At 40.5% G+C, this 62,336-nt stretch overlaps 2 protein-coding genes and 1 pseudogene across 2 annotated transcripts; 2 read left to right on the forward strand and 1 right to left on the reverse strand.

Moving 5' to 3' along the window:
• Positions 1 to 32,560: 32,560 nt before the first annotated feature.
• PPDPF (pancreatic progenitor cell differentiation and proliferation factor) lies at positions 32,561 to 39,339 on the forward strand. The gene is made up of 5 exons (XM_044663880.1): positions 32,561 to 32,731; positions 37,240 to 37,324; positions 38,067 to 38,144; positions 38,458 to 38,554; positions 38,888 to 39,339. The coding sequence occupies exons 2-5, from the start codon at positions 37,270 to 37,272 to the stop codon at positions 39,000 to 39,002; spliced, it is 345 nt and encodes a 114-aa protein (XP_044519815.1). The 5' UTR covers positions 32,561 to 32,731; positions 37,240 to 37,269; the 3' UTR covers positions 39,003 to 39,339.
• Positions 39,340 to 43,377: 4,038 nt separating this feature from the next.
• Positions 43,378 to 59,919, reverse strand: PTK6 (protein tyrosine kinase 6). Its single transcript, XM_044661170.1, has 8 exons — positions 59,684 to 59,919; positions 56,599 to 56,720; positions 53,213 to 53,376; positions 50,129 to 50,282; positions 49,325 to 49,486; positions 48,357 to 48,538; positions 44,796 to 44,949; positions 43,378 to 43,594 (listed from the first exon to the last, which is right to left on the reverse strand). Exons 1-8 carry the CDS (start codon positions 59,917 to 59,919, stop codon positions 43,407 to 43,409), a joined length of 1,362 nt encoding a protein of 453 aa, XP_044517105.1. The 3' UTR covers positions 43,378 to 43,406.
• Positions 45,537 to 45,637, forward strand: LOC123238340 (annotated as a pseudogene).
• Positions 59,920 to 62,336: the final 2,417 nt, after the last annotated feature.

The raw sequence follows: 62,336 nt of genomic DNA on the forward strand, positions 1-62,336 counted from the left end.
TTCCCCCAACTTCTGCCATTTGGTCAGTAAATAATCATTTATTAAGTGCCTACGATGTGCCAGGCATTGTAGTAAGTGCTGGGGCTACACAGAAAGCTACACAATATCTTTTGCAGAAACTCTTAGCCTTGGAAGCAATTTTTTCCTCATAATCTATTATACCTTAATCTCCATATCTGTGAAATGAATACATTCTAATAACCCCTGCATCACCAACTTCACTGGATTCTATTGAATAAATCTTTATTGAGAGTTTTTACAAGGACCAAATCAACAACTCTGAGCACTTATAGAAGTGCTGAGTGGTAGGCCTTTAGAGGGATGTTCAAGATGTCACAGACATGTCACAAGATAATACAAAATTAACTGCCAAATTAATAATAATAATGATTGTTATTATTAATTCCATTGTTCTATTTCAGGGTAACTAAAGGAAATAACAGAAAACTGGGAGAGATAGCTAACATGTCAGATGATAGGGTTAGAATCTAAAAGTTCTCGGTGGACAAAAGCTAGTAAAATGACATTACTGAAGTTAAATTCGACATAAATTTAATGAATAATTAACTAATTGGTTAAATTCAATATAAATAGATAGCATTTCTAAAGTATCTTCTGGTTTACAACGTGCTTTGAATTATCTTATGTGACTCTCAAAATAGGCTTGTGAGCTAGACACCACAAATACCATTCTCATTTCATGGATGGAGAAACTGAGGCTCTAGGAGGTCAAATACCTTGCCCAGATTCACAAACCTAATAAGCACCTGAAAGAGAATTTGAACCTGTTTTCCTAATTCTAAGTCTAGCACATTTCCACTCTTTTAGGCTTTCTATCTAGGGAGGATTCTATGGAGGAAATGGATACACCTAAATGTCATGGGACCATTGTGACAGCAACCCTAAATTCATTTTCTTTCCTGAATGGACTATAGGCTATCTGCCATTTATGTTTTGACAGTTCATGAGTTATTATGACTCCTTTGTGTCTTCTGCAACTTCTGTGAGATGAAATAAAGGTTAGACCATACCTAATATGGATGTGCTACCTTGAACACTTATATGGCAGTTGGAAATCCCTTTTATCCATATTTGAGGATATTTGGATATGTATATAAGGAGATATTCTTAGAGTGATTACAAATGAAGACAATGAGCCAAAGAATAATATCAAAGATAAGAACTCTTTTGTGATCAGTCTCTTAAATTGAACCCAGCAGATGTGAATCCATGATTTGGGAACATGGAGGATTGTCTCTGGGCTGTAGGTACAGTAGATGGAACACTAGATCTAGGATGACAGAGACCTGAGTTCAAATCTAGCTTCTGCCACTTACTAGCTATGTGATGCTGGGCAATTCATTTAGCATCTACCTGCCTCAGTTTCCTCAACTTTAAATTGGGGATAATAGTAGCACCTACATTACAGAGTTGTTGTGAGAATCAAATAAACTATTTTAAAGTACTTAACACAATGCCTCACAATTGTAGATGCTTAATAAATGATTATTCTCTTTCCCTTTCCTTATATATGTGATATTAGATACACAATTATCTGTGTCTTATCCACTTTGGGTTATAAGCTCCATGAGGGCAGGAAGCATGCCTTATCTAAACTTTTTGTTCTTCCCCTAGCACCTAAGAGTGCTCTGCATATTAGTTTGTCTATCCATTTGGATTCCTTTGAATCCGCCAATCCTCCTCCCACCTTGGCCATAAATCTGAATGGCAGAAATACATAAGAATACATATCACTCCTCATGCATTGTCACTCAGATTATCAAAATCATAAATACTATTTAGTAAACAGTTGTTGAATGAATTAATAAATTTCAAAATACCTTGTATGCCTTCCTCATGCTCCTTGTACTCACCAAGGTCATCTTTCTCTGAAAGGGACTAAAAGCATCAACCAAAGCATCCCAAAGCCTATTTTAACTAGGTCTAGTAGGCACATTGTATCTTCTTTACATATTTACTGTCAGCCCATCAACAAATGTAACCCTTACTTTGAATAACTATCTTTCCCACACTGTGGAGAATATTGTAGTCTTTTTAAGAACTAGCTAAGAGCTTAGACATAGTTATTATAGCTTGTAAGAGCAAAGATAAAATGTTGAGGAAAAAAAACTTTTGTGCTGGCAATTTTAAAAGTCAGTTATGAGGGGGCAGCTGGGTAGCTCAGTGGATTGAAAGTCAGGCCTAGAGACAGGAGGTCCTAGGTTCAAATTTGACCTCAGACACTTCCCAGCTGTGTGACCCTGGGCAAGTCACTTGACCCCCATTGCCTACCTTTACCACTCTTCTGCCTTGGAGCCAATACACAGTATTGACTTCAAGACGGAAGGTAAGGGTTTAAAAAAAAAAAGTCAGTTGTGAAATGGCTTACTAAAAGGTCAATTAAGAAAAGGCTTAAGGGGCAGTGACTCGCTCTATGGAGATGGGGGGAAAGATTGTGTTTTATTTTAAAAATATGAAAACTGGGTAGTGTCTAATGCATCAGAGAGAAAGCAGATGAGTATGAAATTCTAGTGAAAACCTGCCTTGAGTATTATTTTGTGAGTAAATCCTAGGAAAGAAGTTTACAAAGATAATTCTCTGAAGAGCTTAAGAGAAGCTATCAGACTGTTTCTCATAACTATCAAAGAAAAGACAAAGGGAAAAGGTTAAACCTTAATGAGAAATATTAACATATTTAAGAGAATTTAATCATTATCAGGAGTGAGTTGAGTGATTTGAAACTGAGTTCCCAGATAAGTAGAGTCAACTACAAATATATTGAGAGTTTGAGTTAACTTGGGCTAGAATATTGCTCATAGTCAATATATTATAAATAGTTTTAATATATAGCTATACAGACTTATTTTTTCCATGGACTATTGCTTCCATTCATCGCATTATATACTCAGTCATCTTAATATTTATTTAATTATCGAGGCAGTATGAGGTGGTGGACAGAGAGGTGGTCCTGGGTTTAAGTCTCACCTTTGACATATACTGACTGAATGACCCCAAGTAAGTCACTTGATATCTTAGTGCTCTAGAAAACTTTGTTCTTATAGTTGTGGAGAACGTGCCATCATTTATTAGTTAGTCAGTCAATAAACATTTATTAAGTACCTACCATGCCCCAGATATTATACTAAGTGCTGGAGGAAAAAGAAAAAAGCAGAAGATAGTCCCTGCTCTCAAGGAGTTCAGTCTACTAGGAGAGACAACATGCAACAACAGCAAACTATGTATCAACTATGTAAACAAAATCTATGTTTCCTATGTCAAAAGAAGCTACAGGATACATTGAAAATAATAGATATTTACAATCACTAGAATTAAGGGAGATCCAATTCAATTTCAATTAACAAACATTCATTAAATGCCTACTATATGCCAGGCATTCTGCTAAGTGCTGGTAATACAAGAGGAAAAGATTGTATACCTGCCCTCAAGGAGTTTATAGTCTAATTAGAGGCAACATAGAAACAAATATATACAAAGCAAGTTATATACATACATAGGATAAATAGGAAAAGGCAAGATTCTAACTTGAAGGAAAGCACAGGAAGTCAAGAGACTGAGAGAAAAAAGGAGAGAATTATACGTTTGGCGGGGGTGGGGGGGGTAGCAAAAAAGCCTTGTGTTGGGAGATGGTGGATCTTGTTTGAGGAAGAGAAAGAAGGCCACAGAATTGCAGAGTGCATGTTGAGAAGGGGTATTAAAAAGACTGGAAAGGTAGGTGGCAAGTTATAAAAGCTTCGAATACCAGATTTTATATTTAATCCTGGAGGTGACAGGGAGCACTGGTGTTGAATACATGGGTGACATGGTCACTTTTGCACTAAGATCATTTTGAGAGATAAGAAAATGGGCTGAAGATTTCATGGGCTAAGACTTGTGTTGAGCAGACCAATCCATTAACAATTATCCAAGCATGAAGTGAGGAGAACTTGCACCAGAGTAGTGGTGACAGTGTCAGAGTATAGAAAAGGGCTTATGCAATAAAAGTAAATATTGACAGAACTGAGCAACAGATTGTGAAGAGTAAAGAATACTTCTGGGTTGAGAACCAGAATGATAGGGAGGATAGTAGAACCCTCATAGTAACGGAAAATAGGTAATAGAAATAGGAAAATTAGGAAGAAGGGAGAGGATGGCGGGGGGATAATAAATTCAGTTTTGGACATAATGAGTTTAGGACATTCAGAACAAGATGTCCAATAGGAAATTGAAGTTGTGAGACTGGAACTCAACAGAGAGGTTAGGATTAGTAGATTTGAGAATAGAATAATCAACATATAGATGATAATTGAAGCCATAGAAGCTGACAGGATCACTAATGAAATTGCAGAGAAGAAGACAAGAGGACCAGAAAGGCTCTGTGGGACACCAATAGTTATCAGGTATAACTTGGATGAAGATCCACCAAAGCAAATTGAGAAGGAACAGCCAGATAGGTAGAAGGAGAAGCAAGGAGAGTGTGGTGTCAAGAAAACCCAGAGAGAAGAAAATATCAAAAAGAAGGTAATCCTAAGTGTCAAAGGCTGCAAAAAGATGAAGGATGAAAAATGAGAAGAGGCCTTTGGATTTAGCAATTAAGAGCTCATTCTCAACTTTAAAGAGAGCAGTTTCTATTGATGGAAGAGGTCAGAAGCCAGATTGTAGAAAGAAGAGAGTGAAAGGAAAGCCAGTGGAGGTACCAGTTGTAGAACCTTCTCAAGGAGTTTTTAGCCACAAAAGGAAAGAAAGATATTGGATAATAGCTAGCAAGGACAGACAGATCGAGGGAAGATTTTTTTGAGGATGGTGGGACATGGACATGTTTGTAGGCAGTAGAGAAGCAGCAAGCTAATTAATTAATGAGAAAGAGAGTGTAACTTCATTAATGAGAAATGAATTCTCCAAATATAGCCTTCAATTACTACAGTCTGAGAAGATAAATTTAGACATATAGTTACAAATGAAGTTGCAGGCTAAGGTTGGGTGATCTAGAAGCAGTGGGTTTTTGAGGATCAAATGAGACAATGGATATAAAGGGTTTTTTTATTAAAAGATATTTTATTTTCCCAGTTATATGTAAAAACAATTTTCAACATATGTTTTCTGAAATTATAAGATCCAAGTTGTTTCTCTCCCTCCCTTGCCCCTCATAAGATGGTAAGCAATTTGATCTGGGTTATGCATGTATGATCATGCAAAATATATTTCCATATTGCTCATTGTTGTAAGAGAATATTCACACAAAACCAAACCCCCAAAATAAAACTGTAAACAAACTAATGTATAAGACAGTATACTTTGATTTGCATCTTACTCCATCAGTTCTTTCTCTGTAGGTGGATCACATTCTTTGTCATGTATTCTTTATCCCATATCATTGGATTACTGCAAGTAGCTTAATCTTTCACAGTTGATCATTCTATAATATTGCTGCTAATATGTACATGGTTCTCCCAGTTCTTATTTCACTCTGCATCAATTCTGTAGGTCTTTTCCAGCTTTTTTTCTGAAATATCCTGCTTATCATTTCTTATAATACAGTAGTATTCCAACACCAATATATACCACAATTTGTTCAGCCATTCCCCAAAAGGATAATCTTCTCAATTTTTTGCCACCACAAAAAGAGCTGATATAGATATTTTTGATAGATATTTTGTAAGTAGGTCCTTTTCCCTTTTTTTGATCTCTTTGAAATATAGATCCAGTCATGGTATTAAAGGATCAAAGGGTATACACAACTTTATAGCCATTTGGGCATAATTCCAAATTGCCCTCCAGAATGGTTGGATGGATTCCACTAACAATGCATTAGTATCCCAATCTTGTCACATCCCATTCAACACTTATCAGTTTCATTTACTGTCACGTTGGCCAGTCTGATATGTTTGAGGTGGTACTTCAAAGTTGCTACTAATCAAGTGTTATTTAGAACATTTTTCATATCATTATTGATAGCTTTGATTTCTTCATCTGAAAATTGCTTGTTCATATCCTTTGACCATTTGTCAATTGGGGAGTGGCTTATATTCTTATAAATTTGATTTAGTTCTCTAAAATGTGAGATGTTATGCTTTTATTAGAGAAATTTGTTATTAAAATGTTTTCCCAGTTTATCTCCCTTCTAATATTGGTTTTTCGTACAAAAACTTTTAAATATAATCAAAATTATTCATTTTACATCTTGTAATGCTCCCTAACTCTTGTTTGGTCATAAATTCTTCCTTCCTCCAAAGAACTTCCAGATAACCAATTCTATGCTCCCCTAATTTACTTATGGTATCTATGTAAAGTATTTTGCAAAATTTAAAGTGCTATAAAAAAAGTCAATTAGTACTAATAGTCTATAATCACCAGATCTGCAGTCTGGAGATGACTTCATTCCCTGGGACTCCAAGTGAACTTCTATTGAGCATAGGCAATATTTACAGAGCAACTGGAGGTGTCCTGGTAAATGCTTAACAATTGGGCTGGGAACATGGAGAATGTATGCACATACTTTTTAATGCTTAATCTGCATTATTAACACCTTAAGTGTAGATGATCAAAAGACAATAAATCAAGCCCTAATTTGTAGCAACTGCTGATTTCTGAGGGATAAATGCTCACAATGAAAATTTAACCATCTGCCTTCAATGATTAAAAGTTGGCTCCAGCACACCCTGGTCTACCTCTGAATGAAGTCAGACCCCTGACCCCATAATTCCTTCCTATGGGGCCGGGGGGAGGGGGGAGAGGCGGGGAGGCTGCATTTTTCACAATCCTCACATAAGCAATGTGATTCTTAAGCCAGTTACACAAATCCTGTTCTCTTCCTCTAGTCTCTTAGCCCTTGTAAAATAGGCAGACACCATTTTTCCATCGTTTCAAAGGTGCAAGGAAGAAAGGCAGTAGAAATTGAACCAAGAGTAACATGGGAAATGCTCCCTGATGGATTTTATGTATTCTCTCCCTACTTTTCCATCTGAGCCATAAAAACTACCAGATGTCTGACTTTCAAAAGAGCAACTGATTGGCCAGAGCAAGCAGAGAAAGTCTGGAAGACAAAAGAACTGAGGCACCCTCTCAAATCAACTTCATAGTCTATCTGGGAGTTCTCCATTAGAGATCAGGATAGAACTGAGTTCAAATCCGCTCTCTTATACAAACTAATTATGTGGCTATGGGCCAGACAGTCATTTAATCTTTCTTAGGCATGCACTGAGGGAAGACCAAATAGAGCAAACTATGCCAGCATACCCAGTTCAAGCTCTATGCCTATTTATAAGGTTAAGTAGTATAACTCAATTTCCTTATGTGAAAAATGGGGATTATAACTATTGTTATCTCCAAAGACTATTATGAGAATCCAATTAAATGCTTGTAAAGTGCCTTACAATCTTTAAACAATTTTACATTTCCATTTAACTTCATTTTTATTGTCCTTTCTTCTTCTTGTAATACTAGCAAACAGGTCTGACCAGAACAGCAGATCTCAGAGATAGGTTTCATCATGTGAGCTCTTGCTTAATCACTAGATTTTGCTGTGTAACTGGTAAACCCTTGAAATGGGCCTTGCAAACTCCTCCCCTCAAAAAAAACCTTTATAAATGTTATGAGATTATTATTATAATTAAGTTCTTTGTATAAAGAGTACAAAAGTATCTTTCTGCACTGGGGAAAGGGAGCACAGAACAAAAAAAAGAAGCTGATGCTATATTTTCTGTACTTTGACTCTTTAAAGATCTATAATTTTATCAGTGTTTGGTTCTCCCTCCACCAATGCAAATATTAACACTTCCATGACTAGATAGTTATTTATTATCTAATTTCTGTGTGAGGAAAAAATCCATCACCTGGTAGCCATCTTCTAGTGAAAAGCCTCTAGAATGAATGAATTAATTAATTAATTAATGAAAAAACATAGTAAGTACTTACTATGTGCCAAGTACTGTACTAAGCCACTAGGGATACAAATACAAAAGCTAGATCAGCCTTGCTCTCAGAAACTATATTCCAAAAGAAAGGGACCACACATATAGATCTGGTGGCCCAGAAAGGGCATTTTGTTATGGAAAGTCTCAGGGAAGTGAAAGGCGCAATAAAGATGTAGACTGACCCTTTCTAGTAGCAATGGTAGCATTGGTTTGATTATGATTCTAGAGCTGGAAAGAAGGAAGGCAGGAGGGACAACATGAGAGGGAGGGGGCAGTGTGGTGTGATATATGACTGTTGTTTGTCTTTCATTTTTAAAGATCAATAACATGATGAAGTGACTTCTTGACTTGAGAGTGAATTGAGTTTAAGTGAGGTAGAGCTACACAAAGTCATCAGCCTCACTCTCTCTTCCAGAGTCATCAGTCCATTGGGAGGACAAAAGTCAGGATGGCAGGTGATGTCCTGGAATGCAAGTGATAACCTTTGGTCACCATCATGACCATTAGGATAAATAGTTCTTATCTTATTCTATTCTGCCGAGGGGAGTTTTCATTTGCTTGTGGTAGTCTTGCTGCCTGCCCCTACTCACAGATAGGGGTTTGAGGCCCATCAGTTCCTCTCAACCTGGTTCAGCCTGTCTGCCAAGACAGTTTTATTGGGGTATGGCCACTGTACATGCTACAGCTTCTGGGATCCGCAAGTGAGAGTTGGGTGAAAGATGGATATCAAAGGCAGATGAGCAGCCCTGAAAAGGGCTCATCAAGCCCTCCCCGCAGAAGTGCTAGTCCTCCTCTGCACAGCCCACACACCCTGATGTATGATTAAAGTCAGCTTGGATATATTAGGCCCTGTGAGGTACTCCACATTTAGGACCCCTATGGCCCATAGTGGGGGGCCCAGCTAAAATGTCTCCCGAGTTATGTTTTGCAGGATAATACACATATAACCCAGATTGAATTGCATGTCAGCTGCAGGAGGAGGGAAGGAAGAAAGGAGGAAGAAAATTTGGATCATATAACTTCAGAAAACATGGGTGAAAATGTGTAAAAAATAATTAAATGAAATATCTGCCAAGGTATGGTCTCTGGTCGTGAACAAGCAAAAAGACAGATGAGAGCAGATAAGGGAATGTTATGGGGAAAATGGTTATTTGAACTTAGCCAAGCTGGTCCTTAGTTTGCTGGCCTAACATTCAGGAACGTGCACTTCATGGGGAGGTATCAGAGAAAAAAAAATTGCCATAGAGGTGATATAAGCTGTGCAGAGACTTGCATCAGCCCTGTGTCTTTAGGGAAACAAAGAAATAGAACTCATTTGCCTCTTACACTAGGGATGACCATGAGATGCAAAGTCTCATTCAAAATGAACAGAAGTTCTATAATGGAAAGCAAGAGGACGTTGTTGGCACAGATAGATAGCACTGTAGATAAGAGAGCCAGGTCTGGAGACTGGAGATCCTAGATTCAAATCTGGCCTCAGACACTTCCTAGCTGTGTGACCCTGGGCAGGTCGCTTAATCCCCATTGCCCAGCCCTTACTGCTTGTTTTTTGCCTTGGAACTGATATCTAGTATTGATTCTAAAGCAGAAGGTAAGGGCTTAAAAAAAAAGAGGTCACTGTTAATGGAGTGACAAAAACTGGCAGGAAGGCAAAGTAATAAACAGAAAGTCAAAAGACAAGGGGCATGAGAAGAAAAATGGGGATGTTTTATATCAAATAGCAAAGGTGTAGGCCTAGAGTCGCCAGATAAAAATAGGAATAAAATTAGAAGGATCTTAATGATGTTCTAAGCCAATCTCATTTTAATAGAAGAGGTATTAGGGGCAGGCCTGACTCCAGCACCTTGTCAGTTCAGATTTGATACTGGGATAAAATGGGGCACTGAAAATAGTTAATAAAAAGAAGTTTAATGAGCCCTAATGAAGTAAGAATATGCAACAAGGATATAGTAGCACAAGTGTCCCTTCCACAACCTAGAGGTCAGGGGTACAGCACCCCCTTACAATCTGAAAAATCCCTGTAAAATATTTTGGCCTTCTTTTCATAATAAAGAAGAAATCTGAATGTTTTCTTTTTCTACATATAGATATATATTTGTTTGTTTATGTATTTATGGCATTAAAAGATAAAATATATTTATATTATATAATGCTATACATATACTTTATGCATTTCTGAGTTTCTAAAATTTTCTGTGTCATCTGCTGGCCTTTGTATATCATCTGAGGCCTCCACAAAACTCCCCAAAAATTCTCATTTAATTTTTTATGCCAATCTGAGATAGATTGAAACCACATCGGGGAAAGTCAAGATGCAGAAGGGATACCTCAACTAAACTTCAGTAGAAGAGGCTCTCCTTGTTTCCATCTGGAAATGTGCGTGACCAGCAGGACAAAGAGTGGTCTCCACCAACACTGAGGTACACCAAACCTATGTGTGTGGGCGACCTTTTAGACCCCTAGGTGATTAAGAAGACACATCAGGAGAGCCAGAAACTACTGGGAAGTTGCATCTAGGGAGGCATAGCTCAAACTTCACCATTCCCCTGGACCAGTCAAGCCCAGGCTTTGCAGTCTTTTATGTAAACTCTTCTATGAGGGATATGAAGGAGGGAGGAGCACCATGGTAGACAGTAGTTTTACATGAGGGAAATTGGGCCCAAGGAGATCAAATAACTTGTGCACAGTTCATTAAACACAGGAGAAAGAATGGAATCTGAGATGGAAAACCTACTTCTGGGGAGAGGGCAAATCTCAGGGTCCAGAATGTAAAAGCTCCAGGGATTAGACTTCAAGAGAGCATAAGTGGAGAGGGAAGTTACTGCTGATCCTAGATTATGGGTTCTAGTTTGGTTTGAAAATGCATGTTGTTCAGTCATTCAGTTGTGTCTCTGTGGATCGTATCACACCAATACTGTCCATGTGATTTTCTTGGCAAAGATACTGAAGTGGTTTGCCATCTCCTTCTCCAGTGAATTAAGCCAAACAGAGGTTAAGTGACTTTCCCAGAGTCATGCAACTAGCAAGTATCTAAGGCCAGATTTTTAACTTAAATGTCTCTGACTTCCAGGGCCAATACTCTGCCCATGGAACCACTAAGTAGATTCCAAAAGTGTATATGTAAAAGGGGGTGTTTAGGAGGAATGGGGTTGTAGTTGTGGACCAGCAAGTTAGGTGTGAAAGACCCCTCCTCCCTCACAGTCACCCCTATAACTGGGGGACAATAAGGGGATCCCCTTGAGAATCGGGGGACCTTGGAAGGGAATGCCAGTGCTGAGGGGTTGAAGGATGGGGTCCCCTCAAGGAGAAGTGAGTGATCCTCACTTAGGATGTCGGTGCCAGTCTGGGTACACAGAAACTTCCCCTTTCTCCCAGCAGGAGGTCAGGCTTAAAATGGAGATCAGCCTGTCTCCCTTCACTATCCCTCCTGAGTTAGCCTCCCTCCAATTGAATCATACAGATCAGATCAAGGAATCTTGGTTGTTTAATCAGGGTCAATAAGGCAATGGGTAGACAATGAAAGTAGGGTATCAGCAGGAAAGGGGGTTCTGGTAATCCCTAAACCAAGGTCCTTCACTTCAGCAGGTACCCACCAATGCCTCAGACCCAAAGATGAGACAAGGTGTTCCCTGACCAAAGCTTCACCCTCCCGAACCCACTAATTATATATTCCTAAAACTATGATGACTATTAATCAATGGGGGTTATTGCTGAGCAAAGCCTAAGATAGTGGGTTTCAGGGAACGGCTCCCCCAAAGGAAGTCCAGGAACCCCAAATTCCACTTAGCACTGTAGATGGTACAAGTGAAACACTAGAATAAGATTTCATAGGAAGCAGGTCTCCCATTATAGGATTGGAAACCCAAAATGTCTCTTCAGGGATCACAGAGCCCAGATTCACGGCTGTCCTCCTCAGCTCCATCCTGAAAAAGACCCTGGGTTGGGGTTCCCTCTCCCAGAACTCTCAGCTCTTCTGTCACTTGGGCTCCTCCTTCTCCAACATTCCAAGGCAGTTTGTCCAAAATGCAAGGGCTTGCTTCATTCCTTACATGTAGCAGTACAAGAATCCAAAATTTCAACCCAACTGGTGACTGGAGAACAATAGGAACTACAGCCTCACAGACTGGCAATCCCTTAAAGATGCATTGCACTCAGCAGGGAACAAAGGATATTAATTCAAAAGAGAAAAACCCCTCAGGACCCTGTAGCGTTGGAGATGTGAGATCCTTAGCAACATGAGTTCCCAGAGTGTGTGTCTCTCTACTAGTATACTCAATGTGTTTGAAAACTTCTCACTGACACTTTGTATTTGTGGGAGAGTTTTATGGGAAGACAATGTTTTGTCACTACTATGACATATACATATACATACGACACTATGCTATTTCAGTAAATGTCTATAGCTGGAGCTAGTTGTGTCTTCTGACTCACTAGAGTAAAGGTAAAAACACATTGGGGGGTTTTAGCCCCCAAATGTAGATTTAGGAATACGAACTCCAAAGTACCTTGAATCAATGTATCTGTCCCTCTAGGGACTGAACCATCAACTTGGGACAGAGTTGGTAACCCAGAGAGGAAACTATTTTGTAGGGGCTCCTTTAGGCTACCCAGAGATATATCTGAGGACACTCCTTGGATATGCTAGTATCTCAAAGCTCCCTTGGAAAAAATTACTATATTGTTTTGTTTTATTTTCTGATCATAATTAAACAGTCATTTTTCTCGTGTGTTCTCCTTGTAAGTCAGACCAGTAGTTTTGATTATAATTATTTTTTATTTTTAAAATTTTTCGTGGTTACATGATTCGTGTTTTCTCCCTTCCCCCTCCCAAATGTGACAAGCAATTCCACTGAGTTATTTATATACATATATATAATAACTCAAACCCAGTTCCACATTATTCATTTTTGTAAAAAAAAGTAATTCTTTAAAACCAAAACCCTAAATCATATACCCATATAAACAAATGGTAAGTCACATGTTTTCTTCTGGATTTCTATTCCTACAGTTCTTTCTCTAGATGTGGATAGCATTCTTGCAATATTAGTTACATGGCAGCATCCTGCAATGTTACAGTCTCTGTGTATGATGTTCTCCTGGTTCTGCTTATCTCACTGCGCATCAGTTCATGGAGGTCTTTCCAGTTCTTATAAAAATCCATCAATTCATCATTCCTTATAGTACAGTAGTATTCCATCACCATTTATACCACAATTTGTTCAGCTATTCCCCAATTGAGGGACATCCCCTCACTTTCCAAATTGTTGCTACTTCAAAAAAATGCAGCTGTATATATTTTTGTAGAAATGGGTCCTTGCCCAGTTTTTTTCAAATCTTTGGGATACAAACCCAGGGGTGGTATTGCTGAATCAAAGGGCATGCATTCTTTTAAAGCCCTTTGAGCATGATTCCAAATTGCCCTCCAGAATAGACCAGTAGTTTTGAGACAACTTTTACATGGTTAAATGTTTAAATATTGATATTTGTTTTAGTATCCATTATGAATATGGAGGCTGATCAGAGTATTATGAATACTGAATTCCTAGAAAATCAACACTTAGCTAAGTTCCAAGGCCACACAGAGGACTTATGGAATAATAATATTGAAAGAAATTTGTAAATTATATAGTTTCTTTGGCTAAATATGAAGTAATACTTGTAGGAAATATGAAATGCTTCATATTTCTCCAAAGTTGAAACTTGTTCCTCATATCACATAGTAATGTTTCAATTATGGCCTAGATGAACTCATTGATGAGATATACACCCAACAGAGGAATTGTAAATTTGATGTGGAAGGGGCTGAAATCTAAGGAACCAGAAATAGAGATAGGACCCAGGAAGGAGGTCACCCCAGACCCCAAAAACACTAAACTTGACATCATCATGCTGAGTTGTGTATAGGTCCATCCAATTTGAACTCATCTACTACAAATATCCAAAGAAGATCTGCTTAGAGCAGTGTCACTCCTCAAAAGACAAAAGGAATGGAAACAGAGGCCAAGGCATTCTCATTACAGAAATGCAATAATAGAGTACAAATAACAGTGTCTCAGCAACAAATAAGTCCTGATGGGGAAAAGGCAGAAGTCCTCCTTGGCTAGCCATATCTATATATCAACAGACCTTCTAAGAATTAAGAACTTTTCTAGGATCTGTGACTATTATTACAAATTTGCACAGAATGATGCTTTGTTGTATTCTTGCTCCATTTTCTCTGAGTCTTTGTGAACTTGTGAACAATAGCATGGCAATGCTATGCATGGGATTTTCTTGGCAAAGTTACTAGAGTGGTTTGCCATTTCCATTATTATGTATTAAAGGGTATTCCAGAAAGACTAGCACCTCTGGTGTGTAAGTTTGTCACACCCTTTCCAGGCTGCTCACCCATCTTTGGTGTCCATCTTTCTTCATTCAGTTTTCACTTGTGGCTCCAAAAAGCTGTATCATGAGCAGCAACCACACATATCTCAACATGGGGCAGCCAGGTGACACAGTGGATAGAGATCCAGGTCTGGAGTTGAGAGGATCTGGATTCAAAGCTGACCTCAGATACTTCTTAGCTGTATGACCCTGGGCAAATCCCCATTTGCCTAGTCCTTACCACTCTTCTGCCTTAGAATAGATAGTTAATATAGATTCTAAGACAAAAGGCAAGGATCAAAAAAAAAAAATTCAGCAGATGGGTTAAACCATGTTGAGGGTAATTACTAGTTCTCATATATGTCAGTGAGTTAAGAGGATGTCTATCCCAAGCATGTGAAGATTTTCCCCAGGGGGAATGAATGGATGAGAACAATTTGTTCCGACTTTCATGAAGGTAGCTGAAGCAGGTACTGTGGAGTGCTTAGAGCTTGGTCAGATACTGAAGACACTAAGGTCATTCACTGCATCCTAGACCATCACCAGTAGCCCTGATTTCTTTCTTGCCACTAGACTTTGATGACTCTAGAACAGAGAGTGAGGCAAATGGCTTTGTACAACTCTGCCTCTCTTAAATCCAATTCATGCGCAAAGTAAGACATCACCCTCATGATATCATTGGTCCTCTTCAAAAAATGAAAGACAAACAAGGCAAACAGAGGTTAAGTGACTTGCTTAAGGTCACACAGCTAGTGTCTGAGGCCAGATTTGAATTCAGGTCTTCCTGATTACAGGCCCTGTACTTTATCCACTAAATCATCTAACTTCTTGAAGAATGATGCTACCAACTGCCAAACCACTTAATAATCTCATTCAGGGATATATGAATGAAAGAACCCAAAGCAGAAGGACATGAAACAGCTTAGCCTAAAACCTCTGAACCCATTTTGAGGCCGTTGGGACAAGAGATGCAAATAAACTTTCAAAGACTGGTTTATAGCTTCATGCACACACCCATATTGGCCTATGTAGACACCAAGAAAGTCCATATTAATGTTGGTTTGGAAAGCTGGTGACCAATTCTGTCCCAAGAGAATAGTGCTCACCAAAAACCATTTTATTCGTCTGTAGAGGTCTTCTCGACAATGAGACCTGGTATCCTCTATGGATTCTAAAGTGAGCTATTATTGAGAAGTTCAAAAACTATATTATGAAGCTAAATTCCAAGGGTAGATAGACAACAATCCACTGACACATTTTGATCAGTCAAGTTACCGTGTATCAGGAATGGGTTCAATGCTAACTCCAAGTTCTTCAGACAGCATTGACCAGGACTACTTAGATACAAAATGTTCTATTTATGTTTCAGGAAGAAGGGTGTGTTATATGCTATATATGATATGACCTGTGCAGTTTATAATTATTCTAAGTCCTGGGAGACTACATCTCCCAGGACTCCCTGATACAACTTCCCCCAACACCTCCCACTTCCTTTGTGGGAGGTGTTGGAGAAAGTATAAAAGAGAGAGTTTTGGCTCCTTTTCCCTCTCTAGATCCTAGAGATCACTCTACCCTGCATCCTGCAATGCTCCCTCTATCTCTGGCCTCTCTCAAGCCCGGAGGCTCTCAGATCCTGGACTCTCTCTACCTGGGAGGCAAGGAGACCATCTTTCCCTACCTAACCTTTCCTTTTTCTAATCTAAATAAAACCTAGTGATTCTATAAACCCAAGTTATTTTCTGATCTTTTATTTGAGCCCAGAAGGGTTCTGGTCAATTTCCCCCTGCCAGGGTTGGGGACCTGCTACCTTCCTTTCCCTTTCTCTACCTTCTTCTCTCCTTTCTCCCATCCATCCTTCCTCCTACCTTCCTCTCTTCATCCCCTCACAGACCATATGTGTATGTATGTATATACATATATATACACATGTACAATACAACCATACTATATATGTTACATTATGTATAATGTGTGTTGTAGATAATACAAACATCCTGCCCACCCAAATAATTTGAAGATATTACAAATTTTCTCTAAGAGGAGAATGAAAATGTTTGGGTCAAAGCCCCTTTCAGATGTTTGGAAGCTCATTTTTCACCTTTAAAATCCATTTGCAGACAGGTAGCACAATGGATAGGATGTCAGGCCTGGAAGTGGGAAGCCCTGGCCTCAGACACTTTCTAACTGTGTGACCCTGGGCAAGTCACTTAACCCTGATTAATTAGCCCTTGCCACTCTTCTGTCTTAAGCCAGAAGTTAACGGTTTTAAAAAGTAAAATAAAAACTGTTTATTTACAAAAGAGTCAAGAAACTAATGCGTTCTTTGGGCTTGTTCCAATGTCCTTTTCTACATTCACTTACTGAAGTACAGGAGAGACTGAGAGTTAAAAGAAAAGAAGTCAAGTCTGTTAAGGAATCCAGCTACAGTCTTTGGGAGGAGGGAGAGCTTAATGTATTGGGTCAGGACCTGCTGTTGCAGAGATGTCATGCCCCAGAGCTGTGGTTCTGAGGAAACAGAATCTAGGAAGACAATGCTAATTTTAGGTGATTTGGCCCAAAATGGTGAAGATTGCAGGCTAGTTTTAGGATGTCACAGAAATGTGCTAGAACCAGCTTGAACAAGCTCTAGAGAGCCATTGTTAAATTTTCAGTATAAATATTTACACCTTGGAAATTGGCAAAGACTACCCATCAGGGCCTGATTTACTGTCACAGATTGTATGAAGCAAATTATTTAGGGGACCTTAATCCTGAGTACAGAGTCTAAGCCTTGGCACCCCCTGGCATCAGCGCGAGAGTCAGCAATTAGTGTTGGTGACAGTGGCAGAGCCAGTGCCATCGTGGGTGTCCTGAGCTAAGGGGGAAGAGCCAGCAGAATGTCACCACACTGGCAGGATGTGTGAAAGCAAATGGGCTAGGAAGATTCTTAAATCGAGGCATGAAGCGTTCTGGATGTCTTAACTTCCGCTTTTGTACAAACTCACTCCCTGTACTGATGCTTAGGTAGCTCAGCACAGCCCTAGGCTGAGATATGGAACCTGACCTTACCTTAAAGGAAATCTGTCTCTCGCTGCCTCTCTGTCTCTCTGTCTCTCTGTCTCTCCCTCTGTGTGTGTGTGTGTGTGTGTGTGTGTGTGTGTGTCTTTCTGTCTCTGTCTGTCTCTCTTGCTTTCTCTGTGTGTATGTGTCTGTCTTTCTGTTTTTGTCTCTCTGTCTCTCTGTCACTTTCTCTCTGTGTCTGTCTTTCTGTCTCTCTCTCTCTCTCTGACTCTATCTGTCTCTCTATCTCTGTCTCTGTCCCTGTCTCTCTATCTCTCTTTTTTAAGCAAATGATTATAACTCTGGTAATGAGCCTTCAGACCACCCTTTTATTTGTTACAATAAAGACATAGATCTGGACATCATATATATAGTTTGTCTGTTTCTGTTTTATATATTGGATCTCACTATCTTGCACAGGCTGGAAATGGAACTGCTACTCACAGCCAGTACCACTACTCATCTTACTGATTGGTTCAGAGGCATTGGACTGCTCCATTTCTAATCTGGACCAATTCATCCCTCTTTAAGCAGCTGGGTCCCCCGTCCCTAGCCCAATCACCATACCTGATACCAAATCTAATACAGACATCCAATTAATTAAGCACACTGCGCATAACTAAACTCAAAAGATTCACCAGCCTTAGCCTCCCCAGTAGCAGGGTTTACAGGCCCATACATCAGTTTCCTTATCTATAAAATAATGGGTTTGGAGAAGTCGGCCACTAAGGTCCTCAATCAGCTCTAAATGTATAGTCCTATTAACTGAACTGAACTGAACTGAATTGAATTAAATGGAGAAGGAGGGCAAGTCGGGAGGAGTAGAAAAGAAAATATACAGATATACATATGTATTTTATGTATGTGTGTGTGTACATATATATTATTCCATGCTTACCTCTTCCAGATGTAATAGGAGTCCAGCCAATAAACCCAGCCCTTCTGAGTATATGTGCTCTCCTGATGCCATCCCCACATTGACCTTGGAACATGCACACACACTCTATGCTAGTGTCAGTCCACTCATTGTAAAGACAGACTCTTGTCTGGTGAATGAGTCAAAAGTGAGGAGGAGTCAAAAGGCACTAACCAACCTACTATTGCTCTTTCCTGCTGGCTAGCTGTGCTCAAATGAAGATGAAAGAATTGCTTTTAAGCCCTCAGTAGGGAAATAGGTCTCAGATCTTTGTTCCCCTGGGGGCAACTACAGTGGCATTCTAGTAAATATTTAACAACCAGCTCTCCAGAAAAAAATTAATTACACAGGACAAAGTTTCAAGTTTAATCTACATCATTAATAATATCATCTTTTTCTTAAGTCTAAACAATTATCAAAGTAACAAAATGAACCCTGATTTGCTGATTTGCAAGACATAAATGCTCAAACTGAAATTTTAACAATCACCTCCCTTGAACCAGTTTCATCTGGCTCCAGTACACCCCTCAATTACCACATGAGCTGTGAGTGCATAGCTTTGCTGTTACTTATGTCTTTGTGGTTTCTATTCTTTCTAATTTTAGATGGAGGAGTATTAGAGATAGCTATGACCTTGGGAGCTTCAAAACATCAGAATAGCAAGCACCAGAAGTTAGGGAGATGGTGTCCATGCTGGGATTTGTGGGAGGAAAAGTATGGGTGAGGAAGCAACCAAGGTCCTGAAGAGTGACTTGTTTGTACCCAGTCCAAGAGTAGCCCAGACATGGATTTATCCATCCACTGATTACCATGAATTCAATTCAGAAGTGAACTTAGTTGGGTGAATGCTATGTAGTAAGCAAGATCAATTTGAACACACTTTCCTCAGAGACAAAAGTGGCATAATGGTGAATGCACCTCTAGGTGTTGGGGAAAAGATTTGTAATAACCTTGGCTAAGTCATTTAACCTCTTATTTATCTCAGTTTGCTTATCTATAAAATAAGCACCTATCTCCCATCAGTGTTTTGAGGATGAGATAATAGTTGTACCTCACTTTATAAACCTTAAAGCACTGCATAAATATTAGCTCTTGATTAGCTATCCATCTAGAGCGGGAGTCAGCAACATATGGCTCTTTCTGCAGGAGCCATAAAGTCAATTTTTTTTTTTCAGGCGCTGTTACAGGAGCGAGCACAGTGAGCACTGTACGGCTCTCACGAAATTACTTTTTAAAAAATGTGGCATTTATGGCTCTCACGGCCAAAAAGGTTGCCGACCCCTGATCTAGAGTATGGAGATATTATCTCTTCCCTCTCCCCCCCCCCCCCCAGGAAAGGCCATTAAGAACAGAGAAATTCAAGTACTGTACTAAGCCACTAGGGATACAAATACAAAAGCTAGATCAGTCTTTACTGATAGAGAGGAAGCATGGTATAATTCATAGAAAGCTGATCCATGAGTTAGGAAGATCTGGGTTTAAGTCCTGGTATACACACTACATTCAAGTTCTGACTAAGCCAAATTTATCCACCGGTTAAGTCCTTTAACTTCTCAGCATCCTTGGCCACTCTACAACCAAGTTATATTCGCTGTACAGAATATATACTGTTAACTGGGGGAAAAAAAAACAGAACTATTCTATAGTCAGAAAAACCACTGTTTAATCAGGATATGGAGAAGTTCAATATTGGCCCTTTACTCAGATTCTGATGCCAAAACTTTTACAGGGTCTACACCTTGGACTCTGGGGACACTATCCCTGGGAGTACCACTGAGCTAGCTGATGACTCCAAAGAGCCATTAAAGTTGGGAAGCTTAAATACCTTTCTAGGGGAACATGGGGTCTGAGGATAAGAGGGATAGATGATTGGCTTTACTATGGTAACAAAGGAAAATGAGGAGTTCCAGACAGGAATAAAGTGAGGGGTTGATGCTTTACAAAGGACACAAAAGGGAAAGATCCAGCCAAGGACAGGGCCACCTAAGTAAAGGACTTTGGCCCAAGGGGAGAAACAAATCATTGGGACAAAAGAGACACTTAACATCTGAGGATTAGCCATCCCCCCTCCAAAACTCCTTTAAAGTTTATAGTTAGTCTGAGACTAGTGAAGTTGGACTTTTCCCCAGGGAGGAACTCTCATGTGACAAGGTCAAATCTGAAGCTTTCACCTTTAAGCTAAGTAAACTGGGGTTCATTAAATCTTTCTAGGCTATAAGTTCCCGGGCTTCTAGATTCCACATCAACAACACAAATATTCCTTGCCTGCTTCCAGTTGGCCATAAGCAAACTTTGGAGTCATTTTCTGTACATACATGCCTTAGGGGTAAAAGACTAGCAATTCTAGTCAAAAGTCTCCTAATTGGCTGCTGGCAAAATGGATGACTCAGTAGATGTACAGAACAGATCGATCTGACTTGACCTTTCTCTTCCTTTTTGCTCATAAAATGAGTGCAATCGTCTCTATCTCCCACCTGGCTGCCATTTGGCTTTCAGCACTTGCCCTTCTTAAGCAAGTCTATTTCCTTGTGTATCCGGACCAAGCAACAACTCAGAGATGAAAGCATCAAATGTTGTGAGTCTACAAGGACCAGAGGTCTGTGAGTACAGTGGCATTAGTATCCATAGGAACGGTTGAAGCTGGTTGAAGCAGGAGCCACAGACTGGAAACACGTGAATGCAAAAACAAGGATGTTTAGCTTGGAGTGCACTGAGAGAGTAGCTCCAAGACAGAAAAAATAATGCTTAGTTAGCAGTTCTGAAGATTATAATATTTGAAGTTTTTTTTTAATCTGTACTTAACAAATACCAAATAAAATATGTTTCTATATATTTGGCAGGAAAAAAGAGGATTATACATGACATTTCAAATATCCATTGTGAAGATATTGCTTTTCCTTTAAAAATATGTAATAAATTCACATGTCATTTTCAAAGCTATCCTAATTTTCAGCAATTCTTTGTGGATTTTTCTGTGCAATTTAAATTCTTCAATGACCTTTTCTTTCATTTCTTTTCTTTCTTTTTTTGGCAACCCTATGCCTAGACCTTCTTCTTGCCTTTTACCCACCCCATTTGGGGGCAAATTCTCACATTGACTTTTTCTGAAAATGGAAATTAAAGTAACTCTGAGTTTCTACCTCACAACTATCAGATTGGCAAAGATGAAAAAAAATAATGATTGCTAGAGGGGCTGCAGAAAAACAAACATACAAAGGCACTGTTGGTAGAGCTATGAATAGTCCAGTCACTATGAAAAGCAATTTAGAACTATATCCCAAAGTCACTAATCTATGTGCGCTCTCTTTGACTTAAGAGACGCCTATGTCTGAAAGAGTAAAAGGATCCATCCATACAAAAATGCTTATGGTAGCTCTTTTTGTTATAGCAAAGAACTGGAAAGGAAGAAGGGTCCCAATAACCTGGGGAATAGGTGAACAAATTATGGTATATGAATATAATAGAATACTATTGCAATGTAAGAAATGGGAAAAGGAAGAGTTTTATAGAAATGAACTTATGTAGTATGAAGTGAACAAAATGAAGAAGTTTATAAGTAGCAACAATTCTAAAGAAAAATAACTGAAAAACTTAAGAACTCTAATCAATGAAACGATCTACCATAAATCCAAAGAAGCAGTGATGAGGCTTGCTACTCTCTTCCTGACAGAATAATGATGGGCTGAAGTTGCAGAATAAACATATTTTCTGACAAATTTTAAATACTGTCTTCCCTGTGGATTGTAATAGTGTTATGGGGTTACAATTGGGTGCTGTGGGGTATATGGTGAACCCCTAGGTTCAAGAAGGATACCTTTTGCAAGAATGTGAGACTCCAAAACTTAGCTTAGAAGTAAAAGAGAGATTTATTAGTAAGATAGGATTAATGGCCAGAAAGACAGCATGAGTGGAACAACCCTGGGGGTTGCTCCTAGATTGCTTCAGTTCAGGGGGTTTTATACCCTTTACAACAGTGAGTAAATGAGGTTATGTCACAGTGTGGACGTGACTCTAGAGTGGTAAGCACTTAGGTATTCAGTGGGATGTTCAGTCATCTGACTGGGGTCTGCCTGGAGATCCTCAAGGTTTAGGGAATAGATGGATACCTGAGATGCAGTCTGATGGTATCAAGAGATAGCCTGAAGATGTGTCTCTTTGTCTATCTCAACCTCAAAGATGATCCAAGGATAATAATAATCTCAAGGTCTTATAGTAGCTATCAGATGTTCTTGGGTTAGGAGTCACAAGAACAGAAAGGAGCAAGGGAATTTCACTGTTTACTGTTTGCCTGAGTTAAGGGATACAATGTCCATGGCATCTCTGTACAATTTCCCATACCATCTCTCTTCCATGCCCATGTCAATAGTAATTGTAACTTACTGAATTCTGTTTTAATCATTCTGTTTATATGTGCTGTTTCTTTTGCACTTTGCATTATCTTTTATATGTAGGATTATTTATCCCATATACTATTCCACTTTTTGATGACTCTTCTTGTCTTATGAGCCATTATCAAATTTATGGTAAAAAAGTTGTCCTGAGGATGACCAGTAGGGGAGTTAATGAAATAATGAGTATGAGAAAAAGCACTCCCAGAGGCAGCCTTCCCTGCAACCCAGTCTGTACATCACACCTGAGTATAGAAAAGGGAGAGGCAAATACTCCAGTCCCTTTGGGCTCAGTTGAGCAATACCTCTAAAGGTTAAGACTATAAGTTGCAGAGAAAATGGTGATCTGCTTGGGAAGTGGAAGTTCATTACTGGGAGATCCTTATTCAGATAAAATCATAGGTCTAGTCCAAGTGTTACAGATCTTAGACCCATTTTACAGACAAAGAAACTAGAGCAAAGAGAATTTCAAGGTCTGGTTGAGGGTAAAAAAGTTAATCAGGGGGCATCTGGGTAGCTCAGTAGATTGAGAGTCAGGCCTAGAAACGGGAGGTCCTAGGTTCAAATCCGGCCTCAGACACTTCCCAGCTGTGTGACCCTGGGCAAGTCACTTGACCCCCATTGCCCACCCTTACCACTCTTCCACCTAGGAGCCAATACACAGAAGTTAAGGGTTTAAAAAAAAAAAAAAGTTAATCAGCATTTGAAGCAGGATTTGAACCAAGGTCTCTGATTCCCAGTCTATCACTCCATCAATCATTCCATAATGCCTATAATTAGAAAATCTCTAAGCTATACCAGGATTATACTAAAGGATATGCTGGAGTCAGTTGTTAAACTTTCAGTATTAGCATTTCTGACTCAAAAATTAAATGCCAATAAATCAGGGTTCGATTTGTTGTTTTGTTGATTAACTAGATTTAAACTGAGGGAGAAATGTTAATGTTGCAAGTTAAACTTTAAAGTGTGTCATGAGTACATTCCTCCCCAGCCCACCAGGAAACCAGTTGTTAAACATTTCTTAGCACACCACTGGTCACACTTTTTTTTTAAAATGCCTTACTTCTGTCTTAGAATTCAAATTAAGTATCAGTTCTAGGACAGAAGAGTGGTAAGGACTAGGTAATTGGATTTAAGTGACTTATCTAGGGTTACACAACTAAGAAGTGTCAGAGGTCAAATTTGAACAATGGGCCTCCCAACTCTAGGCTTGGCTCTTTGACCAAGGCACAGTCCCTACTGGTCATACTTAAGAGATAACAAAGAAATAACAATAATTACATTTATATAGCCCTTTTCAAGACATGAAAGTCATGTATAAATGTCTGCTATTATCACCTAGATTGGGATATACCATGAGTCCTTTGCTATCACCAAGACTTTATAGTACTCTACATCAGACCCTAGATCAGAGGTTGGCAACGTATGGCTCTCAAGCCATATCTGGCTCTTTTGAGGGCCAGATATGGCTCTTTCTGCAGGAGCCATAAAGTCAATTTTTTTTCAAGCACTGTTATAGGAGCACGCACTATGAGCACTGTACGGCTCTCACGAAATTACATTTTTAAAAATGTGGCATTTATGGCTCTCACGGCCAAAAAGGTTGCCGACCCCTGCCCTAGATCAACGATTTAGAGCTAGAAGGGACCCTAGAAACAATCTAGTTCAGACTCCTCATTTTGCAGGTGAGAAAACTGAGGCTTGCAGAGTCTTAAGTAGATTGTCCAAAGTCACAAGGCTTAAAATGGTAGATCTGGGATTTAAAATAAGGTCCTCTGACATCAAACCCTATACTCAATCTACAATAGCACTTTACCTCCATATGATGAATGCCTAATTAAAAAATGTAGTTAGCAAAACATTAAGTTTGGCCATGTTCTTTAACCCTAGGAATATAGAGGGGTGTCCTTATTGCCTTCCCTAACTGGGGAAGCCACTGACATCCTTCCATCTTAACACAAATCCATCCAATGCCTACAATGATTAGAACCACACTGCAAAAGCAGAAAATCCCATTTATGCTCACAAATGGCAATAGGAAAATTCCCCAAAAAGTCCAAAAGGTCAATAGCTGCCCTGCCATCACAGAATGTTTCCAATTTTCCAGAGTTTATTTTTATTTTCCTCATAACCCCTGTCAAGTAAAACCTGGGGCTTCCAGGTTTATGAAGTACCTAGCCAAAGAATTCTTTTTGTTAGTTCCCATCTGTTGCTCAATCCCCACCTTTCCAAAGTTGGATTTATCATCAGTGTTCACTGGAAGAGAAAGAGATAAACAATATGCAACATAAATGGAAAATTCCTTCTGGATTTGGAAAAATTGAGGAGGAAGCAAAGAAATGTAACTAAGAGGGTGGGAAAGAGGGATATCTAAAAAATGGAAGCTTGACATCTTTCCTACACATGCCTTGGTGAATAGGGACCCTAAAAGGATAAATGTTACCGAAAGCTGGTGACAGAGTTTGGGGAGGTTTTTATTGTTTGTTTTTCTGCTCCGATAACTTGTTGCTCAATAATTTGCTACATTCATAGCCTTTGACCGGAAAGAACAGGGTGTTTCAGAGCAGTCAGCACCTCAGCTGAATGTTACTCCAGAAAGAGTATCTTAGCTTCTTCCGGGAAGAAAACTTTAAGGGAACAAGGTCAGGCCGGGTTTCCCCTTCTACAAGTCTCCTTGATTTCCAAATGGCTCAGGAATGATAGAATCCCTTTCTGACATGGGGAGGTAAGGATGATGGCAGGCTCTCTTTGTGAGCCAGTCTTGCCAGGTTCATATGACTACAGGGGAAGTTTCTTTATTTCTACATGGCTCCCTCTATTCTCATGAAATAAGAACCCACTATGGATCATCTTGGTCAGGCTGATGCTGTAATGGGAATGACATGACAGAACCAAACTGACCACTATAACAGTGTAAGTCACTCACTTCTAAGGAGTGCCATCCCTGAAGGCCCAGCTGAAGCCATCTCTGTAGGATTCAAGGAAATTGGGGTTCTGCAAAGGAGAGTGACTAGAAGATTGTGGGGCTAAGCTAGGCTGTGGGAACACAAGTTGGGACTCTAGTTTCAATTGCATATTTGTTGAGCCCTTGATTTAGATTTTTAAACTTAAAAGACTGAAAAACCAAAAGAACCATGCTTGGAGAATCGACCAATCAATCAGCATCAACGAAATATTTGCAATCCTTCGAATTACAAGGGAGAGCATTGATTTTGACATGCTTTCATTTTAGGTTAACTCAGAATATCTGGTCAGGTGAAATTGAAATGAGTTTTAATTAGTTCTCTTTTGGTTGAACATCAGAGTTCATATCATACATAAAAGGTTTCATTGTTCTCTTTGGGTGTGTTTTTAATTCTGTGGTTCATAAGAATGTATCACACTCCAAGAGATAGCTAGATGGTGAAATGGATAGAGTACTATACTTGGAACCAGGAAGATCTGAGTTCAAATTTTACTTCACACACTTACTAGATGTGTGATCCCGGGCAAGCCATTTAATTCCTTTGCCTCAGTTTCTCACCGGTAAAATAGGGACACACAGGAAAAAGAAATGACAAACCATTGTGATATCTTTGCCAAGAAAACCACGTAGAGTTAGACATGTAGAGATGGAATGAGCAAAAAAAAATACTCCATAAAAAAATAATAACATAATATTCCATACAAAAGAAGGCACTTCAAAAATTGTTAGAAATGCTGCAGTAGCTATTGCTGTAGGGAAGTCTAACATTTTGGGGACCCATCCAAAAAAACAGGATCTGTTTCATTAAGCACAAAAGAAAGTGGAGTTAAAAAAAGACTGTCCTGAACTATGTAACTCTTCCTAGGAGGCAGTCTAATTAAATCTCAGAAAACAAGCAAAGATGCTCAAAGGAACTGGCAGCTAGAGAAGTCATTATTGATTTTTCTACAAGGCAGTATAGGCTTCTTCAGTTAAAACAAAAATAGCTACTAACCATTGCTAAGAAGAAAAAACACTCACCATAGGCAAGACAACAAAAATACTGGAATACTGAAGGTTGGAAAAAAGGTAATTTTACTGATGAAATTTATTTTTTATTCTTGAAAGTTTTTTTTAACATTACCAAGATTTATATATTACCCTTCACTCCATGACAAGTCCCATGTAACAAAACAAAACAAAAAATTCATTTTTTTTCATTCAAGGCTTCACAAAAACTGCTATCATAAGAAGCCCAGTTAAGTCTTTAATTCTGGATATTTTTACCAGACAATAAAGCATTCACAATTACATGTATAACCCAGATCAAGTCACCTGCCAGCACCAGGAGGAGTGAGGGAAGGGATGGAAGGAGATAAGTTCGATCATATAACTTAGGAAAATTGTGTGAAAATTTATTATTACATACTGTAATTTATAAATATATAATATCAATATACCCCAAAAATATATCCCCCAAAAAAATTAAAAATAAAGTATTCACAAAAATGTTGCTTCTAGGCTTGGAAGTCTTGTAACTACTGAGAGAACTGAAAGTTTGATAAATATGTTAATATCTTGAGAATCAGAATTGTTCTGAACTCACCAAAATTCCTAAATGGAGATGGAATAGCATGACTTTGTACAATGGCACAAGTCATGAAAGATTAAGATATTTATCCAAAATATGAAAATAAACATGTTTCAGTGGCCTAAGGAATCATTTGATTTAAATGTCATTGAAAATTTATGAGCTGGGGGGCAGCTAAGTGGCTCAGTGGATTGAGCCCAGGACTAGAGACAAGAGGTCCTGGGTTCAAATTTGACCTCAGACACTTCCACAGATGTGTGGCCCTGGGCAAGCCACTAACCTCTAGTCTAGCCCTTCACACTTTTCAGTCTTGGAACCAATCCACTGAATTGATTCTAAGACAGAAAGTAAGGGTTTGTTTAAAGTTTAAAAAAGAAAAGAACAAAAAAATCAATGAACTATAATCAATGCATCATTGGGAAAATGGACCCTTCCTTCTTCTATATTTGCCTGATATTGTTAGTTGAAGACATTCTTTGTATTTCATTGTGTTCATTTGAAAACATTATTCTGAAAGGGGGATCACAGTTACCAGACTGTCAAAGGTGTCCATTACCCAAAAAATTTTAAGAACTCTTGGTAGACCCTAACTTCTTGATGGCACAATGAATAAAATGCTAGACCTGAAGTCAGGAAGACATATATTAGCTGTGTGTAAGTCACTTAACTCTCTTGCCTCAGTTTCTTCATCTATAAAATATGCCAGAGAAGGAAAAGGCAAACCACTCCAGTGTCTCTACCAAGAAAATCCCAAATGGGGTCACAAAGAGCCCCACACTATTAAAATGGCTGAACAATAACAACAAAGGTACAAAAGTAACAAACATTTAAGTACTTACTATATGCCAGGCACTGTGCCAAGTACTAGGGATACAAATACAAACAAACAAAAATGAAGACAATTCCTGCCCTCAATAAGCTTGCATTCTAATGAAGGAGAAAATCTAGTGAAGTCCTTTGAGTCAGAAGCACAAATGGGAAGGGAATGAAACATGGCTGGCCATGCTCCCTAGAATGGAGGTCCTGTAATGAATTTACCAATGGAAGAAAGGGACTGGCATGGTGGAAAGATATTTCAGAGTGAAAAATTCCCAAGTGTTGAAGAGAGTTATAAGGTTAGAGAACAGCTGAATCATGATAGTAAAGACCTTGGAATCAGAAAAACAACCAGAAAGGGCATGAAACATGGCTGACCTGGACCTTATCTTTAAAATGGAGGTCCCAGAAAGAACTACAAAGCAGTAATCATCAAAACAATTTGAGAGTGGTTTTAAAATAGAGACTGACCAGTGGAACAAATTAGGTACACAACATAGAAAAGCAAATAAATTTCAATATTCTATAACTATAATATAAAGTCTTGTATTCTATAAATCCAGAGCCCCCTGAAACTGGGATAAAGACTCGTCATTTAACAAAACCTAAAAAAAAAAATTTTTTTTAGACTGGACATCAACATAAATTAGATTTAGATATACCAAGTTAATCTCCAAATGGATGTTGTTTTGAAAGTTATACCAACATGTAATCCAGGAAAGGGAGAATTTTTTTTTTAATGGATCTGGTTGTTGTTCAGGCTTTTCTGTGGTGTACAACTCTCCTTGATCCTATTTGGGTTTTTCTTAGCAAAGTCACTGGAGTAGCTTACCATTTCCTTCTCCAGCTCATTTTACAGATGAGGAAACTGGGCCCAACAGATTTAAATACCTTGACCAGGGTCACAAAGGTAGTAGTTATCTGAGATCACATTTGAACTCAAGTTTTCCTGACTCTGGGCCCAACACTTTATCCATATTTGCTCTAGATATAAAACTGCACATCAAAACAAATTACAAGGATAAGAAAAGATTACTTTTCAGATCAATATGTAGGGATAGGTTCATGACCAAAAAAACACAGGGAAAAAAGGTGAACAATTTGGATTGCATAAAAAGTAAATGCTTTTTGCACAAAAATATCCAAAGCAGCTAAAATTAGAAGAGAAAGAGTTGACTAGGGGAAAAAACCTTTATATCATGTAAGGAGCTAATTCAAATTTATAAGATGAAAAGTTGTTTTTCAATTGATAAATGGCCAAAGAATACAAAGAGGGCAGGAAGCCAAGCTATCTAAAGGTATGTGGAAAAAAGTTCCAATTCACTAATAATTAGAGAAATGAAAATTATAGTAAGTATGCAATTCCACCTCATATCCATCAGATTGGGAAAACTGACGATAAAGAAAAATGACAAATTTCGGAGGGGCTGTGGGGAAATTTATACTGTATACACCACTGTTGGTAGCTCTATGAAATGGGTCATTCATTCTAGAAAGAAATTTGGAACTAGATTCAAAAAGTTACTATATTGTGCATACTTTTTGACCCAGGGATACTGCTACTAAGCATATATCCCAAAGATATCAAAGAAAGATAAAAAAATCTAAAAGTACAAAAATATTTATGGTTGCTTATTTTGTTGTGGCAAAGTAGCAACTCAGGAGATGCCCATCAATTGAGAAATGGCAGGAAAAAATTATGAATTAATAGAACATTATGGTGTTATAAAAAATGACAATTGCAGAGAAAATTCAGAAGATTTGTGTGAACTGATACATAGTCAATAGAATTAGAAGGACAATTTATAATTAAAATTACATTGTAAACACTGTTTTGAAAGAACTAAAAACTCTGATCACAAAGGACTGATAATGAAGAATGCTACCCACCTCTTAATGGAAAGGTAATGGATTAGTAGCATACAGAATGTGATTTTTTTTTTACATGGTCAACATGATAATTTTGAGGGTGGTATTTTTCTCTTCTTTTCAGTGTAGGGAGGTAAAGAGAGATAATTGATTCTAGATAATTTAAAATAAAATAAAATTGGGTTTAGAAAAAAATAAATTCTCACCCCTGCAATATATACCTATTATTCCCAAGTTTGTGTCTAACTGGCATGGGCATGGTAGGAAGATAGCATGGACACTGTACCCCTTAACTTAGGCAAACTGTAAACAGAGAAATTCCCTTGCTCCTTTCTGTCCTTGTGACTCCTAACCCAAGAACATGTGATAGCTACTATGAGACCCTGAGATTACTATCATCCTTGGATAGTCTTTGAGGTTGAGATGGACAAAGAGATACACCTTCAGGCTACACCTTGATGTCTTCAGACTGTATCTCAGGCATCCATCTGTTCCCTAAACCATGAGGATCTCCAGGCAGACCCCACACCTCGCTGAATACCTAAGTGCTTACCACTCTAGAGTCATGTCCACACTGTGACATAACCTCATTTACTCACTGTTGTAAAGGGTATAAAAACCCCTAAACTAAGGCATTCTGAGAGCAACCCCCCAGGATTATTCCACTCATGTTGTCTTGCTGGTCAATAATTCTATCTTACTAATAAATCTCTCTTTTTACTTTTAAGCTAAGTTTTGGAGACTTGCATTCTTGCAAAAAGGTATCCTTCTCAAACCCAGGGGTTCACCATTGTACCCCACAACATCTGGTTGTAACCACATAACATAAGCAGAAAAAAAAGTGTGGACCGTCTTCTATGACAACTTTTTCATATACTTTATTACAGAAATAACATTCTTTGCATCTTCTCTCTGCTAAACATTCTCCTCTTCAGACAGTCCCCAGAGTTCCAATCTTTGTACCTAACCCAAGACAGGCTGACTAGGGATCTTTCTGGGTTTTGAAAGAAGCTGAATAGCCACCCTCTTCCTTAATACACATATTTCCTTGCCTTTTCTCAACCTGCTGAGGAATTTACCAAAACCCTATTGGGGCTCCTACTCTCCCTGCCCTTTCTCCTTCCTGAGCCCCTGTTTCTCCTTGGCCCAAGTCCACCAGTTTCTGAAGCTGATAGCCCTAGTTCTGTTGATTTCTTCACTTTCAGAACTACCAGAGCACTGGGAGATTAGCACTAAGGCTCACTCTATTCCAGGTGTCCGCAACCTTTTTGGCTGTGAGAGCCATAAACGCCACATTTTTTAAAATGTAATTTCATGAGAGCAGTACAGTGCTCGCAGTGCGCACTCCTGTAACAGCACCTAAAAAAAAATTGACTTTATGACTCCTGCAGAAAGAGCCATATCTGGCCCTCAAAAGAGCCAAATATGGCTTGAGAACCTTACTTTGCCAACCCCTGCTCTATTCTCATCCCCAGTCCAAAGAGATGTTTTCAGAAAAATATCAATACACTGGATGGAAAAGTCTGTTCTTGGAGGAAAGAACTGAAGGACTAAAATAACAGAGAATATGCCCCCCACCCCAGATTCCACTTGATCCATCCTAAGATTCCCCTTACCTTCAAAACTAAAGTAGCACAGAATAATTGTTTTAAAGAATAAAAATGTTCCAATAAATTAAAATATATTTCTATGAAGTGGGGGAAAACTGGGACTCTGCCCCTACTCAGCTGTGCTACTCCCTCTTCTCCTCATTCCTGTCTCTCACCAGCAACCCAGTTCCCAAGCCTGGGCATGTCAGGGGGTGCCTTCATCATGCTGGGTTTTTTAGTCAGCTTGCACCTAGGGATTTTATGAATGCCAAAACAGACAATGGGCATGGAAAGTCTCAGGAATTGCATTTATTTAGAGGCTCTTCCATGCTAGAAGGATTTGAACTAGTCTGCTGATTTCCTCTGAAAAGGCCTCAGAATAGCATCATGCCAGGGTCAAATTCTGGAAACTTTGATTACACACAGAGAGAGCCAATAAACATAAATCAAGGAAGCAAAGATGGAATTGGTCAGTCATTTTCAGTCCTGTCTGACTCCTGGGGATCCTTTTTGGGGTTTTCTTGGCAAAGACACTGGTGTGGTTTTCCATTTCCTTCTCCAGCTCGTTTTACAGATGAAGAACTGAAGCAAACAGGGATAAGTAACTTTCCCAGAGTCACACAACTAGTAAGTGTCTGAGGCCAGATTTTAACTTGGTTATATGGATGGGTCTTCCTGACCACAGGCCCAGAACTGTATCTAAAGGATCCCTGAAAGCATCATGTTATGTCTAGTTCTGGAAGTTTTTTGAGCTAGCTGCAGAGAGAGACAGAGAAGCCCGAATCCAACAGCGGCTGGTTTGGGTGGTTTATAAAATTTTGAAATGCTCCTTCTCTAGGAGCTCTTTCAATTTAGGATATGTTTGGACCACATCCCCTCATTCCCAGAGGCCGCCCAGTAGTTCAAAGGCCTCTGGGTGAGTGAATGAAGGGCGGAAGTCTTTCTCCTCTTCCCACCTACTCCAGCAAAGGAGTTTGGGTCTTCCATTTACCCAGAGCACAGTGGAGCAGAGCCTCAACTGGGGCTGGGGGAGGGGAGGCAGGCGGGGTTCGGGGTTCGCTCCTCCCACCTCCCGTGACGGGAGTCTACCCCGCCCCTCCTTGCTACCCTATATAAGTCTTTGCCCTGCCCCTAGAGAGCCAAACCCAAAGAACTCTCGCATTTTCCGTTGCCGTGGAGTATCCTCCCGTGATCTCCTTTACAAATGGGCTCTGTGGCCTAGCGCCCCGTTCCCCGAGCCAAGTCACCCGTGATCGTCCGCCGCAGCCCACTGCCTGACAGGGGCTGCTCGGGAGCCGCCACCAAGGTAAGCAAGACAGGGTTGAGAAGAGAGCTAGCTGCAGGCCTCTTCCGAGAACTAAGCAGCCGCCCCCTCCTCTCCCGCCCTTCACTTTTGGCTTATCCGGTGCTGTGCACCCAGAGCAGGAGGCTAGGGTGAGACCAGGAGTGGAAGAGAGAAGACCCCACCCTCGCAGAGCAGAGGCCAGACTCCATTTTAAAAATTGTCTAGAGAGAAAAGCAAAGGACCCAGAGCGTTTGGGTTTTTCATTAGGTAGTTCCAGGGAAGAAATATATGTGGAAGGGTCAGTGTATCGAAGTGGAAAGCGTGCGGCGCTGAGAAAGAAATCTTTCGGTTCGAATCCTAGCTCTGCTTCTTATTTCCTCGGGCAAGTCTTGCGCTCTTGCATAACCTTGGGCAAGTCACTTAACTTCCTTAGGTCCCAGTTTCCCTTATTTATAAATGAAAGCAGAAGCATCCAGGGTGATCTCTAAAGCCCTTCCTACTTCTACTACTATAAATCTTACCAAAAGGAAATAAAACGACAAATACCAGTAAAAGTTCCAAGTAAATACTCACATTTTTTTAAAAAAAGGAGTCCTCGGAAAAAAAAAAAGGAGTCCTCGAGGTTCCTGGATGACAGAGTCTCAGGAGATAATAGATTTGAGGAACTTTAGGCTTTGGCCGAGCATAATAAAATTTAATCAAGATGAAAGACTAAGAGACTGTCTAGATGAACCTTTCATTTTAAAGATGAAGAAAATCGGCCCAGAAGGGGTCTTGGTTGACTTTTTAACATATATACACACATATATAATAAATGTATTTTATATATATTTAAATTAGCTCCGTGTTAGTACTGGAGTTTCAAAGACAAAAGCCCCTGCCCTTTGAAGTAAATGCAGTGTAACTTGGGGCGGGGAAGGGGGCCGGAGAAGTGACACTGTCCACTGTGGAGAATCAGAACTTCTGTATGCTAAAGCGTGGTTAAGTTAGAATTTGAGCCCAGATTCTCTTAAGGTCTAGGTCCAACCTACCCACACCGCGCGTCCTTCCCGAGGAAGACGGATCATCTAGATCCCTTTTAGAGCTATAGCCCTAAAATGAGGCGTCCTGAAAAATCGACTCTCTCCAATGGTTACCAAGAACCTTAGAAATTGGATTAATCTTAGAAATTAGAAAAGGTGCTTCTGGCTTAGCTGTTCGCCAGGCGCTAGGCGATAATCAAATCTTTCCTAGGTGGCGGGGCTTACTATAAACACCAGGTTTCTGCGGGCTTTTTCTATGCTGTTCCTGGTCAAGTGGGGGGACAGGCACGACAAGTTTGTTTTTTAACTAAAAGGATGTAGATTGGGAGCCCAGTGGGAGAAAAGAATATTAACCACTTTCTCCTCTCCTGTCGAGGACCCACTCCCTCCGAGTTCGCAACCTTTTTATTTCTCGCCTGCCTTCCCGTTGGAAATTGTCTCTCTTTCTGACTTGTTCCTAATCTTTGTTTGCCTTCCTTCTGGCCTCCACCCTACTGCCTTGAGTGAGAAGGGAACAGTCATTGTGTCCCACCCAGGAACACTGTATAGGAGATGGGAAGTAAATGGAGGGCACCCTACCCTACCTCACCCACAGCACGTGTTAGGACATGCCTGGGCCCCTTTGTACACCCTCAGTCACTCAGTTCGCCATTTCTAGGTACTGGGGAAATCGGGGAAGCTTGAATCAAACAAAATCAGCTCCGTTGGCCCCTCGTGACAACCTCAGGAATTTTGTCCGTTCGGAGCTGCTTCCCAAATGGGGCCTTTAGAAGGGAATACACCCCACCCCACCCCACCTCCGTGCTGGTTTCAGTTGGCTGGATCAGTGCTTTTTTAGGTCAAAGTTGGCCTTGGGCCCTGGAAGAAAAGCCTTCCTTGTTTCCACGTGGAAACACAACCACTACCAGTTCAGACAGAAATAGGGGTGGCGGAGAGGCAAGAGAAAGGCCGGACGCCGAAAACAGAACCAAGACTCTCTTGCCGGGTCAGTTTCTAAACAGAGTATCCCCGCAAAATAAAAAACCAAAACATCCTTAAGGCTTGTGCCCAAATAGACTAGGACTTCCAGCAAAGGGAGTGGGTGGGGGAGGGTCGAATACCTAAAATCAGCCTAGCATTAAATAACTCGGGTCCCTTCCCAGCTGTTTACATCTGGCTGAACCTAAAGATAAAATAGCCTGTCTTTTAAATCCTATCTAGTCCTGTAAAAATGTTGCCCTTCTCCTTTGATTTAGCTTCCTTTTGCGGCTGCTGGGCGGGGCTATGCTGCTCCGGAGAACAACTGTTCCTTCTCTTCCGTCCCTTGAGTAGTCTGATCCGGTTTCTGCCGGACCTCAAGTCAGTTGCTCCAGGAAGGGACTAGAGGGAAGAGCTAGTTTAGACACCGCTCCCGCCCCCGCATCCCTGGCCTCCTTTGCTGTCCGGGCTGGCATCTCGGTACTGGGCAAGGCTGGCACAAGACCGGAGGGTTTCTCCAAGCCAGTTTGAACCAGTTTGGTGGAGTTCTGGGTGGGGTACCCCCTCCCCCGACCGCTAAGGTTATATAAGGCTTCGGGGGAGGAGCCTCCAAACTGGGCGGTGCAGATAATAGATGATTGTCTGGAGGAATTAGGGAGAGGCGGGCTTGCCTCACTTCTCTGCTCGGAAAGCGCTGACCGAGGCAAAGAGGCCAAACAATGAGCTTCTGTTTCTCCTTCAGGCCCTCTTTGTTGCCTGAGAACAGGCTGTTAAGAACGAAAGCTCTCTAAACTTTGCTGCTGTGGGATCTGTGTGTGGGGAGGGTGGCGGGGATGTGAGAGGAGAGAGCAGCTTCATTCCATGTGTTTTTATCAGGCCAGAAGAAAAAAGAAAAAGCTGTGCTTTGCCACTAAGGTCTTTGATGAAAAAACTTAACTGAGCCTTCCTCTTCCTCGGACTCTTAAAGTTCAGGGGATCGCTGCTAGGATTCTCTTTAACCAGCGTCCTTTAACTTTGGCGTCCATTATACTTATACAGGGTTCTGTCCAGACTATTTAAGTACAACCAATGAGCATTCATTAAGACCTCACTTTGTGCTGGGCACTGTGTACTAAGCACAAATACATGCAAAAGAAAAGATAGATAAAGAGCTCACATTCTGGTAATGGAACTCTAGGCATACTCACTTTGTGAGGAGGTGGAGAATAAAGGGTCGTCTGAGCCCTAAAGTGAGCATTCCTGGAGGAACCCTGAAAGAAGGGGGAGAGTAGTGGAGAGAATGGAATGGATACACAGGCACGTACACACATTCTCTAGTACAAAAGTACTCTGTTGCAAGAGCTTCAAGGCATGCTGGGATATTTTGACAGGGGAGAGAGGAATTTTAACCTAAGGGGATAAGGTTTGAAAACAAGGATTATCTAGAGGAAAACTAAAAAATGTAAGAGTAACTGGAGTAAATGGGTGTGTGTGTGTGTGTGTGTGTGTGTGTGTGTGTGAGGTTCAGATATTCTAGCAAAATTTGGAAAAGTTCAATTATTTTGGGATCACCCTGTAGTTGATAAGGTCCAGGCTAGAGGCCTTGAACTAGGGTGATGTTCAAATTGATGAGAGCAAAAGGGACAAATACAAGGGAACATGCCCGGATGGAGCTTGGCAAGTTGGGATGGAGGTGAGAGAGAGGGAAGAATACAATTCTCTGAGAGCACCACCTTTGCCATTACTGTAGGAAAACATCCTATATAAGCCACCCCAGTTTTCTAATTTCCAAGATGAATTAAGGCCAAAAACATAAGTCTTAGTAATTTTTTAACACTGTAAAATCTATAAGCAAAGTAAAAGTGAGGTATCTTATAATTTCTCCAAAAAAGAAACAAAAAGTCAATGTCTCCTGGAGTTGGAGGGGGGGGTTGCTAGGTAACAGAGTAGATATTGCCAGGCCCAGGTTCAGGAGCCCAAATCTGGCCTCAGATACTTCCTAGCTATGTGTGTGACCTTGGACAAGTCACTTAATCCTGATATCCTAGCTCTTGCTGATCCTCTGTCTTAGAATTGGTACCAAGACAGAAGGTAAAGGTTTTAAAAAAAGAAATCTTTATGGGTAAGGAGGGCCAGCATGCCGAAAGTCTAGACCAGTGGTTCCCAGAGTTTTTTGGCCTACCACCCCCTTTCCAGAAAAAAATATTACTTAGCCCCCTGGAAATTAATTTTCTTTTAAATTTTAATAGCAATAGGAAAGATAAATGCACCTGTGGCCATCACTGCTGCAGCACCCACCAAGGGGCAGTAGCACCCACTTTAGGAATTGTCTTAACTACTTAGGAGTAGGTCGAAATTTTCCAGTTATCTTTTCCCCTTGAGGAACCACTCAAGCTATCAAATATTGAGGTCCACATAAGAATAATATCTAACTAACCTCTTTGAAACTGCAGACTCCACTGAGCCAGGTCAATAAAGAAGGAACAATTATAGAACAATTGAGAACAATCTTCCTATCATTTATGTGGCTAGCCAAAGTGCATGTGAGAATCATGACTGTCTCCCCTACAGGTTTACATCGTCACAAGAAGAACAAGCAACATGGCAGCAATCCCGTCCAGCGGTTCACTTGTAGCAACCCATGACTACTACCGAAGTAAGGCCTCCCTGGCACATCAAGCCCCAACAGGGCTAGAATTCTGTAGGGTCCAGTGTGCCTGTGAGCACCAAGCTACCCAGTGTACTACAGGAGGACTGGGGATTTCTTTTGGCACTTTTGAAAGTCTATTATGACAAGAAAATGTCCAGCCCCTAGCTCCAAATTGAACTCTAAACCTGGTGCAAAGATGTCAGGGCTTGCATCAGAATGTAAGTGGAAAGACCACTGGACTCAGAGACAGAAGACCCACCCAGATTTGAGTCCTGGCTTCACACTTAGTAGCTGTGTGATCTTGAACAAGTCACTTGACCATTCTGAGCTTCAGTTTTTTCATCTATAAAATAGGTATAATCCTGTTTATACCACCTACCTCACAAAATGATTGGAAGAAAGCACTGTGTAAACCCTCTTACTCCTAGAGTATCCCCCCCTAACTCTTACAAGTATTCCAGAAGGCCTGTACCTAGCCAATGGCTTACAACCTTGCAGGTCTTTACAATTGACACCAATTTGTGATGTAAGAGTAACCATATGTTTGGAGCCCTGATTTGAATAGGTTCAAGATGAGACAAGCACAGTAAATGGTTGATGTCCTGGAAGAGGGCTCCTCAAGCCTCAGTGGAAGTGGAGAAATTCCAGGGTTTAGGGGGACCATGAGTAACCACCCCAGTAACCCAGAGGGGACTGAAGACTATTTTCCAGGAAAGAAGGCACTAGTGACACCGTGTTTCCTTCCCAGGGCGTCTGGGTTCCACTTCCAGCAACAGCTCCTGTGGAAGTGCTGAGTACTCTGGGGAAGTGATCCCCCACCATCCTGGTGAGTATAGGACTCATATTAACTCTTCTGAGGAACATGCCTATCCCTCTATGGATTCTAAACAAAATATAGCATTGGGTTCACCAAGAACCAAATGGCAATCAAATGCAAAGAAGGTGAATTGGTGCTTCTAATACTGACAGAAATTCTCCAACAGCCAATTAGGCAAAAGGGGTTGGGATTTGACCTGTTCCTTGGCTTGGGGAAAAGCACTGGACATGAAGGAGAAAAGAAGAGTTGATTCTACAGAATAGTATATCGGTAATTACTCAGTTGCCCCCAAGATGGAGTGACTCTGCCTTGCATGTTTTAGGTCTTCCCAAATCAGACCCAGGCCACTGGTGGGCCAGCTTCTTCTTCGGGAAGTCAAGTCATCCATTCATGTCAACTGTATTGGAATCCCCAGAGAAGTAAGTGAGCTACAGAGTGGACTTGGAACATGAGGGGAGGGAGGGAAAAGCTGAGTGTAACTTAGGAAAGATAATGTGGTTTTGGCAACCTTAATACTGCCTCCACTCCCACCCCCCAAAAAAATCCCCACCTTTTTATATCTTGGTTATTAGTGGCCAATAGCTTACCTTTTTATAACTCCACAATGAGTAAGAATTTATTAAAGTATGAAATACAGGAAAATCTGAATTGGGACAGGCTAGAGACCTAACCCAGCACTTCTTCGGGGTTTGGCGCTCTCTGTAGCATTGGGATTTATAGATGTTTGACTCTCCCTCATCCTTTACTTGCAGCTCAGGAACTTTCCAGGTTGCTCATGGCACGATCACCTGTGACCTGGCTCAGGAAGCCATGAGGAAGCGGCATGCCAGTGAGCCCAGCAAAACCACCACTGGGCCTTCTGCATGAGCAGCATCACCTTCCTGCTGTTCCCTGCCGCTTCTGAAGTGCGCTAGGCATCAGAGCCCATTTCCCCTCCCCTCCCCTCCCTGTCCCTTCCCCTCCCTTTTCCTCTCCCATCTTTTCCCCTTAGGTTAGATAGGCTGCTTAAGCATAGAAGTAGTTGTGCTGTGTGTGTGTTTTTTAAAAGAAAAACAAAAGCAAAAGACCAAAAAAACAAGTAAAAGCAACCACACTTGTTACTTTTTTTTACTATCCAAATCACCTATGTGCTTTCCAGCAGCCTCAGTAACTTTGTTTACTTTGTTACTCAAAAGAAACTAATAAACTCTGAGCAGCCTTTTAATGATGTGTGCTTTAGTGGAGCATTTCCTTCTTACCCAACATGCTTTTGGTGTGGACCATTTCTTCCCTTAGTAGCCGCTTTAATCACCTATTTGCACCCTGTCCATTAAGCCAGATACAAAGGCCAGTTTCTTAAAAAGGAAACGTTGTAAATTCAGGTGGTTAAGTAGGAAGCAATTAGCAAGAGAGAAGTGGGGCAACCAGGAAAGAAGAGAAAAAGACAAAGGGATGAGACTCAATCCTACCAAAACGTGGGAGATGCTCAGTGTGTCTGTTGGTGTATTCTTAACCACAGACACCTCCCCACCTCAGGATCTCACCATCCTAGGGCAAAGAATCAAAGGACCTGGGCTATCTGCTATGTATCTTCCAAGAAAGACTAGAAAGGTAGAGTTCCCCAACATAAGGCCTGAGTTTATTGAGCTGGGGATAGAGAAGAAAGCATGGGGTGAAGGAATTGCCCTGTACTATAACCCCTTTCCTTTAGTAGATGCTATTTCTTCTTTAAGAGATGCTCTGGGAACCAAGGCCAGCCAGGAATTAGCTCTGAATTCTGTTCATTTCCCAGAGACTGTAATTCCCAGAGTCCTAGCTTTGACACTCCTTACCCTATTTCACTAGCTGAATGAGGACAAAAGGATAACTCCTGAATAGTGCCAGGAATTGGGTAGAGTGTTTCTTTGTCTGCTTTTCTGAGATGTTTAGACCCATCCTAACTCACCCAGGAGGTGAGTTACATGAGGAAAAGGAAGGAATAAGCATTTATATAGCACCTGCTTATGCTATATGCCTTAACACTATTTAATCCTCATAACAACCTAGGAGGTAGGTTCTATTATTTCCATCTTAGAGAAACAGACAAACAGAGGTTAAGTGACTAATCTAGGCTAGGAGACAAGCTAGTAAGTGTCTGAGATGAGATTTGAACTTGAGTCTTCCTGACTCCAGGATCAGCACTCCACCTTTCTCTCCTTTCTTGTTCAGTCCTAACAACTGGCCAGCCCTTGACTCAGCAGATCCAATTAATCTAGTTGGGCATTGACTTGGGTAAACACTTGAAAGTCTGGAATTATGCAAAAGATGGATGAACAAGGAGGGGTTACTGGGTTCGGATTATAAAATGATTGTTTAAACAAGTTCCCCTAATGCATCAAAAGTATGGTTGATTTGTAGTGTTGTTAGAACCCGTATAGTGCATGAAAAGGCCTTGCAGTATATTAGCCTTGATAGCCCCTGCTTTCTGAAGCTAAAAAGAGATTGGGGGAAAAGTCCTCTTTGCAAGAGAGCTTTCTCTGGATTCACTATCACTCTATTTCCTAATCTACTTTCCCTGACCTTTAGAGCTTTAGCTCAAATTTTGCCAAATCACCTTTAAAGTTCATGCTGTCCTGAACCTTAAAACTTAAAACTTAGAGTTCTCTTACTGGCTGTAACAATAATTAGCTGTGTGATCCTGGACAAGTCATACCCTATCTCTAGACTTTGTTTTCCTACTAAAAATGAGGCATTTGGACTAAATTATTTCTAGGGACATTCCTTAGAAATTCTTGTGATTCTCTTAAGTTATCCCCTGCAAGGAAGAGAGATGGGGTAGATGCTAGTCAAAGCGACAGTGATTAGGAAAGTTTACTGTCCTGTCCAGGAGAATGGCATTTCCTCAAGCCCCCCCTTAGGGTGCAGGTCTGCCCTCTAGTCAAATATATCCCAGGGCAGGAAAGCAGATGGCTCCTTTTTAACTTAAACCCAGTTCCTGCTTAAAAATAGTCATTGTTATATTGGAGCCAGGTGGTTTCTCTGTCAGTGCTGGTCACCGGCACCTGGATGGGGCCACTCTCCCTGCCCAGCCAACTGCCCTTGGCTGTGGCCAGTATTCCATAAGGAATGACTGACCTAGTTTGCTTTGTACTCTGCCCTGGCATAAGAGCAAAGTGGAACCAATGGTTTTTGAGTATGGAGCAACCCACAAGCTCCACCAGGCCACCAGCAGGACCTGCCTAGCAGCTTGCTTTTCTGGCTGAAGGCACAAGTTAAAGAGAATGAGTAGGATGTGCTGCTTTCAAGTTGCTCAGCGATTTGAGAGGAAGAGAAGGGTTCCCCATAAATAACTAACCTCAGCACAGGCAGCTATTCCCATCCGAAAGCTGACTCAAATCCCAGCTCACTCTCAATTGAGTCAGTGGTGGGACTTTTTTGAAACTATTCACTCACTTGCACTAATGGAATAAAAGAAAATTCAGGCCAAAATCGACATGAAGTTCCTGGATCCAGATTTAGGAATCCAGGTGCCAAAAGCTGCGAATACTTCAGATAAACTTGTCTACTCTGAGGAGGCCAGCCCATCTCCAGGCTTAGTAATAGCCTATATGTCCATAGTCTACCCCCAGCCCCAGAGGACCAGCAGACCAGCAGTCCCACTAGAGAGCTTTCTCTGCCACCTTTAACTGACATCAAAGGATCATGAGATGATAAGGTTTATAGAGATCAGCAAGTCCAACCCCCTCATTTTACAGATGAAGAAACTAAAGCCTTAAGAGATTATATGATTTGAATAAAGTCATAAGTGGCAGAGACAGGATTTGAACTCAAGTTCTCTGATTCCAAATGCAGGTCACACATAAACAGCTATTGTGAACAACCATATGGTCCAGACTTTACAATTCACCAGCAGAACAAAAATTGCCTCCCAAGTAGCTCTTGCTTGTTAACAGACACTTGAATTTTTCAGAAGTAAGGATCAGGGCTAAAAAAAGGACCTGCTCCCAGGAGGACAGCAAGGATTTCCATGAAATATTTGTTTTAGACTCAGGCTGTCATCCAGCCAAAGCCTGAATTGGGCACTTAGGCCAAAGTGCACTTTAGATTCCCAAAATGGGCACCACTGCCCCCTGGTGGGTGCTGCAGCGATCTAGGGAAGCAGTGATGGCCACAGGTGCATTTATCTTTCCTATTAATTGCTATTAAAAAAATTTTTTAATTAATTTCCAGGGGGCTAAGTAATATTTTTTCTGGAAAGGGGGCGGTAGGCCAAAAAAGTTTGGGAACCACTGCTTGAAGATAGTAAGTCCTCATGATAAAGAAGCAAGACCCTTCTCTTAACCTCATTGAATAGGTTCATTATTTATCCCAAGATTCCCTTCCCAGGGCCAGAGTTTTTCCCTGCCAAAGAGGATGAGCAATGTATGGCACAGATAACTCAGATTGGGGCAAGAGGGGACCTGAGAGGCATCACATCCAACCCCTCTCCTTTTACACATGAGGAAACTAAGGTGACTTGCTCTAGATTACACTAGTAAATAGCTGGGAATTCAATCCAGGGCCTTATATGCTTTTTTACAATCCAGTACTTTTTTCACTGCAGCATGTGGCCTCTAAGTGAGTCTCGATTGAGGGCACTGAAAGCCTCAGAGAACTTGAACTTCTATTTTCTGAGTTTCTCCTAAGTATCCCCTGTCACTTAGGGTGTCTCTTGAGAAGAGTCCAGGAGCTCTTAATGTCTTATCATCAATGAAATTTACTCATTTTGTAATAAGAAAGTCTTAGTAAATGAAATAGAAACAAATTAATTGCTTAGCCTTTGGGGCATTTTTGCAGAACATCTGTTCTGACCCCAGTGTCTTTGGTCTTCAAGTGACTGCACACACAACCCATGGCCCCAACTGGAAGGGAGCCAAGGTGTAGCAGCAACCACAGCAGCAGACATTTCCATAAAGCTTTTAAGTTTAAAAATGAATTCCTCACTACAGCTTTGTGAGAGAGGTAGAATGAGTATTATTATTCCCATTTTACAGAGAAGACATTGAGACCCAGAAAATTAAATAATTCTTAGAAATCTGTGCAATTAGTGAATGTTGTAGCCCAGACTCAAACCCACTCTTTGTCTTAAAGACCAGCAGCACTCTTTCCACTAGGCCACATTGCCTTCAGGGGCAATCCCCATGGATCTTCTGCAGGTCCAAAGCTGATGACCCCGAGGAAGGGAGACTGTTGAGATTACTCTTAGGGAATCAGGTGGAGGAGTTGGGTGGTAAGTAAGGAAGCATTGAAGGATCTCTCAGGCAGGCCCCCAGCTCAAAGTGGGTTTTCATAATTGGTGAAACTAATGAGTTTTTCTTTGAGGGTTTTAAAGCAGGGTCTTTCTTCAGGAGTCAGATGCCAGCATCTACACATGAGGTCATAGATGGAGGGTGGGCATTTCATGGGGCAGGGCATTCGGAAACCACCCAGGACCTTCGTATGAGCTTCATGATTGGACATCCCTAAAGAAGAGAAGGAAAGTGAAAGGAAGAGAGCCACAAATATAGACACTAAAGAATTTCTGGGCATAATGAATAATAACTGCCTGCATTTTTAACACTGTAAAAATCAGATTTAATTATTTTATACCTGAAATTAAGTCTAGAGGTTAAGTTGATTCCTCATGTGGGTCAGAGGTATGATTTGAACCCAGATTTTCCCTGGTACCAAGTCATGTACTACACTACTGTAACCCCTAAGAGAGTTGAAAATTGTCTACCATTCTCATTTGAGAGAATAAAGTACAAATGGTGTAGCAATCACCCTCAGGCTTTAAAGCAAATTGAAAAACAAGAGATTACATATCTTAGTTCCAAAAGACCTAGGCAAATGGGGGCAGCTGGGTAGCTCAGTGGATTGAGAGCCAGGCCTAGAGATGGGAGGTGCTAGGTTCAAATATGACCTCAGACACTTACTAGCTGTGTGTCCCTGAGCAAGTCATTTAACCCCCATTGCCTAGCCCTTACCGCTCTTCTGTCTTGGAACCAATACACAGTATTGATTCCAAGATGGAAGGTGAGGGTTTATTTTTTTTTTTTTAATTAAAAAAAAAAAAAAGACTAGGCAAATAACATACTATACACTGGATTCCATTCTCCCTCTGACATCTGAGGAAACTGAACTCTGAGTCTACCAGACCTATGGATCAAAGGGGAAAAAATTTTTTCCTCTGCCTTTGGCTTCTTGCCTTAGGGGTATCAGAGATTAGAACTCATTTTTAACTCCTGTTGATCTGTGGGATGTTGCTGCCAGGAACCTCAACAGAGCCACTAGTCTCTCATTCTGAAAGTACCTAAAGGCAACTTATAAAAATAGGCAGAGGAGCTCAGGCCCCTGCGCTAATATTCTTAAACTGGACTTTACACTGTTGCATTAGACAGAATTTGTTGACAGAAAGGAGAAGGAAATCAGGTGTGTATTAGGCTATGCTTTTTAATCTACCTAGCAGAAAGTACACCAAGGACTAGGAAGTAACAAGAGCTGGATCCTTGACAGTATTTTCTGAGTTCTCCCCAATTCTTGGGCATATTTATGTCAGAGGTTATGGGACCCTTGCAGTAAGCACTCATAAGACTTGGATACCTGCCATGTGGGACTATCTTCCCTAGCACCATCCATTTGCATTCCTTTCCCCTTTTATTGATAGTTTGGCGAATATTATACCTGGATATGGTATCTGTCCATCACTGAAAATTTCATAGAGAAGAATTCCAAAGGACCAAACATCAGATTTGGTTGAATATAACCCATAGGTGAGGGCTTCTGGTGCAGTCCATTTGTAGGGGATGTTCTGTGCATAGGAAAGGTAAATATTATCCTGTAAACACAAAAGTTTTGTGAGCCACAGAGGATAGTAATAATAGCTAGCATCATTTATGTGGCACCTACTATGTGCCAAACACTGCTAAGCACTTTACAATTATTATCTCATTCGATCCTCACAATAACCCCAGGAGTAGGTGCTATTATTTATCCTTATTTTGCAGATGAGGCAAACAGAGGTTAAGTCATTTGCACATGATCACATAGCTAGTATCAGGGGAGAGATCTGAATTTAAGTCTTCCTGATTCCAGGCAAGGCACTCTATCCACTGCACCACCTAGCTGCCCCAGAATGTTTGGTCTCAGGGCAACTGTCAACTCTCAGAAACCCTACATGAATTTCAGTACCATGAAGGCTGTTGACAACCCTTGAAATGGAATTTCCCCTAAAAAATGTCATTTGACAGACATACTGCAAGGCCCACATCATTCTCATTTTCCAGTTATTTAGAACTGTTGTACTAACCAACGGAGTCTGAGGGCTGACATCTTATGCCACTATTTATAAGGGATTATTCTTGCTGATATTTATGAAAAGCCAGGAATTTCCCAATAATTTAGCATTAAAAATAAAAACAATGTTTGCTTCAATAGCACATATACTAAAATTGAAATGATAGAGAAGATTAGCATGGCCCCTGCACAAGAATGACACACAAATTCGTGAAGCATTCCATATTAAAATTTTTCTTTTCTTAGACCTTAAATTTCTTATTTTTTTCCATGGTTCCATTATTCTTCTTGTTTCCTTCCTCTCCTTCCTCCCCCATCCCGGGGCTGACAAGCAATTCCACTGGGTTATACATATATTAGCACTCAATCTATTTCAACATTATTCATTTTTATAATAGAATAGTCTTAAAAAAAATTTTTTTAAGTGGAAACAGACTACTAAGGTTTGAAAAGTAGAGAGTAGAGCCACAGACTAGAATGACAAAAACTTACAAATTACTAGGTTGTACATTGCTTAAGAGCAAGACCCTTGTCCTAGCTATCTTTATGTCCTTGGGGCCTTGCACATAATAGGTATCTAATGAATGTTTGATAAGGGACAGCTAGGTAGTACAGGCATAGAGTGCTGGGCCTGGAGTCAGGAGGAACTGGTTCAAATCTGGTCTCAAACTTCTTAATTGTGATCATGGGCAAATGACTTAATCTTACCTGGCAGGATTCATATGGCAGCCAGATGACACAATTGTCGTGAAAACTCTTCCCAAACTTAAAAATAGTAGCAGTGTAACACCATGCTGTTTCCAGCATCCCTTTGTGGAAGGGGAATTCCCAAGGCTTTCAGTCTGAGTCTTATACTGAACTTAGATGGTGTCAACCGCTCTTCCTATATATAGATCTCTCCTCAAATATGTCTTCCAGCTCTTTATTGCCTTTTGCATTCATTGTTTTTCAGTCATTTCCAACTCTTTGTGGCACCATTTGGAGTTTTCTTGGCAAAGATGGTGGAATGGTTTGCCATTTCCTTCTCCAGTGTGTCTCCATTTTGCAGATGAGGAAATTGAGGCAAAGAGTTAAGTGACTTGCCCAGGTCCTACAGCTGGTATGTGTCTGAAGCCAGATTGACCTTCTTGACTCTAGGTCTGGCACTCTATCTACTATACCACTTAACTCCTTATTACCTACCAAAGGTACAATTCAAACACCTTTGCCTGGTACTCAAGGTCCTCCATAGTCACCATCAGTGGTATTGCACTACTCTTCCAGATTCATCTCATTTTACTCCTTTCAAGGAACTGTTCCAGATACGGTAGACTGCACCATCAATCTCTCACTCGTGACCATGTTTCCTCCTCTCCAAGTTCTTGTTTCCTATGCTTCAACATTTTCCTTATTGACCCACTGACCCCAACAGTAGCCTGGTAAATTCTTGCCCATCTTTTAAATACCAACTCAAATGGCACCTGCGTAATGAAGACTTCCATAATAGTAATGTCTTTTCCTCTCTGATATCACAATACTTAATTCCTATTTCTCTAGTGCACTTAACATGTTATTTTGTATTAGAACTATTTCTGTATGTGTTCTATCCCTCTGCTAATCTGAAATTTCACAAGGCCAAGCATTATCTGAAACAATGACCAATACAAAGTAGACATTTCATAAAAGCTTATGGAATTGAATCAGTTCATTGAAGTGCATCACACCAAGTATGGCAGGTTTAAAGAAGCACAATTCTTGTCCTTAAGAAGTTTATAATCTAGCTGAGCAGATGAAATGTAGCAGTTCACAGAGAAGATAACTAGGTGTCAATTTTATGTGATGGTAGCCTGGAATAAATACTAGAAGTCAGAGGAGGGAGAAATCACCCTATGCTGAAGAAGTCAATAAAAACTTTACAGAAGAGGAAAAATGGGAATCGGTCTTTTAAGGTTGGGTAGAATTTTGAATGGCCACCTAAGTGGCACAATGGATAGTGCCAGGCCTAAATTAGGCTCATCTTTGTGATTTCAAATCTGGAGTCTACAAAGATATATAAAATCCACTTTGACCTCAAGGAGGATGTAACAAAATTGTGGAACAGCTAGATGATACAGTGAATAGAGTATGGGACATCGATATCTGTATTGCCCATGGCAAGTCACTTAATACTGTTTGCCTCCATTTCTTCATCTGTCAAATGAGCTGGAGAACTAAAAGGCAAACCTCTCCAGTATCTTTGCCAATAAAATCTCAAATAAGGTGACAGAGAGTCAGGCACAACTGAAATGACTGATTAACAATAAGAATTTTAAATAGATTAAGTGCAGGAAGGAGGACATCCCATTTGGAGTAAACAATGTGATCTAGATCCTAGAGGTAGGAAAGTCTGTCATATTTGGAAGACAATGAGGTAGTTCAATTTGCTTAAAGTGCAGAGTATCTATAGGGAAGAAAAAAGATAAGGCCCAGTTGGCCAGCACTACAGACAGCTACCCATCAGTTGGGAGTCATAGGATCATGGATTTAGAGCTGGAAGAGACCTTAGAAGCCAGCTAGGCTAACACCCTTATTTTATAGATGAAGAAATTGGGACTCATGAGTGATTTGCTCAAGGTCACACAGTAGCAAAATGGCAGGGCTGAGTTTTGAACCAATGTCCTCTGACTTGAAATATAACACGTTTTCCACTGCACGTCATTGCTCCCAAGAGCTATGGTCATTTCCCCATTCAGAAACAAAGAAATGGAATCTTTCTCTCCTGATTCAACCTTCTTCCATATAACACCAGCATCCAGGGAGAGAAATTGCATTCATGTTGTGATGAATAACATTGTAGATATGAAGAACACAATTTGACCCTGGGCGTAGCCAAACTGGCAATAGAGGAAGGAGCACTCTAGAGTTAGATTTTCGTGTATGCTGGTGGGAAATGAAGTTTGAAATGAAGGCTTTTGGATCTGAAGTCTTTACCTTGATAAGTCTGGCCAGCCCAAAGTCTCCCACTTTGCAGATATTATTTTCTCCCACAAGGATATTCCTGGCAGCCAGGTCTCGGTGAAGATAATTCTGTGATTCGAGGTAGCACATGCCTTCAGATATTTGAGATGCTATGTCCACAAGCTCTGTGGTGAGCAATTTTGTCCGTTTGGAATCTGTGAGAGGCAAAGAATAAGGTCTCCATTGCTCATTGCCACAGCTATTTATCCAGTCAATCAAGGAATAAAAATGATAATAGGGATGGGACAAAATACAGTAGAGTAAGAGGAGAAGGAAGGAGTGAATTATATTCAGGGAGAGGACTCAAAAGATGGATAATTTTAAATTCTGTTCATTTAAAACTTACTTTCTATTGAGCTTTGTCATGCATTATTGAATGTCTTTGGGGGGGCATTTACTTTGCTATCTTTCCCTTCATGGGATCATAAGAATGTGAGCTCTTGGAATCATAGGATTCCATTCATTTGGTCCTCATTTTATGGATGAAGAAATTGAAAGAGGAGTAAAATGGCTTATCCAAGGCCATATATGTAGTATATAGAAGAGCCAAGATCAAAGAATGTCAGAATTAGAAGGTACCTTAAAATTATCCGATCTGCTTTTCTAGCATCTCCATTTAAAAGATGAAGAAACTGAGTCCAGAAAGGGGATCTGACTTGCTCGGGCCCAATGGCAAGACAGGACTTAAATCTAAATCTGATTTTACAATCAGAGATCTTTTCCATTCACTATACTCCCTTCCTCTTTAGCTCAGGTTAGAAATTTCTGAGTTAGGGAAATAGGTGTTGAGGATACACCAGGGGCTAGAGGATATTATTTCTGAGTCAATGGGGAGGTCATTCTCTTGGGCCACCTCTGTATATTGTATCAGGCCCCCTTCTTCCAGCTCTAGTGTTTTGTAGACCAAATCTTGTTCTATTGGCTATTTCCCCTGCTCTTACCTCGAAGGAGTTCTAGAAGGTTTCCTTTGGACATCAGTTCAGTAATGATGTAGACGGGGTCCCCAATGGAAGAGATAGCATATAGAGAAAGAATATGTTTGTGGCGCAGCTTCTTCATGGCCTCAACCTCTGAGTAGAAAGTGTTCTGATGCATCAGGTCATCTAAAGAAATAGAAAGCCAGCCATGAATTGAATTTATTTAGGCTTTCTGAGTAAATTCCCTCTGAGTAAATGTAAGGAGGAAGGAGAAGATTCACTCTGGGCCAGCTAGAAGCACTTACTCATGTGCCCAGCACTGTGCTATGTGGTTTTTATAAATATTATCTCATCTGATCCTCACAACCACCCTATGAAATAATTGCTTTAATTATCCCCATTTTGCAGTTGAGGAAACTGGGGCAGAGAGATGTTAAGTGACTTACAGCTAGTAAGTATCTGAAATCAAATTCAAATTCAGGGTATCCTGTAGCTTCAATGCTCTATTCCCTGGGCCACATAGATGCCTCTGAGGGAGATCTAGGCTTTAGTAGGCAGCAAGAAAGAAGCCAATAGTTAAAAGAGAGATTGAAGATGAGAGCAAAATGATCAAAGGATGAACTAGAGGAGACAGGAGAAGATAGGGTCAAGGATGCAAGTATATCTTTTTCTTGAAGGTTCTCTGGAAATTCTCTGCTTGGAATAATAGGAACAGGAATAGAGAGAGAAATGCCCCAACAAGGGAGTAGTACAACCCATATGCAATTATAGATCAAATAGGAAACTGGGTTAAATTATACCTGTCCAGTCAAGAAGAATAGGGCTTACCTTTGGCGATAACCTTAATGGCCACTTTGACTTTCCCTTTCCAGTATCCTTCAAAGACTTCCCCGAAGTATCCTGAGCCCAGCTTCCTGGACAGACTAAACTCCTCCCTGGGTCTTTCCCAGTCATCCCAGTGGGGCAATGGTTTTGGCTCATGCTATAGAAACACAGAACAGGTTGGAGGCTGGTTAACACCCAAGGGAAAGAGAGCATGATTAAGAACTTATCCTTAATAAGGGGTGGCACTCAGCCAAATGAGTACACCTTGCTTAGGTTCATCCTTGGGCTCCCCTGAAACCAAGGAATCATATATTGTAAAACTGGAAAATCCCTTAGAGATCATCTAGGTCACCTCATTCCCCCATGTTATAGATGGAAAAAGTTGGCACCCAGAAGAAGACAAGTGACTTGCTTAAAGTCACACAGATGGCAAGTAGTAGCCAGGACTGGAACTCAAGCCCACAAATTTTATTTCAGCATTTCTGACAATATGCCATGGAAGCTAGTTCAACAAACATTTGTGGAACCCTCCTATATGTTCACCCTTACTTCAATGTCCATTCTCAAGAGCCACCATTAGTTTTCTTATCTTGGCACCCTTTTTTGATTTAGGAGTACCAAATTGTCATGAAGCCCAAATTTTTCATGTTAATTTGGTCTACCTTTAAAAAATGTCCTAAAAGTCCTCATCAGCACAATACCACTCTCAGAGGCATATCATCCCCTTGGCAAGTATGCAGGCTAAGCCTATAGAGGACTACACATAATGGGCACCTAATAATTTGTTTTTATTCTCTCTACAGTTTATCCCTTAGTGATCAATTTTCTTGATGGGTCCAATTCTCTTGATGCAGATGGTTTCCATATCAATATAAAGGTCTTCATCTCTTTCCTGAGCTCTAGATCTAACATGCCAACTACCTGCTAGATATCTCCATCTGGATGTCCCAGAGACAATTCAAATTCAATGTGTTCAAAAGAGAACTTCATATTTCTCCCTGAAGCCATCCTTCCTCTAAACCTTCCTGTTTCTAATGAGGGAACCACCTGTCTTCCAGCAACCTGGTTGGAAAACCTTGGAGTTATCCTGAAAATTTCCCTCTCCTTCATCCCACATATTCGCTAAGTTCCCAAGTCTTGTTAATTCTAGCTCCACACCATTCTTTGAGATGTAGTATAGTGGAAAGAGTATTGAACTTGAAGTCAGTGGTTCAAACCCCCACCTCAGGCCAGCCACATGATCCTGAGCAAGTCATTTAAATCTTCTTAGAGAACTCCCTCATCTATAATATGAGGGAGTGAGACACAGAGGCTTCAAAGGACCCATCCAACTCTAAATCTATCATTTTATTTCATCTTCATCTGTTCCCTTCTCTCCACTCACACAACCATCATCCTAGTTCAAATCCTTATGACCTCTGGACTGGAATATTTATTGTAGTTGCTTCCAAATTGGTTTCACTGCTTCTAGTCTTTCCCTGTTCCATTCCATCCTCTGCACTGTTGTTAAAATTATTATTCCCAGTCACACCTTACTCATAAATATTTATGGCTCTCTATTGCCTGCAAAATAAAATATGAAATCCTAGCTTTGCATTTAAAGTCCTTTACCATCTGATACCCACATACCTTTCCAGTTTTATTTTATAGTATTCCCCTTTGTACTATCTCCCTTCTGTTCAAACTAGTCTATTGGGCTGAACATAACATTTATTCTCCTGCCTCCGTGTCTTTTTTATCAAGTAGTATCTCATGTCTGGAATCCTCCCCTTTGCCTCTTAGAAGCCCTACCTTCCTTTAAAATGTAGGTTATGTGTAACCTCCTACTCAAAGACCTTCCTGATCCACCCCACCCTCAGAGCTGCTAATATTCTTCCACCCGTTTCGAATTACTTCATATTTACTTATCTGTCTGCATGTGGTAGAAACTATCCCACCACCCCATCTGCCTCCCCATGAAAGATAAGCTCTTAGAAGACAAGGATAGCCTTATTTTTTAGCCATCATTTCTCCAGCATCTGGCAAACTGCCCTGCACCTCCTAGGCACTTAAAAATATCTATTGTGGGGAATTGATGTTTACTTACATAAACTTCTAAATTCAGGTGCTCCCTAGCAAAATGAAAGAATATTCAGCAACTAGGTTGAACTTGAGGCCTCTCATCTTTCCCCAGTTTTGTGTAGCTCAGCAGAAACGGACCTTTCTTACCAGATATTCCATGATGAATCTATCCATGATGGAATAATAATAACAACTAGCATTTATATAAGACTTACTATGTCCCAGACACTATGCTAAGTGGATTCTTTAAGCAAAACTCTCGGGAACAGAGAGATTTTGCTCTCCATTATTCACTACTGGTTATTGGGAAAGCATCTTATAAGTTTCCTCGCTTAGGTACAAATGGAGATTCTTGCTGAATTCCAGAACTGAATTCTAAATAAATCAGTCTGTTGATTCTTCCACCCACCCTGTCCTCCTTCCATAGCAGGCCCTACTCTACTGAGACCACCAGAATCCTAAGATGGGAAAAGGAGGAATGATCTTTCAATGGTGCCCAGGCTAAGTGAGAGGTGAAGGCTAAGATTCCAGGTCCACCCACTGCACCTGTCCCAATTCTTCCCTTGTCCCAAAACTGTCTTGCACCATGAAGATTCCATGCCCCTCCCACCACAGTTCCCACATCCCCTTTCCAAGAGCCTAAAAGACCAGCTGATTCTAGATTCTCTCTGCATTTGACATGTTTTATTGAGAAAAAAATCTTGCATGGTTACAGTAGATGGGGCTCACATCCCAATCTTACAACACAAGCCAAATAAAAATTCATCAACATAAGACATAAAACAGTTTAAGAGTCAGGTGGGAACAGGCCAGAAGTGAGAAGGACATCTCAGGAAAGCTTTGTAAATCCAGTTGGACTGGCGGAGGGACCAGGACACAGAGGCTAAGCTTAGAGGCAAACTGCTTACCACAAAAGTTCTCCAAGTCCCTGCAAATAGCCCATTCTGGATACTCATAGCCTGTTGCAGGGAGATGGTTCTCCCAGAAAAGACTTGAAACAAAATCCTGATCCAGACCTCAATTTACCTTCCAGCATGGTGTGGTGAGCCTCAGGCCATGAGACAGAGTCTTAGTTTTGTGGTACTGCACTAGGCCAGCAAGAGTAGGGAAGGACACAGCCTGGTTCATATAGTATTTTCCCTCAGCATTCCTCCAGATCTTGTAGTGTCTCACAGTCTGGTTATCCCGAACTTTGAAATCCAGGAGAGAGAAAAGGAGAGAAAAGAGGCACATACACATGACAGACACTCTCAAAAACTGGAGACAAAACATGCCCAAACTCCCAAAATCCAGGACTGCTAGACAAGCACAAATTCAAACCAGTGTCCATAGCTGCTGCATGATTTTAGAGGGAATGGATTTTGCATCGATAAAAGGAAAGACATTTCAACTTGTTTCCAGGAGTGTAGAAGAGGCAGCCGGGTCCCTTGTAAAAAGTCAAGAAGCTGGAGCTTCTCCCCTCAGGATCCTTAGCCTCTCTATTTCCTCATTTTCAGATCATGAAATTACTTTGATTCATAGCTTCTTCAACAGGATGCTATGAGACAAAGTGATTCTGAGCTCTAGGAGGGCAGGGCCAATGTCTCAGGGAAATTCCTATCTTCCATCTAGCTGCCTGATATTCCTAAAACATAGATCTGATTATGCCATTTCCTACTATTAAAAAGAAAATCAATGACTCTCATTGACTTCCCATTATATCTATCATAAAATACAAAATCCTCAGCCTGGCTTTCACCTATCTTAATTCATATTATTCCCTTCTGTTCTCTCTTTTCCTTTCAATCTGGCCTGCTGGCAGTCCCTTGCACATGGCACTCTATCTTCTGACTTTTTGTTGTTGTTCAATCATTTCAGTCATATCCAACTCTTCCTGACTAATTTTGAGGTTTTCTTGGCAAAGATATGGGAGTGGCTTGCCCTTTCCTTCTCCAGTTAATTTTACAGATGAGGAACTGAGGCAAACAGGGTTAAGTGACTTGCTCTGGGCCATCTAGCTAGTGTCTGAGGCCATATTTGAACTCATGAAGGTGACTCTTCCTCATTCCAAGACCAGTGCATTTTTGCTTTCACACAAATAGTTCCCCATACCTGAGATCTCCTCCTTCCTCTAACCTCCCCAAATCCCCAATTTCCTTCATGCTCAGTTCATGGGTCACTTACCACATGAAACTGTTCCTGAGCCCCAGAGCTATCAGCTACCTCTCACTCCTAAAATTTCTTTCTCTTTACCTTGAATCTATTTTGTATTTATTCCCTTACGTATCTGTCATATCCCTTAAGTAGAATGTATAAGCTTCTTGAGGACAGGGATTCTTTCATCTTGGTCTTTGTCTCCCCTCACTTTAAAGAGGAGAAAGCAGGCCTATAGAAAAGTGACTTTTCCCAGTTTGCACAAGTGGTAAGGAACAAGGCCCATATTCAAACACAAGCCCTCCACAGACCACCAGTTCACTGCTCTGCCCATTGTCATCTGTCCAATGCATCCTCCCAGGCTGAGTGCAGAGCCCCGCATTAGGTAAACTGAATTATTGTTATACCTAAAAACATCTCACTTTGACTCTACCAATATTGAAATTTCTATAATCCTTTGTATTAATTTCATTATGGGAAATGCCATAACGCCCTTAGAATTTAAAGAATGCCCACCATATTTAATCAAGTAAGACATCAAGGTTAAAATGACAATCTAGACTCACTTATTAACTGGTCCCAAGAAATTTTTGTTTTATCTCATAAAAGCTTAAAGTAGACATAGATTCAGAGGATCACAAATTTAGAACTAGAAGGGATCATGATGCTCAGCCAATTAAACATTTAATATATATTTCCTATGTTCCAGGTACTGTATTTAGTACTGGAGATGACAGTATCAAATGACTGTTTAAAAGATTAAGAAGGACCAGGGTTGAGAAGAGGCCATTAGATTTACAACTGATAATTTTGACAAGAGTAATTTTATTAGAATGATGAAATGGAATACCAGATTACAAAAAAGCTTAGAAAAGAGTAAGAGGAAGTCAAGACACCAATTATAGATGACTTTTTCAAGGAGTTTAGCTTAGAGAAAAAAGGTATAGGAAGAAAGCGAGTGAACATGGTATTATCAACTAAGGGTATTTAAAGAACAGGAGAGCCTTGGGAATGTTTGTAGACAGCAAAAAAATAACCCAGTAGATTGATAAAAATATAAGATTAAAGGGTAAGAATGATGGTGGAAGCAATCTACTAGATAAGATGGGTAGGGAAGAGATCAAGAATCCATGTAGTGAGATTGGTGTTGGCAAACAGAAGAGCTATTTTATTATCTCATTCTGGGGGGAGAAAAGAAGAGATAGTGTAGAATGCTGTTAAAGGAATAAGATAAAGAAGAGGGGAGAGAGAAGGAGTGCTCAGCAAATGGCTTCAATTATTTTTCGCTGTGAAGTATGAAGTGAGGCCCTCAGCAGAGAATGTGTAGAGAGTGAGCTTAAGGACAAAAGAAAAGGTTTGGAACCACTACTACTGTAGTGAGTGGGATAGGAAAACAATTAGGGAGAAGTAGTAAAATTGGTTTACTATTCTTAGAGCCTAGTTGAGATTAGCTAGCATACATTTATAATAGTCCCAGGCAGCAAGATTTCATGACTTCCTCTAGTTCTATATCAATGACTTCAGTCATCTAGTCCAACTTCCTCATTTTATAAACAGGGAAACTGAGGTCAAAAGAAGTGAAAAATCTAGATGGCTCAATGGATAGAGAGCCATGCCTAAAGATGGGAAATTCTGGGTTTAAATTTGGCTTCAGACACTTCTTAGCTTATATGATCTGGGCAAGTCAGAGCCATTGCTTAGTATTGATGCAAGATGGAAAATAAGGGTTTAAAAAAACACACAAAGTGGGATGACTTGTCCAAGTTCACAGATGTAATAAATCAGGATCATAACTTCTAGTCCATGACTCCAAATCTTACATTGCACCATGAAAGTCTTAGACTGCTAGATCTGGAAGGGATATTAAAGAGCAACTAAACTAATCCCCTCAATGTACAAAGGAGGAAACTGAGGATCAGAATATTGGAGTAATTTCTTAAAGTCACAAGGGTAGAAAGGGACAGAGCCAAGATTCAAATTGTCCAAGTTCAATATTCTTCCTGGCATACCACATTGTCTCTGTATCATGTTTAAGGTAGCCCAGTTTGTCTGGGGAAACATAATTCTCTTAGTTTACCATTAAGGAGCAAGAGAAGGGTCCTGCATTATCAAGGTAACACTTCCCTTTATTGGTGGAGTGCACTGTAGGAGGAGAGGTGAATTGGGGCAATGGGGAGGTCAATTTGACAAATTGTTGGGCCAAATAAAATACTACCGGCTTCCAGAGGGAAGTCAGTAAGTCAGTGGTCTGTTCTATTATTAAAAGAAGAGAGTTTTACCTGAGAGTACATAATCTGCTCCTGGCTTTTCACTGATCCTGATGAGGAAGGTGCCAGTTCCATTCTCTTCTACAAGGAGCCTATGCAAAGCTTCTGAGCGAGAGATCTGCCCAAAAAACCATCTGCAAGATATAGGGAAAGAAAAAAAAGAGTGATCTTGACACCAAATCCTTCATAGGTGCCCTGGTCCACCAAAAAGGTCATCTGTGCTCTCTGAGGGCTCTCTGATCCTTCATCTATTAGGCCATAGCCCCAACTTAGAATGATAAAACAACACTCCAGAAGCAACCCTAGTGGCTTATAGGATAGATAGGACATGCTTGTGTTTTCTGTTCACCACTAATCACCTAATTCTGCCCCTGGCCTGAGTTGGCCCCAAGACTAATACCACATGGAGTGATTTCTTTCTACCCACTTTATTCCCAACTTCACTATACAATCTGAAACAGCAAGATAATATCAGAGCAGAGATTAGGAGAACCTGGGACACAACTAGTGAGTGGAAGAGTCATAGTCTACAAGAATGAAGGAAGGGAAATTTGAGGTATGTTAAACAATAACCCAAGAATCATATAATCCTGGAATAGATTGTATTTCAAGGGGAAATGATTGAATAATTATTGGAATAGGTCATCAAGAATGGGGCGGGGTGGGGAGGGACCTTTAGCACAGGATTAGTGAGATACAGACAGTAAGAAGTAAGATGTCATAAAAAGTGTTCCAACCTATGGGGATGGATGCTTTGGAGGTGGGTTGGGGAGAGCACTAACATACACATTCTCAGACTATGGAAGTATTGCTTTCTTTTAACTACTAGCCTCTTCAGATATATCAGCAGTCTCCAAGTCTCAGGAATAATCACAAAGTGATTTCATGCCATTAGCTAGGGAAAGTAGCCTTGGTTTCACAGTCTCAAGCATGTTCATCCCCAAGCCTTTTAACTGCTTGTGCTACCTTGTTGAACCTTTTGGATGGTACTAATTGCATGCTTTTTCAGCCCTTGTCTCCATATTAGTTTCATGGAAAATTCTGACTTCCTATTGACAACCACTATTCCCTGAGAGCAGAAGGCATCAGCAGAATCTCTATGAGTTGTGTCATCAAATTGTCAAAGCGAGAGTCTTTTATAAATGTTCATCTGGCTCTAATGTTATAGAAACTATATGATGCCAAGAGGGTCATAAAGAAATCAGGACTCGGGTTGTAGAGGTTCTTGGGTATACATACTCACTAGTGGTAGATACAATAGAGAAGAAATGCTATTCCCAGGTCTCATCTCCATATCATCATTGCAAGCCATGAAATTACACAATAAAAGCTCAAATATTCAACTTCTCATTTGCTAATTAATTTGGAGACACCTGAGGACAGTAGTGTAGTTGGACCAGCATCCTCCATCTGTGTGTTATTGCCAGTGATGCATCGGTTCCTCAGAAGTCCTGAAGAAGCCATGTAGGAGGGGAAAATCCAAGAGTGGACACCCACCAGCACAGCTATCTGTGTTTGGCAATGCGGTCTTCTCCACCTTACTCCTCCACCCAATAGAGCTGGAAGGTGTTACAACATCATTTCCCTCCCCTACTAACTAGGTTGAGATTCCAGTTTGCAATTGTTTTGAAAGTGAGTTCTGCAATGCCTTTTTTTCTCTTGACTTTCAAAAGTCACTATTGAATTTCTCCATATCTTAAGCTTCCCTATTCACTCAGAAATCAATACCAACTGGTCCTGGCTCATCCTTTCCCAGAAAGTCTGGGCCACTATGACTGAATGACAATAGAGTAGGACTAGTTCCCCCTCTTCTCCAAACAAGATATTCCCAAAGCTAGTACCTCCACTTCCTCCCAGACCCAAATTTAAAACTATAAGTAATTGATAAAGCCCTAAAAGCATCAGACTTTCCCCAACTTTGTCCCGTGAAATATAGGACTTTAACATGTAGTCTTGTCTGGTTCAGAGAGGTTAAATGATTTGTTTATGGTCACATAGTTAGTAAATATCATAGGTAGTACTTGAACTCAAGCCTTCCTAATTCTAGATCCAGCATCTAATATACTACATTGCCTCTTACACCAAGGCTTTTTTACCTTCATTTATTTTTATGCCAAAGAGGATTGGGTTGCAAACAACTCTGTCGTTGCTCTTGTTAGACATATCTGATCCTTCCTGAACCTGTATGGGATTGTCTTGGAAAAGATACTGGGGTGGTTTGCCATTTCTTTCTCCAATGGCTTAAAGCAAACAGGTTAAATGAATTACCCAGGGTCATATAGCTAGTGTATCCAAGCCACTTGGACAAGGGTCTTCTTGACTCTGGGCCCAGTGCTCTATCCACTGAGCCACCCAGGCACCTCACTATGGTGATATCACTGGCAGATCTTTTTATATCTATAATGTTTTCTCTACAATCAAATAATCTATAATTATTTAAGCTACCCACTGAGGCATGAGAGGAGTTATAATCCATATTGGTGAAGGGAGAATCTAGGCTGGTGAAATCACAGTTCTTTAAGGTAGTGGAGTCATAGTACTCACATTAGTGCCAAGTGTTATACAGTATTATGCAGAGTCTAATTCCTTGGGCTGGTAGATAGTAACCAAGAAGAATATCAAACTACCAGGCCCTGTGACACTTGAACCCTTCTCTGCTCAGGGTACAACTGCCAACTTTGAAAAACCATCTTCCCAGAGTGCCAGGGAAGGGCCCAACTGCTTTCAGACTTCTCTGGCTTTTCTTTTAAGATGTTCCAGAATGTTTAATGGGACCAATCTATTTCTCTTGGATCAGTAGTAATGGGAACAGAACACTAACTCTGGAATTAGAGGGACTCAGTTCAAATCTTTCCTTTGATCTTTACTACCTGTGTGACCTTGGACCTTCCTGAAACTCAGTTTCTTCATTTATAAAATGGTCCTTTCAAGCACCATATCTATCATTTTATGATCCTAAGACCCACTACCAATGCTGAAGGAGTAACTGAGGCCCCACTGGAAGCTACTACCCCCCACCCCAGAATGTGACCCACAACCAACATTCCAAGAGATAAATGAGTCAAGGGCTCCTTGCCTTCTGCTGAGTCTTACTTACGGTTCGGTTTCCATTGTCTCTTGCTCTGCTAAGTAATTGTGGGGGACATAGCCTTCCCCCAGACTCTTTCCAGTAGCATCAAGTTTTGTGACTCTCCACCAATCTTCTTCCTTTTCCATTACATGAAAGAGGTCCCCAGCCTGAAAGCTCAATTCATTCTCTGTCCGAGCCTCAAAGTCCCAGAGACTAACGTAGAGGTATTTGGGACCTAAATGAGAAAGACTTCTTGAATCCATTTTGAGAGGAGCTTCAGGATTCAGATTCTGAGATCCTCCTTTCTCTCAGGGCAATTCCAGTCAGAACACATTTCTCATCCCCTGAGAAATTCAAGTATTTTCATAGTGGAAAGTTGGCCCAGATGATCTCTGGACCTCCCCCTGAAAGAACTCAACTAGGAGCAAGTGACTGCTTTCATCCTTCTGGGCTCACCCCATAAAAGCTGCACCACTTCCTTATGACTTAAGTGGCAATTTGCCCTGAGAGCCACTCCCTTACTGATATTTGACAACAGCAGAATCCCAGGTAGGCTATTGCCTTGTCATTAAAGTACCAGAAAGTATAACTGAGCCAAGACTCAAGAGTTCCCCACACTCACTCACACAAACCCTTGACCTTGCTGCCTTATATATAGACCAGAAAGGGACATCTACAGTTTTTTATTAGATTATTGTTTTTCTTCTCTTTCTGGTCTAAAGTCACTTCTAAATGGTTAAGGGGTAAGACATTTGATGAAAAAGAAAGAGAAGGAAGTAAAGGATGGAGAAAAGAAAGAGAGAAATATGGAACTACTCACCAAGGCAAAGGAAAGGGACAAATCGGAGGTTACGGTTGGAAAAAAGAACCAGAAGGAATTGGATAGCTAGGTGTATCATTTTAGAAACAAAAATTATGCCAAAGTAATGAACTTATTGTATCCCTCTGTAAATCTTCTCTGAGCACCAGGGAGGATAGTCATTTTCAATGAGTCATGTTAAATCATCTCTGAAGCATCACCAAAACCTGGAGAGTAACTGGGGGAGGGTAAATGATGAGTCAAAAATCAGGAGAATCAGTGTTCAAGTCTGGCAAATCTTCACTCACTCCCACAGCTGGCATCCAAATCTTGCTCTCTTTCTCTGTAATAATATACATACCATCTTTGTGCCCTGAAACCTACTCTTTCTGCTGGTCTGTTCAGTCCAGTCCTGTTATTTTCCTCCTTCCACACAGCCCTTTGATTGCTGAAAGCAGATCTTGGGCTTTCATTCTTCTCTAAAGTCAAAAAAAACAAAGAGGATTTTTCCAACCATAAAGCACTGCCATTTAATATATCCATGACCTTAAGAAGGTCTTTTTACCTCTCTTGGTCTGTTTCATTTATAAAATGAAGGAGCTGGCCTTGATTATCTCAATGGTCTTTTCTATTTGTAAGTCCTATGATTCTATACGATTTGGGAACCTTTTATTAAAAGGTATTGTTTGTATTTAGGAAGGGAAATAGCTATTCTCTTCCCACTTCAATTCTGTCTTCCACACAGCTGCCAAAGTGACTTTCCTAAAATCTGTCTGACTATGTCATTCATCTACTCAATAAACCCCAGTGGCTTCCTATAACTCTTCGGATCAAATATAAACTCCCCAATTTGTTATTTAAAGCACTTCACAACCTGATCCCAATCTACGTTTTCAGCCTTATTATCTGTTGCTCTCAATTATACATCCCGTTTATGATCTGGCCAAAGTCTATTTCTTTTTTTTTTTTATGTTTCAGTTCCTTTTTTTTTATTATTAGACATTTATTAATATTCTTTTTTAACCTGTTTACATACTTTATGCCCTTACTTTCCCCTTCACCCCCCCGCTCTCCCCCCACCCATGGCCAACGCACATTTCCACTGGTTGTAACATGTGTCCTTGTTCAGGGTCTATTTCCCATTCATGTCCGCCTCAGCCCATGCATTCAAGCAATTGTTTATCTTATATGTTTCCTCTCCTGCAGTCCTTCCTCTGAATGTGGGTAGCATCTTTACCATAAATCCCTCAGAGTTGTCTTGTGTCATTGCAGTGCTGCTGGTACAGGAGCCCATTACATTCGATTTTACCATAGTATATCAGTCTCTGTGTACAATGTTCTTCTGGCTCTGCTCCTTTTGCTCTGCATCACTTCCTGGAGGTCTCTCCAATTTGCATGGAATTCCTCCAGTTTATTATTCCTTTTAGCACAATAGTATTCCATCACCCGCATATACCACAGTTTGTTCAGCCATTCCCCAATTGAAGGACATACCCTCCTTTTCCAGTTTTTTGCCACTACAAAAAGTGCAGCTATAAATATTTTCATACAAGTCTGTTTGTCTATGATCTCTTTGGGGTACAAACCCAGCAATGGTATGGCTGGATCAAAGGGCAGGCAGTCTTTTATAGCCCTTTGGGCATAGTTCCAAATTGCCATCCAGAATGGTTGAATCAATTCACAACTCCACCAGGAATGCATTAATGTCCCAATTTTGCCACATCCCCTCCAACATTCATTACTCTCCCCTTCTCTCATTTTAGCCATTCTACTAGGTGTGAGGTGATACCTCAGAGTTGTTTTGATTTGCATTTCTCTAATTATTAGAGATTTAGAACACTTTCTCATGTGCTTATTGATACTTTTGATTTCTTTACCTGA

The sequence above is a fragment of the Gracilinanus agilis genome, chromosome 2 (genome assembly GCF_016433145.1).
Source record: "Gracilinanus agilis isolate LMUSP501 chromosome 2, AgileGrace, whole genome shotgun sequence".
Lineage (NCBI taxonomy): Eukaryota > Metazoa > Chordata > Mammalia > Didelphimorphia > Didelphidae > Gracilinanus > Gracilinanus agilis.

Excerpts from the sequence above, each read along its gene's own strand:
- PPDPF (XM_044663880.1), top strand. The coding sequence starts at position 37,270 with ATGGCAGCAATCCCGTCCAGCGGTTCACTTGTAGCAACCCATGACTAC. Across the intron at positions 37,325-38,066 it reads AACCCATGACTACTACCGAA|GGCGTCTGGGTTCCACTTCC; the intron begins GTAAGGCCTCCC and ends TTTCCTTCCCAG. Across the intron at positions 38,145-38,457 it reads AGTGATCCCCCACCATCCTG|GTCTTCCCAAATCAGACCCA; the intron begins GTGAGTATAGGA and ends TGCATGTTTTAG.
- PTK6 (XM_044661170.1), bottom strand. The coding sequence starts at position 59,919 with ATGGATTCAAGAAGTCTTTCTCATTTAGGTCCCAAATACCTCTACGTT. Across the intron at positions 53,377-56,598 it reads AGCAGATTATGTACTCTCAG|TTCGGGATAACCAGACTGTG; the intron begins GTAAAACTCTCT and ends TGGATTTCAAAG. Across the intron at positions 48,539-49,324 it reads CCTTCTAGAACTCCTTCGAG|ATTCCAAACGGACAAAATTG; the intron begins GTAAGAGCAGGG and ends TGCCTCTCACAG.